Here is a 71,454-nt window from a genome sequence, read left to right as displayed (position 1 = left end):
CACCCGAGCCCGAGCGCTAAGAAATGGGAACGGATCCATCAGCTTCTGCGACAGGATCGGTTACCATTGCCGTGGCGAGCACCGCGCCACCAGCTGATGTAACCCTGCCGCCAGCAATGAGTGCCGTGGTTGAGACACCACGGGCTATGAGGGTGAAGAAGGCTGTCATGAAGAAGTCTTCGCTGTAAGTTTACATCTTTTTGCATAATGAACATTCTATCCTTTTTGAATGGTGTAATGATATAACTGATTCTGCTTCATTAGGTCTGTGACTGCCAGGGGATTTAAACCAAAGCCTGTGTCGGCTACTCCAGTCCCCAAGCCACCAACCCCAGAAGGGCCCGCGCCCAAGGAACCAGCCCCCGAGACGGGCACGACACTGCCCGACCTGCCACCTCCTGAGCCCCAGCAAGCTGAAGCCAGAGCTGGTGGTGAGGAACAAGTTGAGGCCCTTGCAGCCACTCCTGCAGATGGCACAGGTGAGTGTCTGACCGCCCACAGCTAGCTGCTTAGACAGTAGATGTTATGTACTTTATGCATCCTGACTCGCAGGTACCCAGCGACCACCTTCTGAAGAAGCGGCAGAGACCTCAAGGAGTCCTGGAGACCTGCTGATGGCCGGATGCGGATACCAGTACAACATCCCCACAGATCTGGTGGATGATCCCATGCTGATGGACCACAACATAAAAACCTTCAAGAAGGTCTACAAGGAGTTGTACGATTTTGCCATGGTAAGACGTGATTACTCTTCTGCTTGTAGGCGTTGTCGAGTTGCTTGTCTTAATCTCCCCCCTTATGCAGAACGTGATCACGCACTCACAAAAGAAAGTTTGAGAAGTTGAAAGCAGTCGTGAGTGGTCACCAGGAGCTTGCTACCAAGGAAAAACACATATCCGAGGAGCAGACGAAGAACTGCTATCTTCAGAGAGAACTTGACATGCTGAAGCAAGAGCAGACTCGAGAGACGTGGCTCCTCAAGAACGATCTACGAAATCTCGAGAAAGCCAACTCCGAGCTCCAGGAACAACTCGAGGGACAAAAGAAGGCGCACCAGGAGCAACTCAAAGAACAGAAGAAGGCGCACCAAGGCAAGCCCTTTCTTCCCTCGAGTACTTTCACTTAACAATTTATCCTGGATGCTGAAAATATTTTCACCTCAGAGCTTAGGAAAATCTTAACATATAAAGAAGAGCTGCTTACTGACGTGAAGAATATGCTGTATCGCCGTACAGAAGACATCAAGAGGCTGCAGAAGGTCATCGCCGACACCGAACAATAGTTCGCCGGCAGCCTTCAGCAGATCAAGACGCTGCGCGAAGAGAAGGAGCAGCGGCAAAAGGAGCTGGAGGACCACAGGGGAGCCGCCAAGAAGCTTGTGGACATTGTGGACCCACAAGAAGATGGCGAATCAGGCAAGCAGTCCTTGCTGGAGCGACTTCTTGGAGCGCCACAAAAGGTCGTCGAGTTCCTCGCTGAGGCCCCGGTCGCGTGTGTCAGCCACGCTCTTGCCTTTGTAAAATCCTTTTGGCCGGAAGCTCAACTAGAGACGTTCGTGCAGGGGGTGGCTGCGGAGTGCATTGAAGAACAATTCATCGAGTACCTCCAAGAAGCCCAAACTGTAGCGGAACAAATAGTAAAAAGTGTACTGCAAGATTAAGATGTAAAAAACAAGTACTCATTTCCTTGTATATATGTTCTCATTTGATGTCTTCTACTTGCATATGCCTCAACTGAATTGTCATCCAGATTTAAAGGCTAAGTGGTAGACACTACCCCGGGTGCAGCGACCCTGGAAGTAGCCGTAGCAGTTCTGAGTAGGAACCCATCTAACAAGTTAGATACAACCCGATCGAGCAGGTCTAACCAGTTAGGAAAGAACGCGAGCATCATCGCGAGACTGCCGTGCTTATGGCAAAACGAAGCTACCCCGAGTGCAACGACTCTGGGTGTAGTCGAAATCGCACCTCGTGTGAGCATGTCCAACGAGTGGGGTATAGACCGATCGAATGGATCGAACTCGTTGGGAAAGAACACAAGCATCGTCGCGTGGCTGCCAAGCTTATGGCAAGAAATCAAAACTACCCCGAGTGCAACGACTCTGGGCGTAGTTGAAATAGCTCCTCATGCGAGCCCGTCCAACAAGCTAGGTATAAACCAATCGAACGGATCGAATTTGTTGGGAAAAATGCGATCATCGTCGCAAGCGACCACCAAAGGTCACGACGGAAGTCGATTCATATAAAGCATGAACGTGGCCGAAGCCTCCGTCAAAACTTATGACAAGAAGTCGATAAAACATGAATGTGGCCATAGCCTCCGTCCCAACTCATGACAAGAAGTCAATTTATAAAATATGAACATGGTCGGAGCCTCCGTCTGTTAACCGAAAAATTTACATTCTAGAATTTGTGGCACGTAGCCTCCAAATTGATTCAGAAGAAAAAGGCCGCCTAGGCGTCCGGAGAACAGCTATCCACGCGTGCTTCCTCATGGGTAGAACTTGCGTAGGTTCTGAATGTTCCAGGAATTCGGGACATCTTGGCCCTCGGGTTATTGTAGTCGATATGACCCCGGTCTTGTAACCTGCTTGACGATGAATGGACCTTCCCACCTTGAGTTGAGCTTGTGTAAACCGGACTCGTTTGGATGTGGCGTAGGACCAGATCACCTATATTGAACGATCGTTCCCTCATGTTGCGATCGTGATATCACCGGATCCCCTGCAGGTATCGAGCTGACTGAACAAGTGCGGTGCAGCGAGCCTCTTCGATAGAATCGAGCTCTAACTGTTTCGCTTCATCTGCCTAGCCTTCATTGTACATTTCAACCCTTGGGGATTTCCACATGATGTTGGCCGGCAAGATGGCTTTAGAGCCGTAGACGAGGAAGAATGGTGTTTGTCCTGTGGCTTTGGACGGCTGAGTCCGGAGCCCCTAGATGACATGTGGCAATTCGTGTATCCACTTTTCTCCTTTCTTGCTGTTTTCATCATAGAGTCGTTTCTTGAGGCCATCGATTATCATGCCGTTCGCCCTTTCGACTTGACCATTGGCCCTTGGGTGTGCAACAGAGATATACTTGATCTCAATGCACGCATTTTCACAGAACTCTTAGAACTGGTTGGCCGTGAAGTTTGATCCCAAGTCCATGATGATGGTATTCGGGAAGCCAAAGCGATGCAAGATATCGGAGATGAAATCAACAACTCGATCTGGTGTGAGCTTGGCTATTGGCTTGTACTCGATCTACTTGGTAAACTTGTCGATAGCCACCAATACATGGGTGAGACCGCCTGGCGCCGTTGTGATGGGCCCAATCATATCAAGGCTCCAACAGGCAAAAGGCCAGGATGGCAGTATGGTGATGAGACTGCGAGGCGGGATATGAGATTGCTTGCCAAAGAATTGGCAGTTTTGGCATCTCCGCAGGAGGTTCCAGCATCGGACACTGCAGTGGGCCACCAGAAACTAGCTCTGCATGCTTTCCCCACCAACGTTCTTGAAGCTGCGTGGTTGCCGCAAACGCCTTCATGTATTTCCCGCAATATGTCGCAACCATCCTCTTTTGTGACGCATTTCGTGAGCATACCTGATCGTGCGCCACGCCGGTAGAGCTTACTGTCCACTAGGACGAAGCCCTTACTTCTGCGCATGACACGAGCTGCCTCTGCGCTTCTTGCGTCCACCCCCGCTGGTAGTCTTTGATCCCGGATGAAGTCAATATAAGCCTCTCTCCAGTCCTCTCCCAGCATCATAACCTCCCGATCAGTCTGTTGAAGGCCAACATCAGTGGTTACCTGAGGTGAGGGCTTGATGGTTGGCTGTTTCAGCTCCTGGATGAAAACTCCTGCTGGAACTTGCGCTCGGGAGGATCCTAGCTTGGATAACACATCTGCGCCAGCATTATGCTCCCATGCCACATGATGAACCTCCAGACCGGAGAACTTGTTTTCCAGCTTGCGCACTTCTTGTACATAAGCGTCCATCATCTCCTTGTTGTAGTCCCACTCTTTGTTGACTTGCTGAACCACAAGAAGTGAATCGCCACATACAAGTAGTTGCTTGATGCCCAGTGATATCACCAAACGTAGCCCGTGAAGCAAGGCTTCATACTCAGCTTCATTATTTGATACCTCCTAAAGGATCTGGAGAACATACTTTAGCTGTTCGCCCCGTGGAGAAATAAATAAGACTCTAGTGCCACCGCCGTCGAGCTTAAGAGATCCATCAAAGTACATGGTCCAATGCTCTGGCTTATCTACTGGAGTTGGAATTTGATTCTCTCTCCACTCAGCCATAAAATCGACTAGAGCTTGAGACTTGATTGCAGTGCGTGGCTTGAAGTCGATAGACAAAGCCCCCAGTTCCACGTCCCACTTTGATATACGCCCCGTGGCATCTTGATTATGGAGAATATCCGCCAACGGGAAATCCATAATCACAGTGATCTTGTACTCGTTGAAATAATGGTGCAACTTTCTTGATGTAATCATAATTATATATAAGAGTTTCTGAACTACTGGGTATCGTACCTTGGATTCGGAGAGTACCTCGCTAACGAAATATACAGGCCTCTGCACTCCAAATGCATGGCCTTCCTCACCTCGCTCGACTACAATAGCACTGCTGACAACATGAGTTGTTGCCGCAATATAGAGTAGTAGATCTTCTTCTGGCAATGGTACTCTAAGGACTGGAGGAGACTAAAGGTGATGCTTCAGGTCTTGCAAGGCTCGCTCAGCCTCCTCTATCCACTGGAACTTGTCTTGGCGCTTTAGGAGCTTGAAGAAGGTCAGTCCTCTCTCCCCGAGCCGGGAGATGAACCTGTTCAGGGCTGCCATACATCCTGTTAGCTTCTGCACATCTTTGATTGTGGCCGGAGCCCCAATATCGGTGATGGCCGAAATCTTCACAGGGTTGGCTTCAATTTTCCGGTTGCTGATGATGAACCCGAGCAATTTCCCTGATGGTACTCCAAAAATGCATTTAGTTGGGTTGAGCTTCCACCAAAACCTGCGTAGGATGCTGAACGTCTCTTCCAAGTCTACAATCAGGCCATTGGGATTCTTGGTCTTGATGACCACATCATCCACGTAGGCTTCAACGTTCCGATGCAATTAATCCAGCATTTTTCAAACCGAAAGATATAGTTTTGTAGGCGTAAGTCCCGAACGAAGTGATGAACGCGGTCTTGATTTGATCCTCCTCCTTGAGCGTAATCTGGTGATATCCTGAATAACAATCAACGAAACAAAGGGGTACACAACCCGCCATCGAGTCGACGACTTGATCAATGCGCGGGAGCCCGAAGTGATCCTTTGGGCAATGCTTGTTGAGATCGGTGTAGTCAACACACATTCTCCTTTCATTATACTTTTTTCTTACAAGGATGGGATTAGCTACCCACTTTGGATGAATCACTTCTTTAATGAAGCCAGCCGCGAGGAGTTTAGCTATTTCCCGTTTAGTTGCCTCACGCTTGTCGTGAGCAAATCTTCGAAGGCGTTGCTTTTTGGCCACAGCCTGTGGGTGTACATTCAGACTATACTCGATTAGTTCCTTGGGCACCCCTGGCATATCCGCTAGTTTCCACGCGAATATATCTCGGTTAGCCCGAAGGAAACTGACGAGCGCGAGTTCCTATTTCTCACCTAAGCCCGCGCCGAAGACGGCGGTCTTAGATGAGTCACCCTCCTGGAGCTGGTTCGACTTGAGGGCCATATCACCAGTCGACTGAATGCTCGACTTGCTAGCCTTTCTTGAAGGGATCTCCAGCCCGCCTTGGGAGAGCTGCTGCGCGGACGCAAGTACTTCCCCTAAAACGTCTGGCACACGAGTAGTAGAAGCATACTGGATCGCCTCCTAATTGCAATCATATGACTTCTTCAAGTCACCTCGGAGAGTGAGTACCCCACTTTGTCCTGGCATCTTGAGAAGCAGATAAAAATAATGCGGCACTGCCATGAACTTGGTTAGTGCCGGACGACCCAGTATGGCATGATAAGAAGATTCGAAGTTAGCCACTTCGAATTTAATGAACTCGGTGCGGTAGTTCTCCCTCGTGCCGAAGGTGACTGGAAGAACTACCATACCAAATGTGTGCGCCGCATTACCTGGGATGATGCCGTAGAAAGGGGACTTGCTCGGAACCAGCATGTCCGTGAAGTCCAGGCCCATCTTTCTCAAAGTGCTGGCGAAGATGAGATTGAGACCACTCCCACCATCGATGAGCACCTTGGTGAGCCTGACTTTTGCCACCACTGGATCCAGGATCGGGGGAACTTACTGGGCTCTGAGAAGCTTGTCCACTGGTCATCACGAGAGAACGAGGTGGGGACCTCCGACCAACGAAGTGGTCGTGGTACCGCCGGATCGATGGACATGATCTCCCGGAGAAGCAGTTTCTAGTCCCGCCTGGAGCCGAAGTCTCCATCTCCCCCGAAGATGATGTTGACGGTTTTTGAAGCATCCTGGAACTTCGCGTTGCGCCCTTGGTCCGCTTGGTCATCATCTTCGGGTTCTTTGTCCACTGGCTTCTTGTTCTTTTTGCCACCACCGGATTGACACCTGGATGCCATGGGCATTTCTTCTGCAGAAGCTTCTCGAACTCCTCCTGCGTCGTCGACTTCTTGCCTCGTGAGGGATGATCCACAGCCGCGATGAGATCATCTGGCTTGCATTTTCAGGATAAACCCAAATAGTCCCGCTGGCTCTTATCGTTGCGGTTATCATTAGGACGCCTTAGGTTGCTATCTTGGTGCCTCAGGAACCGCTCCCGCATCTTCTCTTCCTGCTTGGACCAGTCGTGCATCATGTCATGAAGGCCCGCAACAGTTTTCGGCCTGTTCCGCCCGAAGTCTCTGTAGATGCCTGGGTCGGTGATGCCGTTGTAGAAACAGTCGATGATGTCTTCCTCCGAGATGTTCGCAATGGTAGCGCGAACATTGAAGAAACAGCGTGTGTAGGACCGTAGGAGCTTGTTACGTTCCTATTTACATTGAGCAAGATCGTGATGAGTACCTATGCGAGCGATCGCCCCTGGAAGTTGTTGATGAAGACCTTCTTTAGCCGCTCCCAAGAGTCGATCGAGTTGTTGCTGAGGCTCTCCAACCACGTGAGCGGCGCAGGGTCCAAAGCCATCGGGAAGTAGATGACCTTGGTGATGTTGGAGCCCCTTGCAACTTCAATGGTGGTGGAGTAGCAACGTAGCCATTGCTGAGGAGCTTGCTTGCCATCGTACTTGGTGATGCCGATTGGCTTGAAGCCCTCAGGGTACTTGTAACTGCTGAACCATGCGGAGAAATCTGGAAAACAGTCACTGCAGTTAGTACCTTCCATCTCGACTTCTTCGCGCACTTTGCGCCTGGAATTGATCACGGACCGCGCATTGCGGCCTTCATTGATGTGCTGGTGTAGATCTTCTGGAGGAGGCCGATGATTGGCCTGTCGCGGGTTACCCCCTGGAGGTGGCTGTTGCCTCCCGCCAGGGGCCTGACTCCCGCGAGCGTTGTCGTTATTGCTGCGCTGAGGTCGAGGATGGCCGCCTGCCATTCGACTATGAGCCTGGCTTCGGCTCTCGCCCACGCGCTCTTCCCTGACGGTAGACGCCGGGTTTTGTTGATCCAGCTGGATCCAGGCCCTCTGCGCGTAACGAAGTGCCTGACGCATGTTCGGATCATTACTGTGCTCGAGTATGGCCGTAACCCTGGCGATGTTGGCCACCGGAGTCCTGAAACCCCGCTCGCTTACGGCAGCGAATTCGGCGTCAAGCTCACGATGCATAGATCGCATGCGCTCATTGACCCTCCTTCGGCGGGTTGCGCGAGCTCTGTTCCGGGTTCTCTGTGCCTCATGATCGGCGTCATTCTCATCGCCGGCGTTGGCTGTAGCCTCATCTTCGGAGACCGCATCAAATTTGACGATGGGCAAGTCGCCATCGTCCTCGCCTTCTTCCGCCATCAGCACCTGGCGTGAGATGAGCTCCTTAGAGCTCTCGTCGACTAATTCAGTCGACTCCTCCACCATGGTGACTAACGGTCTGCCCTCCTGAAAAGGCAAAGGCTTGAGGTGGGCCACAAGTCGATCCTCAGCCTCGAGTAGATCAGAAGGTTTCATGCCCTTCCAATGCACGAGACGCCCCTCCGGGATCGAGGTGATCATCAGGTCGCCGGCACCAAAACAACCCGAAGCCCCCCGATGTGCGGTGGCTTCGGGCCCTCCAAGTTGGAGCAGAGAATCCAAGATGTCGGCCTCCTGGAGATCAGTGGCCAAATTGCGTAGACCGAGTCGCAATCGGCTACGCGAGTCCTTAGATTGGAACGAGTCCAACCCAAGGAAAGTTGCTGCAGCGCCGAATGAAGTCGCGCCGGAAGCAGACTCCACCTCGATCCTTGCAGCGGATGCATGGATTGATAAGTCATCGAGATCATCAACGAGCTTGTCAAGGTCGCCGTGAGGACCCGCTGCGGGAGTTTTCGGCTTCATGTCGATGAGGAATTGACGGAAACTACCCGCACCATCTGCGATGCAGACCCACAAGCCAAAAACAAATATCGTGCCCTGAGAGGGAACTGACCTGGTGAACTGGAAAGATGCCATCGAGTTCGCCGGTGGATCTTCAACGCGCTTCCCTATCTGGCGCGCCAGCTGTCGGTGTTTTACCGGCTGCCCACCGAAGGGTATACCCAAGGTGGTAAATTTAGATGAGGAGATGCCGAGATCAGGAACTCGAAGGTGCAAGGAACACAAGATTTAGACATATTCAGGCCGCGAGATGCGTAATACCCTACGTCCTGTATGGTGGTTTGTATTCCCTTCCGTGTAGAATGATCTGTTTTGAGGGGGTCTCTGCCCCCCCTTATATATCCAGGAGGTCAGGGTTACATGAATCCTAACCGACACTAGCCAAGTAATCGTACCAGAATATATCTCGCGTAGATTCCTTCTGTATCGACTAGCTTTATCTCCTACTCAAACGAGTAGAAAACAACTTAAATAAGAGATAAGACAGGCTTTTTCTCTTAACCTTGTTTAAACTACGTTATGTGCACAGCCCCGTGGCTCCGGGTCTGACAGATAACCACAAAGATATCAAGTTCCCCCATGAAGATACTATTCATCAAGTACATGAAATACGCCGGTGCATTGGTGAGGCCAAAGGACATGATGGTGTACTCATAGAGACCATACCTAGTAGAGAAAGCCATTTTTGGAATATCTTCTTGGCGAATCTTAATTTGATGATAACCCATTCTTAGATCAATCTTGGAGAAATAGCAAGCTCCCGAGAGTTGGTCAAATAAGATATCAATGCAAGGAAGAGGGTATTTATTTTTTAATGGTGACCTCATTCAACGGACGGTAGTCAACACACATCCGTAAGCTATCATCCTTCTTCTTCACGAAGAGAGCCGGGCATCCCCAAGGAGAGGAGCTCGGACGAATGAAACACTTATCCAAAAGGACCTTGAGTTGCTCCTTCAATTCTTTTAACTCATTAGGAGGCATACGGTAAGGACGCTTGGAAATGGGAGCCGTCCCAGGCATTAGCTCAATTACGAACTCCACCTCACGTTCGGGAGGCATGCCCGGTAATTCTTCCAGAAAGACGTCCGGATACTCGCAAACTACGGGAATATTTTCCAACGCCGTGGTTTCGGTACCCGTCAAGGCATAGAGAAAAACATCCTTTTTGGCGAGGGAGAGAAGAACCCTATTCCCGGAGGGGTGCAAGAGATCGATGGTGCGTGGTCCACATTTGATAACCCCATCATGTTTTCCCAACCAATTCATTCCAAGGATCACATCTAAGCCTAGCTTATCTAGGATGAGGAGATTTGCTCGAAAGGTGGCTCCCTCAATAAGAATTGGGACTTTATCTACAAAATTTTTTGAAATGATTTCCCCACCCGGTGATTCTATGTGGTATGGTAGTGGTAGGGTTTGCATTTGAAGATTACTATGCATCATGAACTTCTTGTTAATGAAAGAAAGGGTTGCTCCGGAATCAAAAAGGATAAGGGCGGGATGAGAATTTATGAGAAGCGTACCCATGAGCACTTCGGAATCCTCTGGAACCTCTTTCACGGTGGTGTAGTTGAGACGGCCACGCTTTGGAGCTTGTGATGGCTTGGCTCCTTGACGTGGGGCTTGCGGTGGAGGGTTGTTAGGCCTTGGTGCATTGGATGTGCCGCCTTGCCTTGGAGATGGACAATACTTGGAGATGTGGCCCGTGCCACCACAATTGTAGCATGGACCCCTTGCGGCACCGATTGGGTTGTTCCAAAAGGCATTGGCCGGCCTTGGAGCTTGTCCTTGAGGTGGTTGAGGGTGGCGTACAACCCACATAGGGTGCGGTGGTTGCGTACCCGGCGCACGAGGTGGGGTAGGTTGTGGCCCCACATGTGGGCGGGAGGAGCTACCACCCGTCGAGTTGGGAGCGGGACGCTTGTTCTTGGCCTCAAGCCTCTTCATCTTGTGTTCAGCGCGGATAGCAATATTCACCAAGTCATTGAAGTCATCAAACTTGGTGGTAGAGAGCTTGTCTTGTAATTCTTCCGAGAGGCCGTCATAAAACCTCTCCCGCTTCTTGGCATCGGTGACACTTCGTCGGATGCATTTGAGAGAGAGCGTTGAAGGCATTGACATAGGACATTACATCCTGGTGACCTTGAGTGAGATTGAGGAATTCTTTCTTATTGATGTCCATGATACCCTTGGGGATGTGGAAGGAGCGAAATGCCGTCCGGAATTCCTCCCACGTGAAACGGTGATTTGCGGGTTGAGAGGCCTTCCAATTCTGCCACCAAGCCCCCTGGGCATCATGAAGTTGGTGAGCGGCGAATAAGACCTTCTCATGCTCTTCACATTGGATGAGATTGAGCTTCTCTTCAATGACATGAAGCCAAAAATCTGCATCAAGAGGATCCTTGGAGCCACAGAAGATAGGTGGGTTGGTGGGGAAGAAATCCCCATACTTGTTCACTTGAGGCTCCTCCCTAGGAGCTTGATTGCCGACATTGCCCAAGTTGCCAATATGATTGACCAATTGCCCGAGGAGTTGAGTTTGTTGGGCAAGCACATCCGCGAGAGTGGGGTGGATGGGAGAGTTGGGAAGATTGTTGTTGTTATTATTATTCCCACCTGAACCGTTCCAGCGGTTCGCGCCGGTTCCCGAATGCAAATTCATCCTATCAAGAATTTAAGATAGGTTAGTGACCGAGGAAGAAGGGTAATAATCTTAAGGAGAAACGATGAAATGATAAAGCGTAGATAATGACTTAAGATCGAGACTCAAACAATAACTTATCAAAGAAAATTATATGAATTTGACGAGCGCAAAAGATTTGAACATCACCATTCAAGATTACTAGGGCAGATTTAGAGATGAAAAAGGATGAGAGACGGTTACTTACATGCTTCATAATTATTATATGCGTATGCGTGCGTGCATGCAACATATGAGTGCAATATGTCGTTGCCTCGCGTCATTACCACACAATAATATAAGGCTCATAATAATAAATTTTTAGGAAGCACGCATAGACGGCACACAATTAACTTTCATAAATGAACTACTAATAAAACATCGAGGCATAACCATAACCATGAGACCAACTTAACTTTAGTTCACAAGCATTCAATAAGTTCAACCAACAAAAATGAGTGTGTCTTAATGTCCTAGCGCTTAAGTCCACCTTACAACCGCATTACCCCAAGTGCTATGACCCTCCTACTAGCACTTGGATTAATGGGCGACTTTCCCTCTCACTAAACGATATACGAATCATGGGTCAAGTGGCTCCGGGAACCCCAAAAGATTCGCGCAGGTGGCGGGCTTCACATGGAACCGACGCACGTGCAACCCCATCGAAATGGGATTGTACGATCCTCTCGCCTCGGCCCATGTACCCACCAAATGCGGAAAGCGATGCGAAGAAGGCAACTCCTCATGCGGCGTGTTCTGTGGCCAGTCATCCATGATCTTCCTAGGCAACTTCCTTGACCAAAGGTAGGGCTCCACTTGGTATTGGAGGCAGGCGAGACGACTCCTTGTCTCCTCCAACTCCCATACCAAACTCCGATGCGCCGTCTCATAGGAGGAAATGGTGTCCGCCATGCACTTCTCCAAAGTGTAAGGCCCAACCAGAGGCGAGACAACATGAGCAATGGGAGCCTCGGGTCCCCGCACCGGAAGGTAGGTGAAAGGAGCCTCCCAAAGCTCACGGTGCTCATGGCGAAGGCGGGTGATGGCTTCATGTGCCACCTCTTGAATGACCATCTCCACCGAGGTACCACAAGCGCGGAAGTTGTACTTCATAGCTCCCACCACCATCCTTGCCTCGAGGTGGAGGGTCGCCATGTAGTCCACCAGTCCAACTCCATAGCCACGAGCATAGACCTCGTACTCGGGCTGAAAAGCATAGTGCGCCCTCCTCAACATCTCATTGAGGATCGCAGGGAACCCAGTCGTCTCCGGAGCGCGGGTCGCCATGATCAACTTGGCCATCTATCCAATAAGACATGAGAGATTAAGCATATTTAATTAACAGGTGAAGCATTAGAGGGAATAATAGCTCTAAGACAAAGGGAGGAAGTTAGCAATCAATCCTTAGGTTCAAATTTTACAAGAAATAAATATTAATGCAAGTACTCAATTTTATTTCGCTCTCAACCCCTTTAAGCAAAATTTTAAGTTCACTTCATGGAACCTCGACTCTGATACCTGCTGTTAGAACCGCCCAATTTAACATTATTTTAAGCGAAACCGTCGGTCCTTATCATGGAGATGAGAGCTAACACGCGCTCGCACTAATGGCGCACCATGGGTTAACCCACATCTAAACTATAAAGGACCAACCCATCATTCGCCAAAAATGATATCAAATCCGGTAGTCCCGGTATGTGCTCCATCATATGCCCAAGATCATGCACACGCACATACCGTCACAAGCCCATATATCACCGATAATCCACAAAGAGCAAGTTTTAACATAAAGTTAAACACTAACCATTACAACATTAATATAAGGGAATGTTCTAAATCTGAAATTTAAAGGTTCAAATACGAGATAGAAGCCTCGGGCTCACAAATAACATTGAAAAGGGATATAAACCATAGAGTTCAATGTTTAACATGATATTCCCAAATACGATAGTGCAGCGGAAAACGTAACGAGATAAAGTAATGGCGTCTTGCTCAAGGACACCATTATAACCGCATCGGCCTACTCCTCACCCGCGCCGAAATTGGCGGGGTAGAAATGGCCAAACACCACTTCCGGCTCACCTGCAACTTAGTTTAATAAAGCAACATGAGTAGAAAGGTACTCGCAAGACTTATGCAAATAAATAATAACCAAGGATTATGCATATGAAGGCTCACAAAAGAGGCTTTAGGGTTAAGTAATATTAAATAAGCATAAGCTCCCTAATTCCACACCTAGCTTCCTAGCATTTTAATTAACTTGCTCAACCCACCTCAAGTTTTAGTTAATTACATCAACCAACCACTATGTGTCATAAAAGAGGTAACACGTACCCATCACACAAAACCGATACTTCTACGAAGAATTCCTAGGATAAAGAGCTTGCTCATAATCGAGAGCGCGGCAATTCGAATTGATTCAATAACCTTGTAAGGGTGTACTTCTTTACCCACACGACACAAGGACCATGCGACTCACTCAACCGATCACGTTGAGTAAGGGGGTACTCGCATCAACCTTTCATGACAAGTTTCAACCGTTGAACATCATGCCTAACTTGTGCAGAGAGTTACCTAGGTCCACCGAGAACACCCCTAAGCCTCTCTACAAAGCCCCACGGCCACGCATCTAGGACCGTGCATCAAAGATTAGAACTAGAGGGTAATCGGTTTATCCACCCCATGAATGGATATGTGGTAGTACGATAAGTGCTCAATTTTCGAGGTCATCCACGAATGGTCCTTAACCAATTCAAGCGGACTATGCCTCCGATACTCTTTTCTCTAGCCCCTACCTTCCGCTCGAATCACGACATAGCTTCCCAACCAAACCTTCCGAACTTCCAACATTTCAACCGAACAAGCACGGATATAGCTAAAAGTGGTGTAGTGAGCAAGGTGAACCTATTCCAATATTTCTTTCAAACTAAAGACCAACTCTAAGCATGGCTAAGCATTTGCTTGATCAATTAGGTGTTAACTACACGTGTCAAGGACATGAAAGTAAAAGCAAGGGAAGTCATAGCATGAAATTAGGATCGACGATGCAATAGATAAACATATAGCATAAACATATATATACCCAAGTGAAATAACTAATTCTAAACAAGTTGAGCGGATCATGGAATCATGCTTAGTTGCTTGCCTTGATTTTCTTCTTGTTCCACAACAAACTTGACTCCAGGCTCGGTCTCAACGGTCTCGGTGGGCTCAACGGGTGCGTCCTCCGGCGTCTCGGTTACTATAATGCATGAATGAGATGTGTGCATTAGGATGATACTAATGATGTGAAAATAGGATGATATGCTATGACATGGCAATAGAAGCAAATATCACTCCAACGAAGAAGCAATGCAACACGGGCACAATAAGGCTCGATTACTTATTTTTAATCCTAGGGGCTAATAAGCGACATTTGCTCAACAAGGTACTTAACAAGCATAATTCATGATTTAAATTATGCACACAGGGGATCTCAAAAGGAACTCACGAGAGTTGAATTTGCAGCAAAATTATTTTTTTGGAATTACTTATGTTATTTACAATTTTCAGCTGCTAGAATCAAGTTAAATCTTAAAAGGCACCCAAAGCATTTTCATAAATTCTTAAAGAATTACCAGAGACAAAAGACATGATAAAAAAGGTAACAGAAGTGGTTTTAACATTGTATCATTTTCAATAAAAAATTACACATTAAACAAATTTGCAGGCAGGAAATAGGTAAACACACTAAAAATCTAGCAAACAGCATGCAAACACTTGCACAATCTGCATCATCGACTAGTACTTTTAGTAAGGATTCTAAAAAAGCTTGATGTAACATTTTTAGAGCATCACAAAATAAGCTAAGCATTTAACTAGGTTTAGAAAGGATAAAATTTAACTAAGTGTACAGAACTTTAACATGCTCAAACTCAATTTCTCTAAGTAGATCTATTACAGAGGAATCCAACAAATTTAGTTTCAAAGTTTTTGGAGACCTAGAACATTTTCTATGCAATTTATAAATTCACAGCCTAAATAATCAAAGAAATAAACATTGGAAACCGCTAGGGCCACCCGGATCTGGCGCTCCTGGGCGCCGACAGGTGGGCCCAGGAGGTCAGACCGGGCCGGGCGGAGTCAAGGCTGGGCCCGTGGCCTGGACTGACCACGGTAGCGCGCCAGAGCGCGCCCACGACGCGGCTCGCGCCGCGAGCGCGCGCGACGCGACGTCGCGACAGCCGGCGAACAAGGCACGGCCACAGGTGCGAACGGGCGGGGGTGGCACACGCACGGGCAGCACGATGAGGCAGGGGTGCTCGCCCGTGGCACGGGCGAGCGGGGCGAGGTGGCGAGCGGCGGCGCGGCGTAGAGCGGCGGCGGCGGAGAGAGAGGCTGCGGGCGGAGGGAAAGGCGGCACGAGCGAGGAGGAGGAGAGGGTGGTGCACGCACGGGCAATTGGGCGGGGGCTTACCGGCGGCGGCGGAATGCGGCGGCCGGCGGGCGGAAGAGGAGGCGGTGGCGGGGGAAGGCTAGGGTTTCGGGAGAAGGGGAACGGCGGCGTTTGAAATGGAGAGAGAGAAGGGGAGCGGCGGCGCGCGGGATAAATCCCACTCGGGGCCGCGCTGGCCAACCGGCGGGCACCGAAGCGACGCCCGCCGCGCGGCCGGCCAACGGGCGGGCGCAGGCGCGCGAGGAAGATGGAGGGGGCGGCTGACGCATGGGCCCGGGCGCGCGGGGAGGGCAGGTGCGGCTGACAGGTGGGGCCGGCAAGGGAATACAAACCGAAAAAGAATGCCCCAATTTCAAAAATCTAAAACTGCTACTTCCCGGGCTCGAAAAATCGCCAAAAATTTACTAGAGCTAGATCACACTACCAAGAACATAATGCAACAATAAACACTCAAAAAGCCATTAAATATTGGTCATGAAAATTCCAACAATCCTGAAGTTTTCAAACTTTCCAAGAATTTTATGGCTCGGAAAAGACATCTAAAAATTGAGAAAATATATCTACAATTCACCATTTGAAACCTAGTATTTGAATAAAATCTTTGGGGGCACAGTTACATAGCAAAATTTGAACTTGCTTCACAACCTTCACTCAAACCACACAAGAAAATGGATGATCCCTAGGTAATTAAATGCACATGATGCTCCTTGATGTTTGGATGATGCTCATGATGATGTTGTTTAAATTCTTAATCATGTGATTTAAGTTTGGGTCGTGACACCGATCTTTACATTGTCTAGACTAAATTTAAATTTAAGGTCCTTTACCACCTCTAGGTGCATGTAGATCTGTTCGATGTGTTGCTCGTGCCTTTCCAAAAATGTTATGCTTCTTCATCCGAGCAGGACGTTCTTTCCCACCATAAGGGGAAGCAAAGCGTGGAGAGGCCGTGCGTCCAGATGACGGAGATGTTCATGAGCCCCCAAAAAATACTTCAATGTAATTTCTTGTTTTTTTCAGGGGTCCCTAGTATGTGGCTGGATGTAAACTTATGTCTATCACAAATAAATTCCAACCCATTTTCTCTCTCAAAAAAAGAAAAGAAACCTATTCCTGTGTGCTGTTTGCGAGAAGTCTTGAATTCGTTACCTATTCCTTACCTATCTCATGACGTAGCTGCTCTCACTATTAACTGTGAAGTGAACTTAGGGCTGCTTGGATAGATTAAAACTAAAGTTTAACTGCTTGGATAGATTAAAATTAAAGTTTAACTATAGCTAAAATTTAGATGTCTAAATTTTGGTCGTCTAAAATTAGATGTGTCCTGTTTGAATAGTGAAAAGTCGTTTATACAACTATACTAAGCGCGTGTTGCAAGAGGATAATGATTGGGAGGGTATTTTCGTATTTTGATAATGATTGGGAGGGTATTTTCGTATTTTGCTATCTGCTGCCAGAAATTAGCCCTCGTTAATTGGATTTGAAAAGCTAATGAACAAAACTTTAGTTAGAAAGTTAGCTAATTTTTAGTTCATATTTAACCTCCCTATTTGGATCATCTAGACCTAATTTAGCCCCAGGATCCATGACTTAATTCAGGCTGTTCTGAGCTGCCAGCTGCAGTTGGTACAGGACCTCGATGCATCATCGGCTCAAACCGAGTCTGGATATATCAATATAGCATGCTAGTTAGCTCGCGCTTCCCATATCGAACAAAGTCAACGACTGTCAACTGTTTACACATTGCACTACTAGCGAATGACAAGTCAGCAGTATCGCCATGTGATAACCAGATCGGGCAGGCAGATGCTAACCAACAGCGAAATTTGGGCACAGGGTGTGTTCGTTTTCTCCCCTCTAAAGTTTAGACCCGTCGTATTAAAGAGAATCTTGCTATTTAGAAATATTAAATAAAATCTATTTATAAAACTTTTTGTACAGATGAGTGCTAATTCGCGAGACAAATTTAATGAGCCTAATTAATCCATAATTTACCACAGTGATACTACAGTAATCATCCGCTAATCATGGACTAATATACCTCATTAGATTCGTCACGCAAATTAGTTCTGAGGTTCTGCAATTAGTTTTGTAATTAGATTTTATTTAATACTTCTAAATGATAAGATTCTCTTTGATATGACACTTCTAAACTTTTCTAAACTTTAAACCAGGGAAACCAACACAACCGTAATCACGTAGAATTGGATAACACTGAACGATTTGACAAAGCTGTTTGGTTCTCCGCCGAACGCACGCCACGCCTTGGGTTTGGCGTCACCAAAAAACTGAGCTGCTGCTTGGTTGGTTGTTTAATTGCGGCGTGCCACAACTTTTACACAGCATGCTAGTTCATTTCCCACCACACTTGTGGCGCCGGATTTTTATGCCGCATCTTCGGCGGCGCCATAGATGCGCTGTTGCAATTTAAGGTGGGGAACCAAACAGCCCCACTTCGATTGTTCTACCTCCTGATAAACGAGTTTGATTACAATAAAAAAAAGCAAACACCAGTAATAAATCTAGAAGCCGCTTTGCGGTCTCTTGCTGGAGACGGTTCCCAAAAAGCCAGGCGGAAAATCCCTGAATAGGGTCAGTCAATCTGTAGGCCTGACCACTGCAACAGAAGAACAGTGCAATAATTAAAAAGTCTGTCAACTTGTCAAGCTATCTAGATTCAAATAGATACAGTATTCCAAGATGGGAAAAAGTCTATTCTACTACCCACACCAATTTACTTTTTCTGCTAATCCCATGAACAAAATTTAGGTTCGATTTGTTCCTTAAAATATTTCAGTTGGTCCAATTTACCTCCTAATGAGATTTCTCTTTTTTATTTCTCCATGTACAAGTTGAGTTTTAAGTTCAATTTTTATGATGTGGCTTGTAACATGATACCGTATGTTAAATAAATACTTTAGAAAATTTTCAGATTGCATTTTTTATCTCTAGGATCAATTTCTTATTAAATGCTCCTAACCTATGATAATAACCATGAAAAAAATTAATGCATTTTTTTAATATAAGGCATTATGTTCTCTGTCCGCTCACAAAGTTCTAACTTAAAACTCATCATGTACATGGAGGGAAAAAAAGACTAATCTCGAAAGGGGTAGATTGGACCAACCCAAATAGTATGAGGGAGTGAATCGAGCGTAATTTTTTTTCAAGGGGTCTTAGATGGACAAAGTGAATTGATGAGAGTAGTAAAATGGACTTTTTCCTTGCAGAATTAAACACTGATGAAGGGTATCAGATACGAGATGTGCAGCAAGAGGATTACCAGAATAAACATGAGTTCACTTGTGTTTTGCTGATGCATCCTCCAGGAACTTCCAAGATGGCTTCACCACTTTTGATGGAGATCCCACAGATAGCAATAGATTTTCAAGTCTTCTGATTTTGTTTGCCACTTTCTCCACTTCTATTATGGCGTCATCAATGGCATCATCCACAGGATCAGGAGACCCCTCGACAGAAATATCTCCAGATGAAGTTTTCCATCGCTTGAGGCTGATGGGACTTGATTGATCATCCGAAAGGGCTTCCAGAGATTCACATCGCTTGGCAATAAGACTGTTTGTTTCACTTGTTATGCAGCAATGTCCATTTTGGTCGGGTGGAAGTTCCTCTTTTGAACTGGTAACCTCCTGATGCATATTGGAAGCTCTATTCAAACATTCCGGTGATTCCTCTTTACCACCTCTTTGGTTGTTGATGAAAATTTCATCACTGACTTCTTCTGAAAGTTTTGCGCCAGAGCCCATGGCTTCTGCAGGCACATCAGATGGCCCATTCATGCATTTTTGTACCTCTTCGCCATCACAAGATTGCTCAATGTCCTGATCTGAGCTGCTACTTTCTGAATCTGCATTGAAATTATGAATAAATATTATGGTGATTGCATGACTGGTCAAAGATATCAGAAGAAAAATCAGGTGTAAGAGCAGCTGTTTTTCTATCAAAGTATAGTTATCTATCCAGACAAGAGCAGAAGCTAGCACCTATCACAACCATTGCTATTCAGCCAATGAGAAGTTTTAGCATGGTTAGTTGAAATATGAGAGTCCTACACTAAAAGGATCATAGCATTAAATGTTCCATGGATGGGTTTTGAAGTATCTATGTCGAACGGCCACATGGAATGTTACAATACAGTTTGCTAAATGAAGGGCTTACTTTAACTAGCATGAATCTTCTTATAATGGTAGTGCCATCTCTTATCTGCCATAAAGGAAAAACCATGCCTATCTATTTATTCAGCAATTGTTTACTTTTGAAAGCATCGTTACAGAAATAAGATGCATAGGTGGCAGCAGCAGTTCTGGAAAGGGAGTTATGAACAATGCCACTATAGTTACAAAATTTGCACACCAGGTGATTTATCTAACAGAAAGTACAGCCTCTTATTAAGATCAGCAGTTGAAATTGGTACACTTCCAATCCCTATTACTTTCCTGTTCATGTAACAGCTATTAACTCAAAATAATTAATAATAAAAACTATACAAAAAAGGGATCTGTTTGCCATTCTCTTCTTTTTGCATTGGGTAGGTCAATACAGTTCTTGCAAATTTTTTTACACCTCATTATTTTTTTACTCGAATACGCAAGAGAGCTGCGTATCATTGCATTAAGAAAGAAGTAGAAAGGCTAAAATAGCCATACAAACACACACAAATCCCACACACACCCTGCCTCAGATTACATTCGCGCCTGTAATAAACAATAGTCGACCACAACTACCCCCCACACGGCTAACCACCAGGTCGAGCAGCGACCATGCCAGACAAACCTTTGGCGCCTGCCAGCATCCAGAGATCGGCCTCATTCTGTGGAAGGGCCTGATCGATCCTTGGCGAGGCGCCATTAAACACTAAATCATTCCTCAATTTCCAAAGGATCCAAGCTCACCTCATTATTTTTTTCACCATGCACAAATTATAATCCATCCTGAATTTTTGCAAAATGATGCAATTCTCTATTTCCTATGCGCATGGGTTTTTTTTTCAGATCCTTAACAGAAATTTTACAGAACTTATGATGGTCTTTCCCCTTTGGTGTCCTGAAGACAAACCATAAATCCGTGGTGCCCTACACCAAAATCGAACATAACAGTATCCCAGAAACAAAGCCACATTCTTGTAGTCTCCTATAGACAAAAATTTCCCATACATCAATGACACTGCAGCAATATGTTGGGTGAAGATATAAAAAATGAATAGACTAGTAGGCTCCCTTATTGAAATGTACCCAAAGCCATACTAGAGTACAAGAAATCAGAACATTATTAGTACCTGTGCTCTGTATAATCAACTGGGCGGTATACCAGGACTTTCCATTTTCCTGACACATAACAATTAGCAAAAGAAAAAGAATAAATAAATGGTAATTAATACAATTAGTTTATCAATTATGAAACCATTAAGGAATGTATTTATTTTTCTTGGGGAACTTGCTAATTGGGGTAACTGTGCCCACAACACAAATCATTTTGGAGCTTTGTTAGGTCAATGACCCTAGGTAGGACCACTTTTGGAGCGACAACAGTATTATAAATGGTAATCAATAATTAACTGAAAGCAATCTATCCAAGCAAGAAAAAGAATATTTATTTGCTCAAACTAATTAACTTGCAAGTCATTTCCAGAGAAACAAAATCATAATTATACGACAGTAAGGATCATGATCAAAGGTAGGTAGGATCGTTTTGGATTCACATATCACATGAATAGAATAGGATAGTAGCTACAAGATTGTGCACTCATAGAGACTTATAGAATTTTGCGACATTAATGACATGATTGTAGCAGCTTTAATAGATCCTATTGCATAGATCCACATGATCTGGGAGGACCATAGAATTGCAAGACCCTTGCAATAAGGGATCAAAATCCTGACAAACTTTTTAATTATCGAGGAACTCACTAAGGTAGTCCATGCACTCTCAAATACATGATGTTCAAGAATGTGTGAAATCAAACTTCAAATGTAAAAACCCAATCTTCTCTATATTAATTCTGTTTATATGACAAAATTACAAAAAACATGTACCAAGAGGCAAGAGCACTTCATTGTGTAATAATTACCTGTGAAAGAGGCACACTCCAACCTTTTTCAAGGGACCAATCAAGGGCTGGCCTCAGATCCTTACAATCAGCATCATAGTATCCACCTTCACCAAGTGGCTCTTCATGCAAAGCTATCTGAAGACAAAAGCCAAGTAGAAATAGCTCAATATATCTTTTGTTGAAATACATTAACTGTGAATTAAAATTAATCACCAAATGCTAATGCATATTCCTTATAACAAGTAGTGATGCATTTAGAAGAGAGAGAAGTCCTTTATTCCAACAAGAGACAGACAATATTTACTGTTAAGGGAAACGCTAGACTAATACCCTCCACTGTTACCCCTAACATTCACATCAACAGATCAAACTGCCTAGCTACACAAGCATTGCCTTATTCAGTAACCAACAAGTGGCACCTAGTCCCAAATGTTAGGTGGTACCTAGTCCCAAATGTTAGTGAAACACTGAGTTGCATTTTTCTGAGGAATTGATTTCAAGTTTTATTAGTGAGAGTTTTCTTTCAAGAGATGTTTAAAACATGGATGAATCATAGCATTAGCTGACTAAAAAGTTTGTTCTTTAAAGACTACACCCATCAAGATCACTGAAATTATTTGCAAGTACAGTAAGCATTACAACTTTAATAATCACTGTTTGCAAATTACCCATATTCCTACCATTCTCAAATGGCTCCGTAAACATACCCAAAAAAAACAAGGATGCTGCATGCATGTGTAGCCAACATATGTAACAAACAAGAATAATATGATGGTGCAGAATATTAGCAAAGAAAAGTGAAATTTGATAGGGTGGCATGATTATGCTAATTGCTATCTTTCAGAAAGAATGGGCATAATTCAACTATGTGAATGTGTATTTACCTTAACTTTGTTATCACCAAGTAACTCAATAATTTTCCCGGTCCAGTAACAATCAGTATACCACCACTCAATCAGGTCACCTACTTTCCATGGACTGCTGACAACCACTACAACATTAGCCTCTGGGAGCTGGTCAGGTTTTTCATGCTCCCGATACCACTGTGGAAAGGTAGGTCTGACCATGATCATCCTACTCTCACTTGATTTCCGCTTACGGCTACCTGGGGGAACTTTGTATAGTCGAGTCCATGTCTTCTCTGTCAAAGGAAAAAGGAACCAGTAAGCTGTGAAAACTGCAATGCTGTTGAAGTAAGCATGTGTGTGTGGGTGGTGTTGTATGGGTTTCTAACCCCCCCCCCCCCCCCCCCGCCCCCCTTTTTTTCTTCTTAATATAATGATACTCAGCTCTCCTGCCTGTTCGAGAAAAACAAAAGCTGTGAAAACTACTGTACACGTCTACAACTTGCTTTCTGACAATAGTAACAAAACTATACACTAAATGTACTTGACCTTTGGCTTTTATTTTTTTATTAGCTTCCAATACATCATGCCCCCCCCCCCAACACACACACACAAATTATTTACCAGACTTCACGATTTATAGGACATTCACACTGAAATAACTAATGAAAAGTACCTTGTGTTCCTATGCACACATCCCCAATTTGCAAAGTTTTGTTGCAACCACAAGTTACCATACTCCAATTTTCTAAAATTTTCATGGTTAAACCACCCTTTACCATGGAGTAACAAATAGGATAAACTTTGTAAAAAGCACAATTCACATCTAGTGCTTGTTTTGTTGTTTCCTAACCTGCAGATGTATTGGACCTACGCACTGCATGTGCGTATGATTGGACCTCAAATTTTTGTATGCATTAACATCACATGCACTACATGTAAGAAACTAAGAATTTAGGGTTTCTCCAAAAGAAGTAAATCATGTGTTTTTGAGAAGCGGGAGTTGTGTAGTTGTACATAGAAAATCAATGACAATCTCATTCAAGATGGTACCAAAATGTTTTCTCTCTCTTTTTTCATTTTTTTTAGGTGACATGAAAATGCACGCATGCACCACACCACTACCTCACATGCATCACACACAAACGCGCACGTGCATGAGTGCAGCCCCTAGCAAATGCCTGGAAATAGAGGCTGGGCACCTAAGTCAAATCCTAGCTGGCATAGTCACAACCCCAGGAATTCACCACACCGTGAGGTGGTTCTCAATAGCAACGAACTCCTAGAATGGCTGCTGAGACCAAGTAATGGTGCTTGTTATTTGCAATGCATATTCCACTAGTGTACAAATTACAAGATAAACCACAACTCAGCTAAAACAAAAAAAAGGGAAAAACTGTGTATTCAAGATCATGGTAAATCTTATATAAAGCGTGTCCAAGAACACAAACAAAATAGAAATCCCTAGTGTAACGGGTGATTAGTTCCTAAGTTTTCAAGGGTGTGTGTGGTGTGTGTGCTCGGGTCTATGTATGACTCTTTTCTTCTTCTATTAATACAATGATACGCAGCTCTCCTGCATGTTCGAGAAAAAAAATAGAAATCCCTGCTCAAGGTAGCATACCAAATGAACATTTTGTAACTCTTAAAAATCTTACCATCATATGCTACTAGATCCTCAGAACAAATTAAACAGCAGGGCAAGGTAGAAATAATTACTTACTTTCATCTGGAAAGTCAAGATACTCCAAAAGACACTCCAGATGACCTTGCCTTATACACATAAGGCTTATCTGAAAAGAATAGTTCAATACACATAAGGAGAAGTCCATTTTACTACCCCAGCTATCCCGTTCTCTCACTTAAATCCCCCAACCACCACCATCTTCCTGTCACATTTTATAGAAGAGTAAAATAAATTGGCAGCCTCTAAACATGTTTCGTTGAATCATTTAGACACATCATTCTGAAACATATGAGGCCCTTTAACAAGAGTGGTCCACGATAGATCCAAATAAGATAAGTTAGGATGTATCCACATCAGCGGCATGCTTTGTGCTAGCATGGAACCCAGCATAAGCACCCTGATATTGCAAAAGTATGTACTCGCAGGCATGCCCATCATAGTGCTATAACAAGACAACAATAAGCAGAATGAAAGTGTCAAGTGTGGAACCCGGCATTTTTTTTCTTCGCGTTGCAAGTGCCTAACATGTCACGATACCAACCTGGCATCAGACAACAGGAGAAGCCAGAGATATGGTGAAGAAAAAGGGTGTTGAAAAAGCCTAGAATATCAAATATAAGGATGTGGCACAAGCTAAGAGAAGGAAAGTATGGGAGCCGGTCCCACGGAAGCACTCTTTCAAGAAATTATTAAAAAGTATTGTATCAAAATTTTCCACAGAAACCATCTTGAACCAAGAGCTGCATAAGGTTACATAGTTCATGAATCAAGGTATAGTATTGGACGACTGCTCTGGAAAGCATAACAAAGAGTGAAGGTCGAAATTCATGGTTATAAACAAGAAGCTTCCAAATGCATGGTATTTCAAGGCATTTAAATATATGAGCACACATGATTTCCATAGATTACAGGGTGTACCTTACTGCGGAACCATGCACCCCTGAAACCAAGAGAGAAGGACCTTGACTCTGCTGTGTCTCCAACTTTAAAAGGCAGCATAATATCCATATTAAGCCACTCAACCTATAGACATACAAAGTTTTACGAACAGCATAAAATTAGTACAATCACACTGTACAGCTAAGTCAGCCCAGCAAAAGCAACTATAAAACAATGTGCACCTTCAGCAGTGCGTTTTTTCCTCAATTCAGTGGATGGGACGAATTTGTCATCAGACGCTAAAAAAATCTTAAATCTAAGCAGCCTAGTGTGGTTAACATAAGGAGCTCAGATGTCAAATCCACTATAACCACGTAACGACTCTAGTAGCTGCAAGCACATGCAGCATATCAATATGCAGTTCCTGTCACAGACATTAACTATCGGCTGCATGATTTGAAGGTAGAACAAGCAATATCTTCAGCAAATATTCATATGTTAATAGCACAAGAGTGGTGGAGCTAGGGGGCAAATCAAGGGGGGGTCGATTCCAGGTAAACGAATAGTAATCAACAATTATATGCATCCATAAAGCCATAGCCATGCACGTGTGTGCTCGGCCTACCAGAAGGTCCTTTTTTTTTTGGAGGGGGGGGGCGGAGCCCACTATGGCCCTAACGTAGCTCCGCCAGTAACACGCCCAAAACAGAGCTATACATGATTTCAAGAGAAGTTGTCACTATGCCAGCTGCATGAGTGAAGAAAGCGTGGATGGCAAGTCCATGACATATAAACTGGGACAGGAAAATGGCAAAGCGCCTGGTAGGGAGGCCGTCGCGAGACAGTGAATTATCTTAATCTAATGTGATTGAGCGGTATTGTTAGTAACATTTACAGGAATTTGTAGTCTCTGGGCCTATTTTTCATGAGCTCAGCCTATTTTCTCAGGTGCAATGACATGAAATACTTCCTCCAGATAGATGGATCTCAAGCCCTGCCAAACAGAATAAACACCTAACACTTAAACATATAAGTAGTTGGATGTTGATCCAACTCCTCAAGGACTAAACCCCTGTTTGTTCTAAAAACCAGTTTGTAAAACTTGGATTGCAAAAAGCTGAGGGTCCAAAAGCCAATGGGCAATGGCTGTTTGGCAACCTAGATTTTACGTGGGTTGGATTGCTATTTGTAGATGTCAAACACTAGTAATGCCCTCAACTGTTTTGGGAGGCATGTTTGTCATTTTGTGGCACGTTTGCAACTCATTTATAAAATACGAAAAATCCATATTTAATAAATTGCAGAAAAATACATTATCCATACAAACTTCACTTTTACCCATACAAATTTATATTGGCTGTGTCCTGCATGGAGGCAGATTTTCAGCAAACAACATGGTCGAGGCGAATCACAAGGTCGTGCCACATGTTGTTTGAGGTAGGGTTGGGTGGCAAGGTGGGTGAAGTGCAGTGGCAGTTTGGTAAATTTGTGTTTCACAATCCATGAAAGCATTTAAGCGGATTGTCAGATTGTTACAATCCAGCAAACTAGATTGTGAAATCTGGTATCAAAAGCTGGGTTGTTTCTTTCAGCTGGGGATTATATAAACTACTCCGTCCGTTCCAAATCGTAGGTTGTTTTAGCTTTGTTCTAAGTCAAATTGACCGAACTTCGACCAAGCTTATAGATAAATAAATTAACATCTACAATATCGAATAAATGCACTATCAAAATATATTCCATGGCCTATCTATTGACATTAGTTTGATTTAGTAGATATTTGTGCATTTTCTATAAACTTGGTCAAAGTTTGACTTACGACAAAGCTAAAACAACCAACTTACAAGTTCGAATGGAGGGGAGTAACAGAGGCTGGAGTGAGTAGAATCCACAGTTTTCAGCTGAAACAAACCAGGCCTAAGACTTGACAATAAGTTAGTTTGAAGCACTTAAAATATAGCAAAATTGGGGAAAAGGAAAGTAAGGGAAACTCTCTAAGTCGCAGGACAAAAGATCTGAGACTTGATGACCATAGAGGGAAAGGAAATGCCCAAACTCTCACTTATAAAACAAGGAGCACCAGCACCAATCCGGCGGAGGAGTTGGACTTCACAGGTAACTACAATCTGGTCAGATAACTAGATCTGGGCCGGTGCATCCGCCGCGGCCTCTGTTCCCGACACCTCCCAAGCACGCAGTGGCGGAGCCAGGATTTCAAAGTTGGGCATTCCCACTCCCAACAAAAGAAGGTCCTAACCAAAAGTAAGAAAAAGGTTCACAAACACTACTGTCGAAGTGACAATTAAAGGTTAAAGTTGTTCATATCTCAGATATCCATGAAACAAAGGGAAATTACAAAACCTAAAGAAAGTTACAATCTAACATTAACTTTGTTCCTTCATGGCTTGGATGTGGTTGGTGATATCAGTATCCTTGACTTGCAAAACGAACTCACGCTCAATAACCGTGACCAAGCAGTATTGCATTCAAGTAGTGATCCCCATCTTATTTCTCAATTTATTATTCACATAATTATTGATGAAAAAACTTTCTCAACACTAGCAGTTGTACTTGAAATACTTTTGAGACCGTGCATGGGCACGTTTTTCATTAAGAGGAACAGTTGTACACTTGTACTTGAAATACTAGCAAAAATTTGAGAAACTGGTAAACAATATTATGTGTGAGGTGCATCTTTATTCTAACAAGCACCAGCAAGACTTCTCACTTTTCTAAACCTTTCATCTCTACGCATTAGCAATATTATGTGGAAAGAAGATGGTTCATCTCTACGCATTTCACGCTCAACAACAGAAGGAGTAACTAGATTTTCATTCGTGACAGTAACCGGATGTGGAACTGATGTGAAGCCTAATTCTACCTTCCTTGTCTTTGCTGCTCTATCCCACAAAGTCTTCAAATCAACCGATTTCTGCTTCGTTTTGCAAAGCTCTAATATCTAGAGGAAAGGTGTATACACACAAATCAACTAACAAACCAATCTTTCGATAAAATCAGAAATGCTGAAATCGGCAGTCGCTCCTCACCCAAAATCCCAATCGCCTGCAGCTTGCTGCCCTGCTCGGCAAATCGACGGTGCGGCGGTGCCGAATCCCCACCGCTGCCCACCGGTGGTGGCGGCTGGCGGCCCTGCCAACGCAAGGGCGGAGCCGCTCGGCCGCTTGGAGGCGCGCAGCCCCGGTGGCCCGGCTGCCCGAAACGCCGCCTCGCTGACTCGCCTGCTGCGGCGCACGGGCGCGGAGGCGCCCAGCGTCAGCCGCGCCGCGCCCTCGCGTCGATTCGGGGCAACAGGGTGATGGGGGAGCGCTGACGCGGACGCCTGCGTCTGAAACTTTGAGGGAGAGAGGAGTCGGCAGTTGAGACGGCAGCGCGCGCTGGGAATCCGGGGTCGAGAGGGGAGAGGGGAGAGGGGAGAGGGGCGCGGGACCGCGGGGCAGGAAACGGAGAGGAGTGCGCGCGCCGTGCAGGACCGCAGCCAGGGCCAGGGTTGTTGGCCTCCAGGGATTTTTTTTATTTTTATTTTATCTCTATACTACTAAATCTCAATCTCTGCTACTGCTCTGTGTCTCTTCTCTACTATATGGATAATTTTTTGGTGCTACCCTCACCCCCTCCCACGTTTGCCAGTCTGCCGTGTGACCCCTCCCCTCCCATGCAATCCCACCCCTCCCGTGCGATTCCTACGTCGCTCTCCCGTGCCTCTCGCCCCTCCCGTATGGTTCCCATAATCCCACGTCGCCCTCCCGTGCCTCCCCTCCCCTTCCGAGCTCTCCCCCTCCGCCACGCTCGACGTCACGGCTTTCGCGTGCCTCCCCTCCCCTCCCGATTAGGATATGCAGACCTCGCCACCATCTGCGAACAGATGGCCGGCATCGAGGTGAGCAACTAGATCCTAATCATCTCCATCAATGCATCGTCACCCTTATGCCGTTCCTCGATGCATCATCCCCGGCTGTGTTTTAGGGTGTGGAAGACCACCACGAGGCGCTACCCTAGACGCCGTCGATTGCACCCAACGACACCAAGGAGAAACCTGTACGCCACTGCCGTATACGTCGTCGGCCTGCAGGCCGGTGAGATCAAGGAGGAAGATCGTCTTCAGACTGAGGGAGGTGAGAAGTGAAACCCTAAAACAGAGTGTCTAGGCAACGATCCTACCTCCTGCTGACTAGACGACGTGGGATGCACCGCGACGACAGCAAGGAAAAACCCCCACGGCGACGACACCAGGGAAAAACCTCCACGCCGTCGGTCTGCACCCCGGCCAGACCAAGAAGAAAGAACGTCTGGACCCTGAGGGAGGTGAGCAGCAATCCTAAAAACGCCGATCCTACTCCCTGTTGTTTATTCCTCACTCGATCTGTCTAGGCATGCTGACATCATCATCTGAATTCCCCCTATCCCTATCAAAATAAACAAGCCCTCGATATTTTAGATTTCACATTGCCACTATTAATCAATTATCTCTTTTCTAAAGAACTGGAACAGAGAGCTATGCGAAGCTTCAATGCTGTGATTATGCATGCTTATATTGATAAAATCAGAACTATTATGCATTTTGGTACATGTTTGATCAATTATAGTGGTGTATTCTAATCATACCTTTAGTGCAGCTTTGGTGCATAGTGATAGAATCAGAACTATTGAGCATTTCATAATTATAGAATTAGAATAATTAAGCAATTTTCCTATATATTTGACAAACTATAATGGTGTATATTAATCATACCTCCAGTTCAGCTTCTGCCAAAGCTGTACGCGGACAAATTGTAGACAAAGAAAATTAAATGCACAGATCTAATGTTATCGAGAAGATAGAGATGTTGACAAGAATACTCAAGCGTGGAAAATGTTAAGGTTCTTAATTATATTTCATACACAATATTGCATATTTATGAACATGTTTAGTAAAAGCAGGTACCTGAGCAGCTTCATATTTCTGCTGACAGAGTTAGGTAAGGATTGCTCCAATCAGCCCATACACCATACTGTTGCCCAGCAAAAAAAAAGATTTATTGCCCAAATTCGACTCGTGGTGCAGCATCCTGATCAGGGATAGACCGCGCGTGAAGGCGAGCTGGATCGAATCAAGCCTAACTAGGTCAAACATTGATTCTACTTGCCGCTGCATTGTAAATTTGAATCTCCTGGTCATTTTGCTAGATTAATTATGTGTTTATACGTGACTTTGTTGGACCATTGAGCTATTCTGGTTTTCAGTAGTGCAATAGAGGAACAGAGGAGGGGGAACCTCATTGGTTAATGCCTGCAAGACTTGTAGTTCTGTACGTTTCTCGATTAATGTGTTCGATAGAAAGAAAAATCAGAGCTTACGTTATTATTGTGCTATTGGCTAGCTATAGTTCTGTTTCTGGGTCTACTCATAGTTAGATCTTTTTATATATAGTTAGAAAACAGTATACCTAAAGATATTTGGTAAAATGCATGTAGAATGGAATGGACCTATATGGTGGCTGCAATATGTAATTAGTAGTGGATAGTCATCCTTTATTGAGAATTTATATTAGGTTTCTAGAACATAATATTAGGCGTCAGGTGTTGTGCTATGGGAGTGCGCTGCACTTTGATTAGTGGAGCCAATCAAATTAAGGTGATGAATCTATATTTCTGTAACACTGAATTCAGAAGCAGAAGATACATGTTGTTTATGCATATTGCTGCTCACTCACTTCACTCACCATGAGGTGATGTTCTTGGCTGTTTAACTAATATGGCTATTACAATGTGAGTGATTTTCATAAATTACTCTTTTAAGCTTTGATTGGTGAGTGAAGTGAGATCTGAAAGTGTAAGTGTGGAGTTATCTGCCAAGTTTGATAACCTACGAATGCCTTGTCATTTGCATCTTCCATGATATTATGCATGTCAGTAGAAAATTTGATCGAAAGTATCAGTCTATCACTGTCTGAAATAAATGGAAGAGAATGAAGGTTTGTTATGTTACTGAAATGATCGAACAGCATGGTAGTTAGTCTCATTAAACTGCTACTACTGTAATATGAAAAGGTGATAAGGATACTCCCATCTCTCTTACTTTGCAATGCATTACCAATTCCCTTTCTAAATTTAGTGACCAATAAATGGGTCATGCCCATGCCTTTTTTTCAGATCTAGCGATAGTCATTATCCTGGGAAATAAGAACCTAGCTAATGTAAATAAATTTATTGAAGACCATTGTTGGTTTATTTTTTCTACTATGTCCTTCTCGTTGTTTGTGACTTGTATATTTGTCTCCTCCTAGGTGTTCAAGTGGGCTCGGTTTCCAGAACCATATAGTAGCTGAACCATATAGTCTTGAGATTGTTTCTGGTTTTATCACAAGTTTGATTAGCGGCATCCACTGACACTGTTGAATTCATTTTGTTTGCGTCCTGTTCAGAGGTGCCGGACTGCCAATTGCCATTCCCACAAGGTACAATGCATGTCCATAGGCATGGTGATTTTGGAAAGGGATGCATGGAGTTTTAGAAAATGAGCTTTTTAATATATGCCTTGATCAATGAGCATGGATTCCAGACCGTTGGATCATTAATGAGCAGAACCTCTGTGGTTCAATTGGCAAGTTCAGTAATGGAATCATAATAAGGCTATAAAAGTTCAAAAATTAGATATTTTAAAACTTTTTTCATGTGCCTTTTCTTTTAATTGGTTCGAAGTTGATTCTTGTGTATTGGTTCAAAACAGCATATTGGGGGATTGTAATAGCTGATGAACTCAAAAAACTATACTTTATATGCTCCTCTTATCTCGTTAGAAGTTTTTTTTAACTCCCTTAGCAACACATGGGCATTGTAAATTTGTACAGGTGGTTCTGTGGGTTTTAAGAGGTATGGGTAAATCTAGACGATCACCCTTCAGGGATGTATCAAACACAATTGGATCAGGTGAGGCCTCCTGCTACTGTTCAACCTTCTCCAGACAATCTGTTTGCTACGTACACTAAACATGAATTATAAATGTGAATTAGGTAACCAAGAACCTCATGTCCCGAGTCCACAAGCAACAGATCCAAAGGAGGCAAAAAGGTAGCGAGAGAGGGACCGATATGCAGGGATGTCTGCGAAACAAAAGATAGATTGGGTCAAAAAGCAGCGTGTATCCATATTGCATTGGATCTCTCACCGTCCGCGTGTTCGCTGCAGATCTAAACACAGCTAAAGAGGATACCCACTGGCTGCATCGCAATGAATCTTATGAACCGGGTACTGCTTAGTAGCAAGGCTGATGCTTGTATAGTTTCATTTTATCCTGTTTGTTGCTTTCATGCCTGTAGTCCACACCAATAATAAAGTGCACATATCCAGTGGTCACGCGGGGCGCAGACGAGCTTGGGGCTCTGAGGATAGAAGAGAACAATGTGATGCCACTTTTAGGTACTTATGATCGGTGCCATCAAGTTGTTTGTTGAAATAGTAGGGTGGAACAGATTTTTTATGATGATTGGGTATCAGAGGTCATTGAACTTGTATGTTGCACTCATTTGTGTTTTGTGCAGGTGTCACTCTGGACATCCCCAGGTATGGAGAATTGACATTTGCAGGTGACTTAACACCCAATGAGACAGGTACGCACCTACGGTGTGCATAATAAACCATAAAATTTTAGGTTTTGTATGTGAAATCAGCTGTTCTATTCTATTATGGCTTCAACGGATGATGACATCCCTATAAACTGACCATTCCGTAAAAATCAGCGACTTCATTCATCGAAGTAGATCAACCCATTATCAAAAATTGCAATTTAAGAAATGATCTTCTTTTGTTTTGTGCAGTTGGTACTCGGGACATTCCCGGCCTTGGATTGACTTTTGCAAATAATGGCATAGCACCTAATGAATCATGTATGTGACATGCTGATCGATTACTGATCGGTTGTTGTTTTTGTTCCATGCTGCGCGTAAATGGTCATGGAATTCAAATGCAGTTCATTCTCTTGTATGCAGGTGGATCTCAGGTCATCCCTGAGATTGCCGATTTGACTTATATCAGATGTGGAAAAAAACCTGATGATGCAGGTATGGTCAGTCAATTTTCACTATAGTTTGTGATGGGTTGTTGTTTTGGTTCCATGCATGACAGGTATCTCATCATACTTTATAATATCTATTATTAGGAGATAATATTTGGAACAGACAACCCCGGGAATCGTGTCACAGAGAAAGTATCGCTTAGGACAACACAGGTACGTCTAACTTACTACACAGATATGTTTGTGTATGACGGGGGACAAATAAATTAAATTATTGTTATAATTTTAGAATTTCATGCACCAGTTGAAAATCAAGTGGTTGATCCTAATGAACACCGTCGTGAGAGGGCTAGAGCGCGAAGGGCAGCAATGACTGCCAAGCAGAGAGATATAATTAATAAGCGTTGTCGAGATGCATATCATGCACACAAAGAGCCTAAGAAGACTATGTCTGCCGAGGAGAAAAAGAAGAAAGTTAGTGAAATAAAAAGAGCATCACGATGAAGAAATAAAGATATTAGGTCCGATACATTGCACCCTGACTCTATCGCAATGGAGAACCCACACTTTGAGCCTACACCCCTTGATAAACCACTAAGCGCATGTGACTGGGAGATCCCAGTTGTAAAAAGCACACCTGTTTACATTCACGCAACCCTAGAGGACCCCCCTCACGAAGCTGATCCGCCGATCCTCGTTGGAAGAAAAAGGTGTTCCCAACATGTTACCCCTGGCGTGAAGGGTAAACTTTGTTCTTTGCGAATTAAACAGATTGAGTCAACAATTGGATAGAGTATGGATAGATCTCATGAATAAACAAGGTGTGATCCACAGCCGACAAACGAATCAGCTATAACTAATGCTTGTAAAACCTATTTCTGATAGAGTTATTTTCCAACTCAAACACATTGTCACATATCCAATGTTACCGATTTTATTTTTTTACACCAAAGGAACCAATACGACTGCAAATAAAGATCCTATGCCCAACAACCCCTCTAAAACATATGCTCATTACGCTGGCTCAACAAATAATACACATGATGCGGTTGACGAGATGCAGCCAGGCATGGTGGAGGATGGTAAGTTTTATGGACTCTTGAATTCCACATCACCCCTTTGTACTAAAAAAATGGTGAGTGTGATCGTGAGTCTAATTATTTCATCGCAGATAGTGATGAGGATATCATATTTGAGGATGATGATGAAGAGGACAAGGGGTACCTATTTGCAGGACAAAGTAAGTGCGAAGCATATGTTTGTACGCATTACTCAATATCATAATCCCCGTTTAACATGAAAGTCCAAATGGTTTATTCTATAGAAGATGATGCTGACGAAGATGATGAGGTTGATATTGGTGATGATGACCTTAATGTGATAGAGGTTCCAGATCCTCATGCTGCAGTTTATGCAAATGTTCCGTCAGAGACTCACATGCTCAAACCGGTCGATAATTGCGAGTACTGCAACGCAAAGAAGTTTGAGTCAGAACCACCGGGGTTTTGTTGCCGTAGTGGGAAGATACATCTTTCCACACCTGACACACCCCTAGCCCTAATGAGATTGTGGACAAGATCGGATCCCAACGCAAGGAACTTTCGTGCCAACATTAGGTTTTTCAATGGGCATTTTTCTTTCACTTCCATGTACTGTCACCTTGACCGTATGACCACGAACATGCGGAATGCTGGTGCTTACACATTCCATGCACATGGTCAGATTTACCACAATATCCGGTCTTTTGGTAAATAAGAGGGGACAGAACCTAAACACCTTGAGCTTTACTTTTATGACGATGATCCGGCTCTTGAGCATCGGTACCAAAAGTGTCGTGCAGATTGTGCATGAAAGGACAAGGAGGTCATTGATATATTGGTTGGCATCCTTCGAGGTAATCCTTATTCTGAACATCTTAGGACAATGGGCCAGATCGAACATGTTGAGGACTATCATGTTGCATTGAATTTGGATCAATGGTTAGATCAAAGGACACATAATGTGCCGTTAACATCAAAGGTGGCTGCCGTTTGGGTAGAGGGAAGTGAACTGAGTGGGCAGTTCCAGCATAGTGTAGTATTGCAAGGCAAGGATAGGTCTATACATGGCATTCGATCATACCATGCGTGCTACGACCCATTATCGTATCCCTTGTTCTTTCCTAGAGGGGAGCTTGGTTGGCACGATTGCATTCCAAAGGTGTGTGTGACCATGGATGAAGTCAATGCTGCTCGCGCCATCTGCAAAGCCCGATCTGAGGGTGATGATGAAGGTAACTCGTAAAATGTTTTAGAATATAATATTACATTTTATATGTGGTAATATTGAAAGAATACATACTAAACTATCATAATTTAATAAATGTAGGTTACGCAGGGAATAAATGTGTGTTCGTGCGCGAATACTATTGCTATAAGTTTCAGATGCAGCCGAGATATTTAACCCAATATTATATGGAAAGAGACTCTTCCAACAGTTTGCCGTTGACATTTACATCAAGATTGAGAGTTCGCATTTAGATTACATATGAAACAACTAGAATGAGATTAGAACGGATTTATATCAAGGCCTGGTTGATAGTTTGCAAGCAGGGGAGTCACAAGCAGATTCTGTTGGAAAGCGTATAGTTCTCGAGACATCCTTTATTGGAGGCCCTAGGGACATGAGGCGCCGGTATATGGATGCCATGGCCTTGGTCCGAAGGTATGGTAAGCCAGATATCTTATCACCCGAGATCAAGGCAAAACTGTACCCTGGTCAGACCGCGAAAGATCGTCCAGATCTTGTCACCTGAGTCTTCAGGGCAAAACTGGAGGAATTGAAGTGGAGGTTGATGGAAAAGGATATCCTCGGTAAAGTCCGTGCGTATGTGTATGTTGCGGAGTTCCAAAAGAGAGGATTGCCACATGCCCACTTCTTGCTCATCATGAAAAGAAAATACAAGCTTACATGTCCTGAACATTATGACCGTCTGATAACAGCTGAGCTTCCCAACAAGAAGAAGTACCCATAACTGTACAAGATGGTAACCAAACACATGATGCACGGACCGTGTGGGTCATTAAATCCTAATTGCCCGTGCACAAAGGGGCGTTCCTCTTGCAAAAATAGATATCCACGCTCTATTTTTGCGACGTGATAATTGACGCAAAGAAAAGATAATTGACGCAAAGAAAAGATACGTGGCCACGTGCTGAATAATCAATGGGTCGTGCCTTACAATCCTTAACTGTTGCGCATGTTCAATTGTCACATAAATGTTGAGGCTTGTGGGAGCATCAAATATGTTAAGTACCTTTTCAAGTACACATACAAGGGACATGATCGTGCGTCGTAGTATCCATTTGTACAGCAGTTGCAGCTACATCTTCCACACATGCACATGGTAACATTTAATCAGCATCAAAAGATTGAACAAGTTGTTAATCAACCGGGTGCCGATGAGTCAATGCTTACTGCATACTTCGCAGCAAATAGAATCCACAAGATTGGCCGTGATAAATTGTACCGTGATTTTCCTGAATTCTTTATGTGGCAGTCAAATGGGAAGTTTTGGAAACCAAGGGTATATGATACAGGTGGGCAAGTTGGCAGGATCGTATCAACGCACCTGGCTGAGGGGGAATGCTACTACTTGCGTGTTATCTTGAACCATGTGGCGGGTGATACTTCATATGAGGATCTTAGGACTGTAGATGGTGTGATTCTTCCCACATTTCGTGAAACTGCACAAAGAAGGGGTCTCATTGAGGAGGATAGCAGTCTGGATGAGTGTCTAACCAAAGCAACATTATCCCATATGCCGTCATTGTTACGTAAACTATTTGCTAAAATTTTGGTGTTTTGTGAGCCAAGCGATGTCTCAGCACTATGGCATAGACACCTTGATGCAATGCCAGAGTACTATAGCCGTAATAATACATCACCCATAATTGTGCAGTAGATGGTCTTGATTGATATTCGGAATATGTTACCGTCAATGGGGAAGGATATCAAATCATTTCCCCTTCTGATATTGATGAGACGTATGATGATGCTAGCGGTATCCCTCATGAGATATTCGAAGAGGCGAGCATCGAGCAAAACCCTGATGATGTGTCACTAGCGGATAATCTTAACGCTGAGCAGAAGGCTGCCTACTATTGAAAATCCTATGGGTGGCTTGTTTTTTTGGACGGTCCTGGTGGTACCGGAAAGACATTCCTATACAAAGCACCACTTGCGAAAGTACGTAGTCAGGGTAAACTTGTTGTTGCCACAGCTACATTTGGAGTTGCAGCATCAATATTGCCCGGTGGTAGGACCGCCAACTCGCGCTTCAAGATTCCCCTCACAATTGAGGATGGCTGTTTTTTAGCTGCACAAAACAGAGTGGTACAGCCAAACTTCTACGCCAAGCATCACTCATAATTTGGGATGAAGCCACTATGACAAAGAGGGAAGCGGTCGAGGCGCTTGATAATAGCTTACGAGATATAATGGATCGGCCTAACCAGCTGTTGGGGGGGGGGGAGGGGAGACCGTGGTTTTCGGTAGTGATTTTAGGCAGGTGTTGCCGGTTGTTCGACGAGGGTCAAGGGCTCAAATAGTCGATGCATCTCTGCGGAGATCGTATGTAACACCCTAATTTTCAAATTAGAAACCTAAATAAATTTTTGCTAGATTTCATTTAGGACCCATAAGGTTTTTATTCCATTATTTTAATTTTAGAGCATTTATTGTGAATTGATAGTAATTTACTTAATCATAAAAAGAAACATAAGGAAATATAGGTTTTGTGCATTTCATGCCACATTGCATTATTTTATTGTTTGTCTTCTATATGAATTTAAATTTTAAATTCAAATTCAAATACATTTGAACTCAATTCTTTTTCTCCCTCTATTTTTCTTTGGGCCCGGCCCACCCTCTTTTTCTTCTCCTCTTTTCTTTTTCCCTCCTTGCGGCCTAGCCCAGCTAGCCTTCTTTCCCTCCTCTTCCTCCACCACACGCAGCCTGCTCGCCCCCTCCATGGCCCAATGGCCCGCGTGCGCCAGATGCTCTCTCCCCTCCCTCTTATTTCGCTGACAGCCGGGACCCACCTATTAGGGTCGTCCCCGACCTCGAGCCAGACTCGGGCTCGAGCCCGAGTCCGTTCGCGCCACGGCACGGCCGCCCCGCCGCGCGTCTGTGACACCCTAGGTGTCAAATAGAGCAAGCCAATAGGAAGAATGTTTGGTGTGGATTAAATTGTGTGAAAACTAAGTAAAGTTATGAAAATAAGGGTATTTGTGTAAATTTATGAAAGTACAAGTCCTTTTATGTAATTTAGTTGAAGTATAAAAGTAACATCCAAAAATTACCAAGGGTCAAAATGTAAAAGGTGAAAGTCATCATGACCAGTCATAAATGCTTGCAGATAAGCCCAATATTACATAAAATTTACATTACTAAGGACAAAAACTTTATTAAGTTTGAGTTGAGCGCAAAATTGTAAAATAAAGCAGTATACTTTAGGTTTCTGAACTTGAGCCCTAAAGAAAAGTTGTAGGATTTGAAAAGTTCTACAACTTCTATTTTGACCATTTCCTCATTAGAGCTTTGGATCAGTGGGAAAATTCTGTTTACAGTGAAGTCCCTGAGGTTTTGAAATTTCCAACGAGGTCCCTCGGACCTCCTCCCCTCTTCTTCCTCCTCTGGCACATGCTCTGCTCTGCCTCTGCACCTCTGCAGCACCGCCGCCCATCGTTCTCGTCGTTCTCGGCCGTCCCTCACCACCTCCTGCCGTGCTCCACCTCCATGCATCGATCCCCAGCCCGAGCGCCGCTCTAGCTTCCCTCTTCTGGCCTCCCGCGCGCTTGACACGCCCCTCTCCTCTCCTGCCCGAGCTCCCGCCGAGCGACAGCTCGCCGCCGCCGTGGCGAATGCCAGCATTCCCTCCCTTCCCTCACCCAGTTATAGTTACCGCGAGCTCCTCTGGTTCAAGCCCTTTCCATTCCGTTCATTTTCCCTTTGCCGTGCACACACAGAAACCCGAACGCCGCCGCCGTCTCCTCCCTCAACTCCGGTGCCCTCCTGCTCGCCGTGGGCAGCCCATTCCCGTACACCCCACACCACTAAAACCCCCTAGGAAGCTTCCCCTCACCTCACTGACGCTCCCAAGCCACTCCCCGTGGCCGGACCTCCACCGGAGCTACCTCGCCGCCGATTCCCTCCTCGCTGGTAAGCTCCTGTCGCCGTCGAGCCTCTACCTGCGCCCCTCCTCTGTCCAATCCGACCATCCCAATAGCTTCTCCTCATCCTACTGCAGCTGTCAAGCCTGAGCTTGGCTCTCCTCCTCGCCGGGAACCTCCTCGCCGACGAGCTCCCCTCCGCCGCCGCCTCGGCCGCCGTGGGAACCCCACCTCCGGCCATCCCCACTTCCTCCCAAGGCCACCCATGGATGCGCCGTGAGCTCCTGGTGCCCGTATACCAGTCCTTCTCCACCCCCACCCCCCTCGCCGGAATTTGGCCGGCAATCCCCCTGCTCCTCTTCCCCGACGAACCAAGGGCATTTCTCTGATGATTTCAAAAGTTCTAAGGGTGTCCCTGTAAAATTCCAGAGCCCCCCCCAATTCAAAAGCTGTGAACTTCAAAAATATGTAGAAAATTATAGAAAATTCAGAAAAATGCCAAACCAGTTTTGTTGGAATCCTTAAGTTAAAATCGACTACTTTTATATAGCAAGTTTGAGCTGTATGTGTGTAGTTTTTGATGTAAATTAAATACTATGAAATGAGTGTTTTATTTGTATCTCATGTTATATGCATGTGTTGTGGCTGAATTTTGAAACCTAGGTTGTATGTGTCATGTATAGCTCTGTGCAAAAATCTCGAGTTCTTTACTGCTCATTTGCTTAGAAATTCAAGTACCTTTGTTGTATGTTGATAGAAAGTTCATAATTTAATTCTAGATGCATTCCTTCATGTTTAAAGCTGAAAATTTTACCTTAGCTGTGCTTCTGCATGATTAATCCAAAATAAAACTTTGAGAGTCAGAATCCAAGTATAACTCCAGTAGTGAATTTAAGTTTAGATTCAAAGAAAAATTCATGAACCATAGCTATAGTTCATGAAAAATTATGAAAATAATTTGAGATATTGCTCTTGAGTAGTGTAGCATGACCAAAAATTCTCAACCCATGATCAGGTCTAGAACAACTAAAATAAATAGAACTTGTTAAGTAGATCCATATTAATTAATAACCTAGGGTTATTAAAGATAATTAGCTAGTCAAATAAATAAAGGTGTTAAATGTAACTAATTTAATTATCTAAGATAATCAAACATGCTACTTCATGTAGTTAATTAAATTTTTAGGATTACCACCCATGTTGCTAAGTAAATGGGTTAATAAACCCAATAAATGACTGCCTAGTAAAGGGCAATTGTTGTGTTTGCTAATATGTAATGTTATGTTCATTAGATTGCAACTTTATCGTGAAGTAGAATAACAATCTATACATTTTCTAAACTGCATCATTTTCATCACATGTAGATTCGACGCTTCTCGCCGACGGAGACTATCAGATTCTCCCAGAACCCGAAGTAGAAGTCTCTGAAAACGCCGGGAACATCGTCGGAGAATTCACTAAAGCCCCTAACCCGAGTTGGGAAGGAATTGTTAACATCTCTGACCTCAGCCCCGCTAGTGAAGGCAAGCCCCGGACATAAACCCACTATTTTATTTACACTGCAATCTACATTTATATATATACTTGTGGATTAAGTTCTTAGGAATTGTCTGGAAACCCTAGTTGCATATTCCTAGGAACCGATGTACTGAATATTAGAACCTGAGTCCGACTTGTGCTATGCTAATAGGACCTGTAGAAGTCAAGTGATTTCCTATCACTCGCGCGACATAGAAATTGGTTGTTTACAATCCTGCAATCACTATAAGGATGATGGACGGGGTTATGTGTAGTATCTTGAAAAGAAATGATACCCCGTCTGTATTGATGAATTTGGTTAAGGTCGCAGTGTGTGGTATAGTGGCAGTTAAGCATTTGAAAGTACTAGCCACATACCATGAAATATGGTAAGCGGTAAGCCTAGTAACCAATCGGTCTGGCAAGTGGACTCGTCTCCCACCACTCGACTTTTAATTTATGTTTACACGCACCGACGTGTGCGAATACGTGTTGTAGGGCAACCAGGAGTATGGTCATGTAGTCGCGCTACAGACATACATCCTGCATATTGGATGTGCGTATGGTCCTGTAGTCGCTTGTGGTGGCATTGTTCCATGACCCGGAATGAAAGGCAAACGGTTGCTTCAGAACGACCTGTTGGTGTTCCAAGCGTGTGAGTTAAGTTTACCTTACAAGGGTTGAAATTCGATTTAGAATCGTCCGTTTCTCGTGGAGATTAAGACTGCTTAACTCTTTTGCCACATAGAGTAACAAGAGAAATCTTATGATGAGTAATACTGAGGTGTGCTCTAAAAAGGCTTTACCTTGCTTGAATAGTTATAGGTGCTTACCTAGAATGGTTAAAGAAATTAGAAACTGAAAACTAAAATATGAAATTAAGGATCTACTCTTTGTTGCTTTTCAGCTGAGACAAACCCCAAAATTCCTTTAAAGCCTTCATGGTCTAGTTAAGGGCTAAGTATACCCTAATTCCGGGTAAGCCTTGCTGAGTATTAGAGTACTCAGCCTTGCAATATGATTTTATTTCAGGTAATATCTCTGAAGACCCTACTCTCTCCATGCCTTGGCCCTATGCTTTGCCTGATGGTTGGTCCGTGGAGTGGGACCCGTCCCCGGCCAACACCGATCCTGACAAGTGATGTCATGCCATGGCTTATCATGATGTCCATACTAGCGACATGTATAGTTATCGTACTTTGAATTCCGCTGCTGTGAATTTGAATTTTTAAACTGGTTTGTAATAACTTCTATCAGTCTAGTACTTATGTTATTCTAAAAACTCTTGTAACATAAGTGCCTGTGATGTAAAATATGATGGTGATTGTATCTCTGGACTCGCCTTCGTGCGAGGTACCTTGTTTGATCCTGCATTTGGTGGTTTATCGGGACGTTACCCGACAGGCCAAGGGGTTACACCGTTTAAAGTACGATTGGAGCCCTTGAGAGAAAGGACTTGCGTACTTGAGCTGGTGTAATTCAGGTTGGTTCTGCCACAGCTGGTAGCAGAGCTAACAAGTGTACCCTGGAGATATAATTATCCTTAAAAATGTCTTTTAGTATAAAATTGAACCAACAAACTATTTTGCAAACCTACGTTGGTGCCGTTAAGGATTGTGCTTAGTACGTAAAGCCCTAGGGTAATGTTAATATGGGAATTAGAGGTGGCTATTGTATATATGTATATAATGCTAACTTCCAGCACTACTTTCTGTTAAATCTTAAATTTATGCACAATCAACTTTACATCCTGTAACTACGCTTTCGATGATGAGGTAAGAAGGTAAGGATGCTCAGCTAACTGGGGAGTTAGCCTTCCCGTCGGTGATGCGAACCGAACGCTATTTCTCAAGCAGTGGCCTACTTGAGATGCTGCCAATGTATCAATTTTGGTTGATTATATTGGGAGTATATGGTTAAGCTTAGGGTATGAATAGCAGTACCTGTCAGACCCGGGGCCACGGGACTGGGTACATAACGTAGTTTAAAGAGGTCTAAGAGATTAAGTCCGTCTTATCTCTTATTCATCTTGTTTATCTCTTATTTATTCCGTTTAAATAGGAGACAAGGCTAACCGATACAGGGGGAATCTACTCGAGATATGTTCTGGTACGATTCCTTAGCTGGTGTTGGTTAGTATCTTTGTAACCCTGGCCTCTCGGATATATAAGGGAGGACAGGGACTCCTCTCAAAACACGATCTCTAGGTCATTCTACACAAAAGGCAATACAAACCACCGTACAGGACGTAGGGTGCATCTTGCGGCCCGAACCTGTCTAAGTTCTGTGTTCCTTGCACCTTCGAGTTCCTGATCTCGGTGTCTCCTCACCCAAAACTTACCACCTTGGGTATATCCCTCGGTGGGCAGCCGGTTAAACACCGACAGCTGGCGCGCCAGGTTGGGGTGCGCGTCGAAGATCCACCGGCGAGCTCGATGGCATCTTTCAATTTCATCAGGTCAGTTCCCTCTTAGGGTACGACATTCGTTTTTGGCTCGTGGGTCTGCATCGTAGATGGTGTGGGCAACTTTCAGAGATTCCTCGTCGACATGAGGCCAAAGACCTTCGCTGCAGATCTTCACAGCGACCTCGACAAGTTCGTCGACGGGCTCGACAACTTGCCGCTTCATGCCTCTGCAGCACAGATCGAGATGGAGTCTGCTCCAGGCTCGACTTCTTCTGGTGTTGCGACAACTTCCTCTGGTTTGGACTTGTTCCAATCTAGGGATCTGCATAGCCGATCTCAACTCGGCTCATGCAAACCGGCCACTGATCTTTAGGAGGCCAACGTCTCTGGGACCCTCTCCATGTTAGAGAAGGACCTGGACTTGCTGCTCCAGGGCGGAAAGCCGGAAGCCACCGCGTGTCGGGGGGCTTCGGGTTGTTCTGGTACCGGTGATCTGGTGATCACCTCTTTGCCGGAGGGGCGCATTGTGCTTTGGAGAGGCATGATGCTCTCCGATCTACTCGAGGCAGAGGGTCGACTTGTGGCTCACCTCGAGCCCTTGCCTTTTCAAGAGGGCAGGCCATTGGCTACCGCGGTGGAGGGGTCGACTGAACTAGTCGACGAAAGCTCTCATGAGCTTTCCTCCCGCCAGGTGCTGATGGCCAACGAAGGCGAGGACGATGGGGATCTTCCCATCGTCAACTTTGAAGCAGTTTCTGAGGATGAGATCACGGCCAACGCACGCGACAAGAACGACGCCGACCGTGAGGTGCGGAGGGCCAGGAACAGGGCCCGCACAATCCGGCGGAGGAGGGCCAACGAGCGTAGGCGATCTATGCATCGCGAGCTTGACCCTGAGTTTGTTGCCGTAAGCGAGCGGGGTTTTAGGACTCCGGTGGCCAACATCGCCAGGGTAACGGCCATCCTCGAGCGTAGCCACGATCCGGAAGTGCGTCAAGAACTTCTTTACGCGCAGAGGGCTTGGATCCAGCTGGATCAGCACAACCCGGCGTCCACCATCAGGGAGGAGCGCGTGGGTGAGAGTCGAAGTGAGGCTCACAGTCGAACGGCTGGCGGCCGTCCTCGACACCAGCTCAGCAACGACAACGCTTGCGGGAGCCAGGCTCCTGGCGGGAGGCAGCAGCCACCGCAAGGGGGTCATCCGCGGCAGGCCAATCATCGACCTTCTCCAGAGGACCTACGCCAGCACATCAATGAAGGTCGTGACGCGCGGACAGTGATCTCCTCTAGGCGCAAGGTCCGCGAAGAAGTCGAAACTGAAGGTACTGACTGTAGCGACCGATTCCCTGCTTTTTCTGCTCGTTTTAGCAGCTACAAATATCCGGAGGGCTTCAAGCCGATCAGCATTACCAAGTACGACGGCAAGCAAGCTCCTCAGCAGTGGCTCCGTTGCTACTCCACGGCCATTGAGGTCGCAGGGGGGTCGAATATCACCAAAGTCGTCTACTTCCCGATGGCTTTGGACCCTGCACCGCTTACTTGGTTGGAAAGCCTCAGCAACAACTCAATTGACTCCTGGGAGCGTCTCAAGAAGGTCTTCATCGACAACTTCCAGGGAGCGATTGCTCGTGCAGGTACTCGTCACGATCTTGCTCAGTGTAAGCAGGAACGTAATGAGCTCCTGCGGTCCTACACACATCGCTTCTTTGACGTTCGCGCCACCATCGCCAACATCTCGGAGGATGACATCATCGATTGTTTCTACAACGACATCACCGACCTGGGCATCTAGAGGGATTTCAGGCGGAACAGGCCGAAGACTGTTGTGGGCCTTCGTGATATGATGCACGATTGGTCCGAACAGGAGGAGAAGATGCGGGAGCGGTTCCCGCGGCGTCAAGATAGCAATCTGCGGCGCCCAAACAACAACCGCAACGATAAAGGCTAGCGGGACTTTTCGGGTCCGCCCCGTAAATGAAAGCCAGATGATGTCATCCTGCAGAAGAAGTGCCCTTGGCACCCAGGTGCCAATCATGCCGCCATTGACTGCTACCACCTTCGGAGGACGTTCAACAACTCCGGTGGTGGCAAGAAGAACAAGAAGCCTGCGGACAAAGAACCCGAGGATGACTGTAACACCCTAATGTAATTTTCCCAAATTTTAAGGAATTTATTTGGGCTTAAATAAAATTTCCAGGGTTTTCTCTATTTTATCTTGCATTTAAAGTAATCTTATTACGCAAGTAATTAAAATTTATGATAGGATCAACTTGTTTGTGCATTCATGCTGGAGCATTGGTTTTATTTGTGTGGAGTGTATAGAGTTTGAATTCAAATTTATTTGAATTCAACTAGATTTGTTTGAATGATTAGAGTATAGAAAAAGAAAAGGAAAGGAGAAGGAATAAAAGAAGGCAACCCAAACCTCCTCCTTGGCCCGGCCCAGCTCTCCCTCCCCCTCTCCCCTCTTCCTTCCGCATGGGCCACACCCCGGCCCACTTTCCCCCTCAGCCCGGCCACCCCACGCGCTCCCTCCTCTCTCTCTCGCTGCCACCCCGGGCCCACCTATTGGCGCCAGCTTCCCCGCTCGCGCACCCGCTCTCTTCTCTCCCTTTTCTCTCTCTGCCAGGCCAGCCCCGCGTGCCAGCACTCCTCTCTTCCCCTTTCTTCTCTGGCGCAACGGCCCCCGAAACTTCCGGCGAGCTCCCTCGCCTCGGGCCCGCACGCCAATGTGCCCTCCGCCGCTCCACAAAAGGGGAACCCCTGCGCCCGGGTACCCAGAACCCTAACCCTAGCCGCCACCGATGACTTCCAGCGCCGCCGCGCCCCAGACCCCCACAACCCCCGTGTCCGCTCCCTCTCACCATCCAGAAGCTGCCCGGGCCTAGCAATTGGATCTTACACCTCTGTATCGACGGGAATTCGCGACGAAGCCGTCGCCGGTGAGTCGCTCCGCCGTCCCAATTCATCGCCGCCGGTGTTCGTGGATCCCTCTTAACCCCCTGAGCACCCCCACAGGAGTCCCCGGAGCCGATCTATGCAAGTCAAGGGTCCCGGCCACCTCGGCATCACCTTCCTCCGCGAGAGCCCGACCCCTCCGCCGCCGATCGTCATCGTCTTCCTCCTTCCATCGCAGCTCAGGCCCCCACAACGCCTAGGTGAGCACCGCACGTCCCTTCTGGTCATGATGCGCCAGGTGTCGTAGATCATAGACCACCCCCGAGGCCGGAACGCGTGCACGCCGGCGTTGTCCGCCGCCCCTCACCGTCGCGCGTGAAGCCCGAGCCCCTTTAGGCCCAGCTGTAGCCCTAGATCGATTCCCTAAGCCTCGGTGATGCTTCTGGGCTTGAAGTCGTGAAGGTTGGGCCACCGGAGCAGCGGGAACGCCGAGCTCCGGCGAGCCCGAGCCGCGCGCCGCCGCGGAACTGGTCACCGGCGACCAGCGCCGCCGCCCCGAGCGCCCAGAAGCCCCAAGCCGTAGGATCCAAGGCTAACGGGCGGGATTAGATCGAGCCGGGGTAGATCTGAGCCGTGAGATCAAGATCCGAGGGACCCAAATCGCGCGTACCGGTTCGCCCCTTGTTTTAAATCTGAGCCGTCCGTCTTCGATCCAGCGCACCATATTAGATCCAAGGGAAGTGAGAGTCAGGAGCGTCAGATCTGGATCCGACGGCCACAGTGCGCGCGTACCCCTTCGCGAGATGGATCTAATCCAGGCCGTTGGGATTAGATCCGACGATCCAGAATAAAGGATACCCCTTCGGCCTTGCCTTCTTGCTAAAGAGCCCTTGTCTTTTAGAGAAATAAACCCGCAGTCGGGGTTAGTTGCGAAATAACTCCAGAACGACCCAGAATCTTGCTCGGACCCCCCTGAGCTTCCTGGAATTAGTACCCGCAGTCCATGTCCGGTGTTTTCACGTGATAGCCCCTGTGTCTACCCTTTATTTGTGTTTAGACCCTCGGTTTTTGCGCAGAACCCCTTAGAACCTCCAGTTTTCTTACAAATAGGTCCCTGGATCTTGTTTCAAGCGTAGTTTTCGCGTCTTAGCTCCGTTTTAGGTGTTCTTTATGTCCACGCGATCATTGTAACGCGTTGAATAGCTTTAGAATAGTTTTGTGTGCTGTTTCTATGTAATGTTGTACTGTTTCTTACAGTTTGCTATTGTTTGTGCATGTGTGTATGTCTGGACCATGCTTGATGATCGTGAGTAGACGCGGAGCCTTTGGACCAGTACCAGGAGCCACCATCTTCTGAAGCTTTTGAGCAGCAGCAGGAGAACTTTGAGGAAGGCAAGTATAACATGAACATCCTACCACTTTTAAATACAGATTTCATACTGCATTTTAATATTGTATGCCTATAAGGACTTTCCTAGCCACTTTATATCCTATATATATATATATATCCTTTGGGTGGCATTATGGTTAGTTGTGCTAGGTTGCTGCGCTACAACAAACTTGGTCCTTTTTAATTAAATTTGATTAATGGTCTTATGCAACTTAATCATGAGCGTGGCCCTCTGTGCTGTGTGCTTGAGTGGCTCACATCTCTGTAAAAGATGTTTTGTTAGAAACCTGGTTTAGGGGGCCAGCACGGTGCTTAGTGCTTGGTTGGCCACTCTCCATAAGGACCGGTTCATAGAGCGACAACCTGGGACAACCGCGCAACCACAAGACTGGAATGGGACGGTCTTGACTTACTAATTAGGTCGTGTTGGTTCGGGAGTAACTTACCTGCGTGGGCAAGAGGGGTGGTAAGCTTCAATGGTCCCTGCTCCTCCGGCTTGGTCTGTGCTGTGTGTCTTGTACCCCCGGAGGTGGGCCCCATCATCGCTGATCCAGAATCCTTAGCGGTTATACCTTACCAACGTGATCCTTTGTAACGGTCTCGTAGTGTGCTTGCTAGCCATCTCACCTAAGGAAGTGTGATGAACAACTAGCGTAGCTCACGACTTGTGGGTAAAGCTGTGCAACCTCTCGAGAGTGTAAAACTGATATATCAGCTGTGCTCACAGTCATGAGCGGCCCAGATCCTCCTTTTGATTAGTGGGGTTATCAACCTTTGATTAGGGAGATTTCCCCGGGTGGTTTTGGTTTGGTTGGTTTCTCAGTAGTTCTTAACTAATATTGATTAATTTCTTATGCAATATGGGTTTATGGTAATTCATCCATTTATAGTAAATAGTTTTAATAAAATTTGCCAAGATTAAAAGCTACTGCAGTTGAGTCAGCCAGCCTAGAGCCTCATAGTTTGTGTTATACTTGTTGAGTACAAGTTGTATACTCACACTTGCCTCTTCCTCTCTTCTATTCTCTTTGGGATATCTTCGACTGCTGCTCAGTACCAGGCGACGTGGAGGACTACATCGGCGGACTCGACGATTTCTAGGCGTTGTCTCCCAGTTGACGTTCCTGTGGCGCCCTACTCTTCATGTATTTATATTACGCTTTCGCATTCCTTGAACTGATTCTTGATTCAGTTGTAATAAAGACATTCCTTTTATAATTTATACGCTTTTATTCGTGACATATGTTGTGATATCTTGATAATCTGTTGTATATATGCGTGACTTGATCCTGGCGCATATATGATTGCTCGATTTATGTTCTTATAAATCGGGTGTGACAGATTGGTATCAGAGCCGTGTTGACTGTAGGACGAAGCCTAGATAGAACTGGTCGAGTTTAGGACTTCTTTTCGCTTGCTCTTCTTCCGCAAAACCCAAAGATTCGTTTCTGCTTCTATTCCTTGAGTTCTAAACCTCGAGTTTGCTAATCCTCCCTGCATTTTCCGAGGGTTAGTTTTATATATTCCGTAGACGTTGGCCTGCATTCACTTAACCCTCTAAGTTTAGGCTATCCTAATAAAAATACGCTAGAACGAGTGTGTTAGTCGAGTCGTGTGATAATCTCGACTAAGTTGTGAATATTGAATGTTTGTTATTGTGCAAATGTTTGATTTGGATTTTTGGTTGATTGCATGGATTAGAAGTAAATCTCTTTATGCAAATCGATCTCAACGCAAACTTGAATTAAGTAATAAAATTGAGATAGATCGTGGGGGTAAAACCGTACATTCCTTTCTCTCTATTTTATCCTGTCAGAGTCTTCCTTCCCGAAGTTATACCATATCTATCTCTTATAAATTTCGCTATGCTGCAAACAGATGGTGAACACCAGGAGCACCGGCAGCGGTTCTGGCCAGCAGGGGCATAACAACCAGAGCACTGACCAGCCGCTGCCGATGCCTCCACCTCTGACTCCGGAGCAGTTCTTCTAGCTCCAGATGCAGATGATGGCCACCCTGAACAACACCGTTCAGACGCTGCAGTAGATCCACGCTCAGCCGCCACCTCCTCCACCGCAGCAGCCCCGCGACAGGCGTGCGGATTTCCTGAGGGGTCACCCGCCGACGTTCTCTCATGCGGCTGATCCACTTCAGGTTGACGACTGGCTTCGTCAGGTGGAGCGCCAGTTGGATGTCGCTCAGTGCGACGACCGGGAGCGAGTCCTGTACGCAGCAGGACTGCTGCGAGGCTTAACCCTCGATTGGTGGGAGTCCTACCCAGCTCGGGACCGCGGCACTCTCACTTGGGTCCAGTTTCGGGAGTGTTTCAGGCACCACCACATCCCTGCTGGTGTGATGAAGATTAAGCACAAGGAGTTCCTTGCGCTTAAGCAGGTAAAACCCGAGTAAAATCTTTCCGCAATTTCTTTTTGAGCTCAAACCCACCCTTGCTACAAGAAATGCTGAGTAAATTCCTATCTTCTTTCCAGTGATTATCGTTTCAGGGAGCTATGACGGTGACTGAGTACCGTGACCGCTTCCTCCAGCTCGCTCGCTATGCCCCTGCTGAGGTCGCCCATGATGGCGATAAGCAGGAGCGCTTCAGGGAGGGACTGGATGACCACCTGGAGTATGCGCTCATGAACCACCGCTTCGACAACTTCAATTAGCTGGTTGATGCTGCCCTCAACACCGAGCACAAGCGCCGGGAGATTGAGGATAAGAAGAGGAAGATGGCTCCTGCTGCGTCGGGTAGCAACACTCGGCTTCGATACCAGTACCCGCAGCAGCAGCAGCAGCACCAGAGGCAGGTCCAGCAGTACCAGCAGCGCCAGCAGCAGTACCCGCCTCGCCCTCAGCAGCAGCAGCAGGCGGGACCGGGCCAGAGGCTTCCAGCGCCTCCGGCACGCTCTGCTCCACCGGCCCCACCAGCTCCGCGGCAGGGAGTGCCTACCCCTCCTGCCGGGCAGCAGGCTCCAGCATTCCCACGGGTGTGCTATCACTGCGGCGAGCCGGGGCACTACGCCAACGTCTGTCCTCGGAAGGCGCAGGCAGGACAGCAGGGGCGTGCAGCACCGCCCAAGGCCCCAGCTCAGGGCAGGGTGAACCACGTGACGGCCGAGTCAGCAGCCGAGGCTCCTAACGTGGTTATTGGTACGTTCATGGTCAATACCCACCCTGCTACAGTACTTTTTGACACGGGTGCTACGCATTCTTTCATCACCCAGTCTTTTGTTGAGCATCATGGTATTCATACTAGCACATTAAAGAGGGGCATGTTAGTATCTTCACCGGGAGGGCAGTTGAGGTCTCATGTCATCTGTCCCAAAGTCAGTGTAGTCATAATGGGGGTAGAGTTCAGTGCTAATCTGATGGTGCTAGACACCAAGGGTATTGATATGATCCTCGGGATGGTGACTCTTGCTAAGTGGGGAGTCCGGATAGATTGTGCTCAGAGGACGGTCCTTCTGTCAGCACCGGATGGTCAGGAGGTCACTGTCGGTGCCACAGAGCCTTCTGGATTTCTTCATCAGATGGAGGCTAGACCCACGGATGGTATTCGCGTGGTGTCTGAATTCCCGGATGTCTTTCCGGATGATTTGCCAGGTATGCCGCCTGATCGCGACATTGAGTTTTCTATTGATCTCTTGCCTGGCACAGCTCCTATTGCTAAGAGGCCCTATCGTATGGCACCGGTTGAGCATGAGGAAGTTAAGAAGACTGTCGACGAGTTGCTAGCCAAGGGCTATATCCGTCGCAGTTTCTCTCCTTGGGCTTTTCCTGTATTGCTTGTAGAGAAGAAGGATGGCGCGAAGAGAATGTGCGTCGATTATCGGGATCTGAATGCAGTCACAATCAAGAACAAGCATCCATTGCCGCGTATTGAGGATCTCTTCGATCAGCTTCAGGGCGCTTGTGTGTTCTCGAAGATTGATCTGCGTTCGGGTTATCATCAGCTGAAGATTCGTTCCGAGGATATCCCGAAGACGGCATTCACTTGCAAGTATGGGCTATACGAGTATACGGTTATGTCCTTTGGCTTGACCAATGCTCCGGCTTTCTTCATGCATTTGATGAACAAGGTTTTCATGGATTATCTGGACACCTTTGTGGTGATATTCATTGATGATATTCTAATATATTCCAAGTCAGAAGCAGAGCATGAGAAACATCTGAGGCTTGTGTTGCAGAGGCTCAGAGAGCACAAGCTGTACGCCAAGCTCAGCAAGTGTGAGTTCTGGATTGACGAGGTTCCATTCCTCGGTCATGTTATCTCCAAGGGAGGTATTGCTGTGGACCCTGGGAAGGTGAAGGATGTGCTTGATTGGGTGGTACCACAGACAGTGAAGGAAGTCCGCTCTTTTCTGGGCTTAGCAGGTTATTATCGGAGGTTCATTGAGAATTTCTCCAAGATTGCGAAGCCTTTGAATTCCTTGTTGGAGAAGGGTGTGGATTTCTCCTGGACTGATGAGCGTCAGAAGGCCTTCGAGGAGCTGAAGAAGAGGTTGACTACGGCGCCAGTCCTTACTCTGCCAGACCAGAGCAAGAGGTTCACAGTGTATTGTGATGCTTCGAGGGATGGTCTTGGTTGTGTCCTGATGCAGGAAGGCAGAGTCATAGCTTATGCCTCGCGGCAGTTGCATCGGCACGAGCTGAATTATCCCACTCATGATCTGGAGTTAGCCGCAGTTGTGCATGCTCTGAAAATATGGAGGCATTACTTGTTTGGGCAGAGGTGTGATATTTACACTGATCACAAGAGCCTCAAGTATATTTTCACCCAGAATGAGCTGAACATGCGGCAGAGAAGATGGCTAGAGTTGGTCAAGGATTATGACCTGGAGATTCACTATCATCCGGGCAAGGCCAATGTTGTAGCAGATGCTCTGAGCAGGAAGAGCTATGTTAACATGGCTGTGGCTTTTCAAATGCCTCAGGAGTTATGCGAGGAGTTTGAGCAGTTGAGTTTGGGTTTCTTGCATCACACCTCGGGTACATCATTCGAGGCAGAACCCACTCTAGTGGCAGAGATCAGGCAGCATCAGAAGGAAGATAAGAAGCTGCAGGAGATTCGTGAGTTGCTCAAGATTGTCAAAGCCCCTCATTTCAGAGAGGATGATCAGGGTACCTTGTGGTACAAGGGTCGACTATGTGTGCCAGAGGTAGCGGATCTCAGGAAGCTGATCTTGAGTGAGGCTCATGATACGGCATATTCCATTCATCCGGGCAGCACAAAGATGTATTATGATCTCAAGGAACGATTCTGGTGGTACGGAATGAAGCGTTCAGTTGCGGTGTACGTGGCTATCTGTGACACTTGTCAGCGTGTCAAGGCAGAGCATCAAAGGCTGGCAGGTCTATTGCAGCCATTGAAGATTCCAGAGTGGAAATGGGAGGAGATCACGATGGACTTCATTGTTGGTTTACCTCATACTCAGAAAGGGTACAACTCCATATGGGTAGTAGTGGATCGGTTGACGAAGGTTGCCCACTTCATTCCGATGAACACTACTTACTCCGGCGCTAGACTCGCAGAGTTGTACATCTCCAGAATCGTCTGTCTGCATGGTGTTCCGAAGAAAATTATCTCTGATCGAGGATCTCAGTTCACTTCATGGTTCTGGGAGAAGTTGCATGATTCGTTGGATACGAAGCTGCGTTTCAGCACTGCTTATCATCCTCAGACAGATGGGCAGACAGAAAGAACCAACCAAGTGTTGGAGGATATGCTTCGAGCCTGTGCTATTCAGTACGGCACCAGCTGGGATAAATGCCTGCCGTATGCAGAGTTCTCATATAACAATAGTTACCAGGCCAGTCTGAAGAAATCTCCTTTCGAGGCCCTGTATGGTCGGAAGTGCAGGACTCCGCTGTATTGGGATCAGATTCACGAGAGGCAGGTGTTTGGTCCGGATATTGTTGAAGAGGCAGAGCAATTGGTACAGCAGGTGCGCGAGAACCTGAGGGTCGCACAGACTCGTCAGAAGAGCAGCTACGCAGATGTTCGTCGTCGAGATCTGACCTTTGCAGTGGGTGATCATGTATACCTGAAGGTCTCGCCGATGAGAGGGATCCGCAGGTTTAATGTGAGAGGGAAGCTAGCCCCTCAATACATTGGTCCGTTCAAGGTGTTGGAACGGAAAGGTGAGGTGGCATATCGTTTGGAGTTGCCTCTCAATCTCTCAGGAGTGCACGATGTGTTCCACGTGTCTCAGCTGAAGAAGTGCTTGAGGGTGCCAGAGGAGCAAGCACCGATAGAAGGGTTAGATGTGCAGGAGGATCTGACCTACATCGAGCATCCGGTTAAGATTCTGGAGACATCCGAGAGAGTTACCAGAAACAAGAGGATCAAGATGTGCCGTGTTCAGTGGAGTCACCACACGGAGGATGAGGCTACTTGGGAGCGAGAAGATGAGTTGAGGAAGACATACCCCGATCTCTTTGCTACTAGCCTATCCGAATCTCGGGACGAGATTCCTATAAGGGGGGTAGGTTTGTAACACCCTAATGTAATTTTCCCAAATTTTAAGGAATTTATTTGGGCTTAAATAAAATTTCCAGGGTTTTCTCTAATTTATCTTGCATTTAAAGTAATCTTATTACGCAAGTAATTAAAATTTATGATAGGATCAACTTGTTTGTGCATTCATGCTGGAGCATTGGTTTTATTTGTGTGGAGTGTATAGAGTTTGAATTCAAATTTATTTGAATTCAACTAGATTTGTTTGAATGATTAGATTATAGAAAAAGAAAAGGAAAGGAGAAGGAATAAAAGAAGGCAACCCGAACCTCCTCCTTGGCCCGGCCCAGCTCTCCCTCCCCCTCTCCCCTCTTCCTTCCGCATGGGCCACGCCCCAGCCCACTTTCCCCCTCAGCCCGGCCACCCCACGCGCTCCCTCCTCTCTCTCTCGCTGCCACCCCGGGCCCACCTGTCGGCACCAGCTTCCCCGCTCGCGCACCCGCTCTCTTCTCTCCCTTTTCTCTCTCTGCCAGGCCGGCCCCGCGCGCCAGCACTCCTTCTCTCTTCCCCTTTCTTCTCCAGCGCAACGGCCCCCGAAACTTCCGGCGAGCTCCCTCGCCTCGGGCCCGCACGCCAATGTGCCCTCCGCCGCTCCACAAAAGGGGAACCCCTGCGCCCGGGTACCCAGAACCCTAACCCTAGCCGCCACCGAAGACTTCCAGCGCCGCCGCCCTCTGCTCCGCCGCGTCGCCCTGTCTGCCTCGCCGCCGAGCCGTCGCTCTGCTGCGCCCCGGACCCCCACAACCCCCGTGTCCGCTCCCTCTCACCATCCAGAAGCTGCCCGGGCCTAGCAATTGGATCTTACGCCTCTGTATCGACGGGAATTCGTGACGAAGCTGTCGCCGGTGAGTCGCTCCGCCATCCCAATTCATCGCCGCCGGTGTTCGTGGATCCCTCTTAACCCCCTGAGCACCCCCACAGGAGTCCCCGGAGCCGATCTACGCAAGTCAAGGGTCCCGGCCACCTCGGCATCACCTTCCTCCGCGAGAGCCCGACCCCTCCGCCGCCGGTCGTCGTCGTCTTCCTCCTTCCATCGCAGCTCAGGCCCCCACAACCCCTAGGTGAGCACCGCACGTCCCTTCTGGTCATGATGCGCCAGGTGTCGTAGATCATAGACCACCCCCGAGGCCGGAACGCACGCACGCCGGCGTTGTCTGCCGCCCCTCACCGTCGCGCGCAAAGCCCGAGCCCCTTTAGGCCCAGCTGTAGCGCTAGATCGATTCCCTAAGCCTCGGTGATGCTTCTGGGCTTGAAGTCGTGAAGGTTGGGCCACCGGAGCGGCGGGAACGCCGAGCTCCGGCGAGCCCGAGCCGCGCGCCGCCGCGGAACTGGTCACCGGCGACCAGCACCGCCGCCCCGAGCGCCCAGAAGCGCCAAGCCGTAGGATCCGAGGCTAACGGGCGGGATTAGATCGAGATGGGGTAGATCTGAGCAGTGAGATCAAGATCCGAGGGACCCGAATCACGCGTACCGGTTCGCCACTTGTTTTAAATCTGAGCCGTCCGTCTTCGATCCAACGCACCGTATTAGATCCAAGGGAAGTGAGAGTCAGGAGCGTCAGATCTGGATCCGACGGCCACAGTGCGCGCGTACCCCTTCGCGAGATGGATCTAATCCGGGCCGTTGGGATTAGATCCGACGATCCAGAATAAAGGATACCCCTTCGGCCTTGCCTTCTTGCTAAAGAGCCCCTGTCTTTTAGAGAAATAAACCCGAAGTCCTAGTTAGTTGAGAAATAATTCCAGAACGACCCAGAATCTTGCTCGGACCCCCCTGAGCTTCCTTGTCACACCCGATTTGTAAGAACATAAATCGAGCAATCATATATGCGCCAGGATCAAGTCACGCATATATACAACAGATTATCAAGATATCACAACACATGTCACGAATAAAAGCGTATAAATTATAAAAGGAATGTCTTTATTACAACGGAATCAAGAATCAGTTCAAGGAATGCGGAAGCGTAAAATAAATACATGAAGAGCTGGGCGCCACAGGGACGTCAACTGGGAGACAACGCCTAGAAATCGTCGAGTCTGCCGATGTAGTCCTCCACGTCGCCTGGTACTGAGCAGCAGTCGAAGATATCCCAAAGAGAACAGAAGAGAGGAAGAGGCAAGTGTGAGTACACAACTTGTACTCAACAAGTATAACACAAACTATGAGGCTCTAGGCTGGCTGACTCAACTGCATTAGCTTTTAATCTTGGCAAATTTTATTAAAACTATTTACTATAAGTGGATGAATTACCATAAACCCATATTGCATAAGAAATTAATCAATATTAGTTAAGAACTACTGAGAAACCAACCAAACCAAAACCACCCGGGGAAATCTCCCTAATCAAAGGTTGATAACCCCACTAATCAAAAGGAGGATCTGGGCCGCTCATGACTGTGAGCACAGCTGATATATCAGTTTTACACTCTCGAGAGGTTGCACAACTTTACCCACAAGTCGTGAGCTACGCTAGTTGTTCATCGCACTTCCTTAGGTGAGATGGCCAGCAAGCACACTACGAGACCGTTACAAAGGATCACGTTGGTAAGGTGTAACCGCTAAGGATTCTGGATCAGCAACGATGGGGCCCACCTCCAGGGGTACAAGACACACAGCACAGACCAAGCCGGAGGAGCAGGGACCATTGAAGCTTACCACCCCTCTTGCCCACGCAAGTAAGTTACTCCCGAACCAAAATGACCTAATTAGTAAGTCAAGACCGTCCCATTGCAGTCTTGTGGTTGCGCGGTTGTCCCATGTTGTCGCTCTATGAACCGGTCCTTATGGAGAGTGGCCAACCAAGCACTAAGCACCGTGCTGGCCCCCTAAACCAGGTTTCTAACAAAACATCTTTTACGGAGACGTGAGCCACTCAAGCACACAGCACAGAGGGCCACGCTCAGGATTAAGTTGCATAAGACCATTAATCAAATTTAATTAAAAAGGACCAAGTGTGTTATAGCGCAGCAACCTAGCACAACTAACCATAATGCAACCCAAAGGATATATATAGGATATAAAGTGGCTAGACAAGTCCTTATAGACATACAGTATTAAAATGCAGTATGAAATTGTTATACTTGCCTTCCTCGAAAGCTTCCTGCTGCTGCTCAAACTGCTCAGAAGATGGCGGCTCCTGGTACTGGTCCAAAGGCTCCGCGTCTACTCACGATTGCAACACCAAAACAGGGTCCAGCATATACACATACATGCGAACGAGGACAAAATATAAGAAACAGTGCAACATTACATAGAAACAGTACACAAAACTATGCTAGAACTATTCTACGCGTTACAACGATCGCGTGGACATAAAGAACACCTAAAACGGAGCTAAGACGCGAAATCTACGCTTGAAACAAGGTCCAGGGACCTATTTGTAAGAAAACTGGAGGTTCTAAGAGGTTCTGCGCAAAAACCGAGGGGCCAAACGCAAATAAAGGGTAGACACAAGGGCTAGCACGCGAAAACACAAGGCATGGACTGCGGGCACTAATTCTAGGAAGCTCAGGGGTCAAAATGGAAGGAAAGGACCTGTCTGCGAATACTTTTGAACTAAGGATGGACTGCGGGTTGGTTTTCGAAAAGCTTAGGGGCGCTTTAGCAAAACTGGCAGGGCGAAGGAGTACGCGGCTTCTAATCTGGGCCGTCGGATCTGGATCGAACGGTTCGGTCCCAATCTAGTTCGGACGGTCCGATCTGAACAGCGGGGGTCTGGACGGTCCGATCTGGACAGCGTGGTTCGGACTGGTCCGATCCGGTAGAACGCGGCCGGCGGCGGGGGGGCGCCGGAGATCGGTTTCCGCGGCGGCGCGCTACTGGAGCTAGGCAAAATCAATGCTCCGGGGGTCAAATCGAACGGGGCTTGGGTCTGGAAGGTTCAGCGCGACCTGGGGAAACCACCTAAGGATAAGGCGGGACGCGGGAAGGGCTCAGGCTGTGCGCACGACGATGGGGGCGGGTCGGCACGGCGGCGCATCGCCGGCGCACGCGTTCCGGCCACAAGAGCGAGCTTTGGTCTACGACATCTAGCGCAAGACGACCAGGGGAACGATGTGGTGCTCACCGAGGGCCTGAACGGGCCGGAGAGGTAGCGCCAGATGGTCGGCTACGAGGTCCGAGTGGCGGAACAGGCGGCGCTCGTGGGGAAGGCTGCTGAAGGGGGTCCTCCGGCTTCTGATCACCACGGGTCGGCTCGGGGTGTTCCTGCAGAGGTGCCACAGGGGTTAAGAGGGTCGTAGGGCTAACGGCGGCGAGGAATCGGGATGGCGGAGCTTCTCACCGGCGGCGGGTCCCGTTCAAATTCCGACAAGTGCACGGGCCGGAGTCACGAGGGAAGAGCTTCGAAAGCTTCCTGGCGGTGAGGCGAAGCTCAGGTGGGGGTTGGCTGGGGCTGGGGCGCAGCAAGGCGGCCGGCCCACGGTGAAGCAGGAAGCTTTGCGCGGCAGAGTAAGCGGCGGCGGCGCTAGGGTTCGGGGTGGCTGCAGCGGGGTAGGGGTAAGGGCGCAGGGGGTTGGGGGATCCTATTTGTGGGGCGATGGGGCAACCTCGGCATGCGGGCTAGCACGAGGGCTCGCCGGAGATTTCGGGCGGTCGTTGCGCGGCCGGTAGAAGAAGAAGGAAGAAGGGGCCGACAGGTGGGGTCGAGCTGGGGAAATGACTGAGAAAGAAGGAATGACTGAGAATAGAAGGAATGAATGAGAATAGAAGGAATGACTGAGAATAGAAGGAATGACTGAGAGAAAAGAAGGAATGACTGAGAATAGAAGGAATGACTGAGAATAGAAGGAATGACCGACCTACTTTCCTGTTTCCTCCCTTTTCTTTTTCAAACCAACTCGATTGTATTTGAATTCAACCCCTATGCACTCAACCAAATAAAACTTATGCACCAGCATGAATGCACAAACATGTTGAACCTAAAATAAATTTTAATTCTTTGTGAATTAAATTATAAATAAATGCAAGCTAGGCAAAATAAATTCTTAGAAAATTACTGGAGCCCAATTAAATTCATTATAAATCTCGAAATTTTACCTTAGGGTGAATTAGTACCCGCAGTCCATGTCCGGTGTTTTCACGTGCTAGCCCCTGTGTCTACCCTTTATTTGTGTTTAGACCCTCGGTTTTTGCGCAGAACCCCTTAGAACCTCCAGTTTTCTTACAAATAGGTCCCTGGATCTTGTTTCAAGCGTAGTTTTCGCGTCTTAGCTCCGTTTTAGGTGTTCTTTATGTCCACGCGATCATTGTAACGCGTTGAATAGCTTTAGAATAGTTTTGTGTGCTGTTTCTATGTAATGTTGTACTGTTTCTTACAGTTTGCTATTGTTTGTGCATGTGTGTATGTCTGGACCATGCTTGATGATCGTGAGTAGACGCGGAGCCTTTGGACCAGTACCAGGAGCCACCATCTTCTGAAGCTTTTGAGCAGCAGCAGGAGAACTTTGAGGAAGGCAAGTATAACATGAACATCCTACCACTTTTAAATATAGATTTCATACTGCATTTTAATATTGTATGCCTATAAGGACTTTCCTAGCCACTTTATATCCTATATATATATCCTTTGGGTGGCATTATGGTTAGTTGTGCTAGGTTGCTGCGCTACAACAAACTTGGTCCTTTTTAATTAAATTTGATTAATGGTCTTATGCAACTTAATCATGAGCGTGGCCCTCTATGCTGTGTGCTTGAGTGGCTCACATCTCCGTAAAAGATGTTTTGTTAGAAACCTGGTTTAGGGGGCCAGCACAGTGCTTAGTGCTTGGTTGGCCACTCTCCATAAGGACCGGTTCATAGAGCGACAACCTGGGACAACCGCGCAACCACAAGACTGGAATGGGACGGTCTTGACTTACTAATTAGGTCGTGTTGGTTCGGGAGTAACTTACCTGCGTGGGCAAGAGGGGTGGTAAGCTTCAATGGTCCCTGCTCCTCCGGCTTGGTCTGTGCTGTGTGTCTTGTACCCCCGGAGGTGGGCCCCATCGTCGCTGATCCAGAATCCTTAGCGGTTACACCTTACCAACGTGATCCTTTGTAACGGTCTCGTAGTGTGCTTGCTAGCCATCTCACCTAAGGAAGTGTGATGAACAACTAGCGTAGCTCACGACTTGTGGGTAAAGCTGTGCAACCTCTCAAGAGTGTAAAACTGATATATCAGCTGTGCTCACAGTCATGAGCGGCCCAGATCCTCCTTTTGATTAGTGGGGTTATCAACCTTTGATTAGGGAGATTTCCCCGGGTGGTTTTGGTTTGGTTGGTTTCTCAGTAGTTCTTAACTAATATTGATTAATTTCTTATGCAATATGGGTTTATGGTAATTCATCCATTTATAGTAAATAGTTTTAATAAAATTTGCCAAGATTAAAAGCTACTGCAGTTGAGTCAGCTAACCCTAGAGCCTCATACTCGTGTTATACTTGTTGAGTACAAGTTGTGTACTCACACTTGCCTCTTCCTCTCTTCTGTTCTCTTTGGGATATCTTCGACTGCTGCTCAGTACCAGGCGACGTGGAGGACTACATCGGCGGACTTGACGATTTCTAGGCGTTGTCTCCCAGTTGACGTCCCTGTGGCACCCTACTCTTCATGTATTTATTTTACGCTTCCGCATTCCTTGAACTGATTCTTGATTCAGTTGTAATAAAGACATTCCTTTTATAATTTATACGCTTTTATTCGTGACATGTGTTGTGATATCTTGATAATCTGTTGTATATATGCGTGACTTAATCCTAGCGCATATATGATTGCTCGATTTATGTTCTTATAAATCGGGTGTGATAATGATGAGGATCACGGGCGCAACCCGAAGTTTCAAGACGCCTCGAAGGTCGTCAACGTCATCTTCGGTGGAGATGAGGAATTTGGTTCCAGGCGGGATCAGAAGTTGCTTCTCCGGGAGATTTTGTCTATTGAGCCGGCGGTATCACGACCACTCCGTTGGTCGGAGGTCCCCATCTCATTCTCTCGCGATGACCAGTGGACGAGCTTTTCGGAGCCCGGTAAATTTCCCTTGGTCCTGGATCCTGTGGTGGCGGAGGTTAATCTCACCAAGGTCCTCATCGATGGCAGGAGCGGGCTCAATCTCATTTTCGTCAGCACTCTGAAGAAAATGGGCCTGGATTTCAAGGACATGCTGGTTCCCAGCAAGTCCCCCTTTTACGGCATCGTCCCAGGTAACGCGGCACACCCGCTTGGTACGGTGGTCCTCCCAGTCACCTTCGGCACGCGGGAGAACTATCGTACCGAATTCATCAAATTCGAAGTGGCTAACTTCGAATCTTCTTACCATGCCATATTGGGTCGTCCGACACTCGCCAAGTTCATGGCAGTGCCGCATTATGTCTATCTGCTTCTTAAGATGCCAGGACTTAGTGGAGTACTCACCCTCCGTGGTGACTTGAAGAAGTCATATGATTGCAATCGGGAGGCGATCCAGTATGCTTCGACTACTCGCGTGCCAGATGCTTCGGGCGAAGTACTCGCGGCCGCGCAGCAACTTTCCCAATCCGGGCTGGTGATTCCTTCCAAGAAGGCCAGCAAGTCGAGCATCCAGTCGACTGATGACGTGGCCCTCAAGACGATCCAGCTTCAGGAGGGAGATTCGTCTAAGACCGCTGTCATCGGTGCGGGCTTAGGTGACAAATAGGAACTCGCGCTCGTCAGCTTCCTACGGGCTAACCGAGACATATTCGCGTGGAAACCAGCGGATATGCCAGGGGTGCCCAGGGAGTTGATCGAGCATGCTTTGAGTGTACACCCGAAGGCTACGCCTAAAAAGCAACGCCTGCGAAGGTTTGCCCACGATAAGCGTGAGGCCATTAAACAGGAGATTGCTAAAGTTCTCGCGGCTGGATTCATTAAAGAAGTAATCTATCCAGAGTGGGTAGCGAATCCCGTTCTTGTAAAGAAAAATAATAATGAATGGAGAATGTGTGTCGACTATACTGATCTCAACAAGCACTGCCCAAAGGACCATTTTGGGCTGCCGTGCATTGACCAAGTTGTCGATTCGACGGCTGGTTGTGTCCTTCTCTATTTTCTTGATTGTTATTCAGGTTATCATCAGATCGCGCTTAAGGAGGAGGACCAAATCAAGACTGCATTCATCACCCCGTATGGGACTTACGCCTACAAAACAATGTCCTTCGGGTTGAAGAACGCAAGAGCAACCTATCAGCGAGTGATACAGATGTGTTTCGCGGATCAGCTGCACCGGAATGTTGAGGCTTATGTGGACGACATCGTCATCAAGACCAGGGCGTCCAACGACTTGATAGCAGATTTGGAGGAAATATTTAGCAGTCTGCGCAGATTTCAGTGGAAACTCAATCCCACCAAGTGCGTTTTTGGAGTACCTTCAGGGAAATTGCTCGGGTTCATCGTCAGCAACCGGGGCATCGAAGCCAACCCTGTAAAGATCACGGCCATCACTGATATGGAGGCTCCGGACACAATCAAGGATGTGCAAAAGTTAACAAGTTGTATGGCGGCCCTGAACAGGTTCATCTCCCGACTCGGGGAGAGAGGACTACCTTTCTTCAAGCTCCTGAAATGCCAAGATAAGTTCCAATGGACGGAGGAGGCCGAGCGGGCCTTGCAGGATCTGAAACATCATCTTCAGTCACCTCCGATCCTTACTGCACCGTTGCCAGGGGAGGATCTACTACTTTACATTGCGGCAACAACTCATGTTGTCAGCAGGGCCATTGTAGTTGAGCGAGGCGAGGAAGGCCATGCGTTTGGAGTGCAGAGGCCTATCTACTTTGTCAGCGAGGTCCTCTCCGAATCCAAGGTACGGTATTCAGCTGTTCAAAAGCTTTTATATGCAATCTTAATCACATCAAGAAAGCTACGCCATTACTTCGACGAGTACAAGATTACTGTGATCACGGATTTCCCGTTGGGGGATATTCTTCATAATCAAGATGCCACGGGGTGCATATCCAAGTGGGCAGTGGAACTGGGGGCTTTGTCAATCGACTTCAAGCCACGCACTGCAATCAAGTCACAGGCTTTGGTCGACTTCATGGCTGAATGGAGGGAGAATCATGTCCCCACTCCAGTAGACAAGCCAGAGCACTGGACCATGTACTTTGATGGGTCCCTCAAGCTCGACGGCGGCGGCGCTGGTGTTTTTCTTATTTCTCCACGAGGTGAACAATTGAAATATGTCCTTCAGATTCTATGGGCGGTATCCAACAATGAAGCCTTGCTTCACGGGCTTCGTTTGGCGATATCACTAGGGATCAAGCGACTACTTGTATATGGCGATTCACTTCTTGTTGTTCAACAGGTCAACAAGGAATGGGACTGCAACAAGGAGACGATGGATGCTTACATACAGGAAGTGCGCAAGTTGGAAAGCAACTTCTCCGGCTTGGAGGTTCACCATGTATTGCGGGAGCACAATGTTGGCGCGGATATCCTGTCCAAACTTGGGACCACACGTGCTTAGGTCCCGCCGGGAGTCTTCGTCCAGGAGCTCAAGAAGCCATCCATCAAGTCTTCTCCGCAGGTAACCATCGACGTGGGTCCCCAACAACCCGATCGAAGGTTACGGTGCTAGGGGAGGACTGGCGAGAGGCTTTTATCGACTTCATTCGAGATCAAAGGCTACCAGCGGGAATTGACGCCAAGAGCACGGAGGCGGCACGCATCCTGCGAAGGAGCAAGGGTTTCATCTTGGTCGACAGCAAGCTTTATCGGCGTGGCGCTCGGTCAGAAGTTCTCATGAAGTGCGTCACAAAGGAAGATGGTTACGACATACTGCGGGAGATCCACAAGGGCGTCTGCGGAAACCATGCGGCTTCAAGAACGCTGGTGGGGAAAGCATACAGGACCGGTTTCTGGTGGCCCACTGCATTAACCGACGCGAAAGATCTTGTGCGCAGGTGCCAAAATTGTCAATTCTTCGGCAAACAGACTCATGTTCCAGCCCATAGCCTCATAACTATATCGCCATCCTGGCCTTTTGCTTGTTGGAGCCTCGACATGATCGGGCCGTTCACGACGGCGCCAGGCGGTTTCACCCAGGTGGCTATCGACAAGTTTACTAAGTGGATTGAGTACAAGCCGATAGCCAAGCTCACGCCAGATCGGGTCGTCGACTTCATCTCAGATATTTTGCATCGTTTTGGCTTCCCCAACACCATCATCACGGACTTAGGATCAAACTTCATGGCAAACCAATTCTGGGAGTTCTGTGAGAATGCTTGCATCGAAGTTAAATATGTCTCGGTCGCACACCCAAGGGCCAATGGACAAGTCGAAAGGGCGAACGACTTGATAATTGATGGCCTCAAGAAGAGACTTTATGATGAAAACAGCAAGAAGGGAGGCAAATGGGTGCATGAGCTGCCACATGTCGTCTTGGGGCTTCGGACTCAGCCGTCCAAAGCCACAGGATAAACACCTTTCTTCCTCGTATATGGATCTGAAGCTATTTTACCAGCCGATATCATGTGGAAGTCTCCAAGGGTTGAACTGTACAATGAAGGCGAGGCGGACGAGGCGAGGCAGTTCGAGCTCGATTCTGTGGAAGAAGCTCACTGCACCGCTCTTGTTCAGTCAGCTCGGTACCTGCAGGGGATGCAGCGATATCATGATCGCAACGTCAGGGAGCGGTCATTTAGTGTTGGTGATTTGGTCTTGCGCCGCATTCAGGAGGAATCTGGCCTACACAAGCTCAACTCAAGGTGGGAGGGCCCGTTCGTCGTCAAGCAAGTTACAAGGCCAGGGTCTTATCGGCTACAATATCCTGAGGGTCAGGATGTCCCGAACTCCTGGAACATTCAGAACCTGCGCAAGTTCTACCCATAAGACGAGGCCCGGTGATAGCTGAATCCCCGGGGGCTTAGAAGATTTTGTTTCCTCGAATCAATTTGGAGGCTATTAGCCACAAGATTCGGGTTGTACATTTCCTCTTACGCGCATGATGGCCACGGTCACGTGCAACACTTATATAAATTGACTTCTTGTCATGAATATTGCGGGGGCTATGACCACGTTCATATCCTTTCGACTTCATTCTCTGACGGAACCCTCGGCTCCGTCTAACTCCTCTACATATCGATTTCCACCGCGACCTTGGATGGTCGCACGTGACAGCAGTCGCATTTTTCCCAACATAACCGACCCGTTCGACTGGTTTATTCCCAGTTTGTTGGATGAGCTCGTGCAAAGAGCTGCTTCGACTACATCCTGCGTGGTTGCACCCAGAGTAGTCTCGTCCCGGCCAAGATAACGGCATACCAGCGGCGACGCCCGCATTCGCTTCCAGCAAGTCCAATCCATCCGTCCGGGCCCTATATAACTTGCGGAGCGTGCTCCTATGAGGAGCAACCCCGACTACGTCCAGAGTCGATGCACTCGGGGTAGTTTTGCCTTAAAGCCTGGCAATTGCGCGACGATGCTCGCGTTCTTTCTAACAGTTTTAGACCCACGAGTTCGGGTTGTGGTCAACTTGTTAGACAAGTTCCTACATGGAGCTATGGCTACCTTTAGGGTCGTTGCACCCAGGGTAGTGTCTACTACTTACACCTTGTAAGCCTGGATACCAATTCAGCCTCTAGGAGGTATCTGTCGAATTGCTCCTCGGTGCAGTCCGCCGCCATGCCTTGAGCAAATATCTCCAGCTTCGCGCTCGGCAGGAAGGACTTCACAATTGCGAGGGCGTTGTTGACGCACGTGACAGGTGCCTCGGAAAGGAACTCCATCACTTTCTTTGGGGCCTCGCGGAGATGCTCTAGCAGGGGCCGGGGGCTTGCTTCACCTTCTTCTGGTGGATCCACCACGTCCACCAGCTCCCGGGCAGCCCCCCTGATGCTCTCGAGTTCTTCGCCCAGCGTCTTGATTCGCTGAAGGCTGTCGATGAACTGTTGCTCAGTGTCGCCAATCAACTTCTGCAGCTTCTCGACGTCATCTGTACGGCGATAGAGCAGGTTCTTCATGTCAGTAAGTAGCTCTTCTTTACTGGTTAAGATTCTCCTAAGCTCTGTGGTGGAAAGCTTTTCAGAACCCAGGTCGAGTCATATAGTGCAAGTACCCGAGGGGAGCAATGGTTTACCTTGGTGCGCCCTCTTTTGCTCCCTGAGATGCTCCTTATGTGCCTCGAGCTCCTTCTTCTGCTCCTCGAGTTGTTGCTGGAGCTCGGCGTTGACCTTCTCAAGATGTATGTTTTCCATCTTCTCATCGTCAAGGCACTTCCTCAGGGCAGCGAGTTCCTTGCGATCGCGGGTAAGGGTCTTCAATTCCTCTGCCTGCTTCCGGGAGTGGGCGATCACACTCTGCATAAAAAGGGAAAATCCAGATTAGCAACTCGATATAGCAATTCTGAAGATGAGAGGTCATTTGGTGGACTGTTTGGATTTAAAATCCGATTAATCATTTTTTCAGGGCTAGTTAGCCCGAAAAAAGGGGTTTTTTCGGGTTGATGGTCTAGTTTCCATCATTTGTATCATCACTTTGGTAATTTTTCGAGTCATCATTTTTAGCCTGCATGCCATGGTTTTTAGATCCTTATCTCCATATTTGTGGGATTTGGATTTAAGGCTCGGGGGCTGCGGGGTACGTGGCATCGACTACTTATTTTTCAAATTTCTTTGACGGATAAGGAGGATTACAGATAAATGGGACCCTCAGCTTGATTCTCCGATTCAACCTAAGGCTCGGGGGCTACTCCATATGGAGTGCGATTTTTCAAATCGCACGCCATGTTAAAAATAAAAATTCGGGGCATGAGCACCTCATAGCTTCGATGCAGACAAGCAAGTACTCGAAGAAGGACTTCAAGGCGAAGCGTCGGAAGAAGTCGAAGACTGCTTCGAAAGTACTCGATAAGCCTGCCGTACTCAGCTACGAAGAGCTCGGGGGCTTGTCAGACCCGGGGCCACGGGACTGGGTACATAACGTAGTTTAAAGAGGTCTAAGAGATTAAGTCCGTCTTATATCTTATTCATCTTGTTTATCTCTTATTTATTCCGTTTAAATAGGAGACAAGGCTAACCGATACAGGGGGAATCTACTCGAGATATGTTCTAGTATGATTCCTTAGCTGGTGTTGGTTAGTATCTTTGTAACCCTGGCCTCTCAGATATATAAGGGAGGACAGGGACCCCTCTCACAACACGATCTCTAGGTCATTCTACACAAAAGGCAATACAAACCACCATACAGGACGTAGGGTGTTACACGTCTTGCGGCCCGAACCTGTCTAAGTTCTGTGTTCCTTGCACCTTCGAGTTCCTGATCTCGGCGTCTCCTTACCCAAAACTTACCACCTTGGGTATATCCCTCGGTAGGTAGCCGGTTAAACACCGACAGTACCCCCGCATTTTGCGGTATTCTGTGAATTTGTTGTTTCGATAACGTATGTAAACATTGTCTGTACGGCGGTAATTGTACAGATGCTGTTTCTATAGTGAACAGTAATGTTTGAGGATGCTTTCATGAGTGCTGGCATGGAAGGTTCATATATATTGTGGTTTTCTGCAGGTACGCTAACCACGGTTAAATAGGTTAAGATGAATAGGGATATCCGACTATTATAGGGAGAGACGAATATATTGTGCCACCGAAACTAATCACGTAAGTCCAAACATATTTGGCAATTATTTTGAGCTGTGAGGACACGTAGCACGTGCATGCATATTCCTTGATTTGATTGAATGAGTGGCATGGTTTGTTATGGATGATTAAAGTGTTGTTAGTCCCCAGTACAGTCTTGGAATAGTTATACCGATGCTTTAGGGAGAAATGTTTCGATCTCTATCATTTCATCCTCAAGATCTAGAACGATCCTCCGATCTTCAGATTTTGTTGTTATCAGAATAAGCTCTCTTGTTTCTTTTACCTTGTGAGTTCTTAGCCAGATAGTTGTATTCTAGTCATTCCCTAAGGCTAACTCACAATTTTTTCCGCAGTCTTCTCAAGGTGTATTGTTGAAAACTTGTAATCTCACCATTTGAATCCTTGTTTCAGATGGCCGAGCTTCCAAGGTTCTTTTGGAATTCCGCAGGACACGCTCATACCAATGCCTTGCATTGGGAGGGTTTTCCTCGTCTTTTGTGGGAATCTCTCCAGGTGTTTGGCTACACTGAGCCTCCACCTTATGATGGAGTAGAGTATGAAGAAGAAGGTGTTCCTCGTTGCCGGGTGAAGATGACTGTTCCTCCGCACCCTACTTTATCTTTATGGAAACCCATTGAAGTTAATGTAATTGGGCATCGCCTCGCTGATACTTTTGAAGCGGCAGCTATGGAAGCTATCCACATCTTTTGTGATCAACATCCTAAAGAAGTTGCAGGATATCCTATTGGGTTATTTCCTGCAATGGATTCTCGTGACCCAGAATGGACTTTCAGGGTGACATACTATGACCACTTATTTGGAAATCTGGCCGGAGAGACTCTACGCACTGCGGTTAGATTCATGAATGCACAGTACCGCTACCAGACACTTCAGCAGCATGGTATATATCGCTTGACCAACATAGCCTAAGGGTATCGTAATCAGGTTGGCCGGCAGAATAAGCAGATTGGGGAACTTCAAGCAACTGTTACGGCCAAGGAAGAGGTTATTACTCAGCGGGAAGAAACTATTCAGCATCAAGAAGAGCATATTGTTGAGAGTGATGCTCTCATTGTCCAGCGCGACACTGTCATTGACTTCCTCCAGGAACAAGTTCATGAGCTCAACCTTAATCTTGGCCAAGCTATTGACCATATCAACATGCTTCATGAGCAACCAGTGCAGCCTGGTGTTGATGAGTTTGAGAGTGAAGAGGAAGAAGAAGACCTCGAAGAAGTCGAAGGAGTCTCCGGGATCGACTCTGAACATGGAGATCCTGTTCTTAGTCCCCATCATTCCTCTTCTGGTAGTCAGTCATCCGTGGGCAACCTCGATGACTTCTAGTCTCGTTTGAGTTGATGGCATCCTAGATGTAAATAGTGTGACATAGAGTGACATGGGAGTGAGTAGTCAGGTGACCTACGAGCCACTTGCTGTAATATATGTGGCAAACCTATGTACGGTTTGGTTTGGAACAACGTGATGTATTATGGAATAAGTTTCAGTTGGTAATGTAAGTCTGAATTGCTGTTTGAATGGTTGAGTTAACCCTTGGTGACTTGGATTTATTACCCTATTTAGTTTCAGTATATGTTATTTTGGTACCATGTGATTTCTGAAAGTAGAAGCAAGTATTGGTAAATGCTAATGGACAACTTCTATATTTCAGATGGTAGGTGCTACACGCGGATCCCCGGAGGGATTCAGACTAGACCAGGCTAGTGGATCACAACATCCACCTCTGCCACCACCAAATCTAGCGGAAGTGATGGCCCGTCAGACCGAACTCCTGGACATGCTAGTGCAGGCCCAGCAACATCAGTTCCGTTCTCCTCCACGTGGACATGAAGATCATCCATCGGCTGGTTATCAGGATTTCTTTAGTACGCAGCCTCCGCTCTTCCATAAGACTGAAGAACCCCTTGATGCAGATGCATGGCTTCATACCATCGAGTCTAAGTTTGCATTACTCTCCGTCCCATGCTCCGAAGCAAACAAAACTCTCTTCGCAGCCCAACACCTCCATGGTAATGCTCGCATTTGGTGGGACAACTACTATGCCATGCAACCGGATGGGCATGTTGTTACCTGGGAAGAATTCAAGTCCGCCTTTAGAGCACACCATATCCCAGAAGGACTCATTGAGCGGAAGCTCAATGAATTTTTGGCGCTTACCCAAGGGAACCGCACTGTACTGCAATACGCACAGGCTTTCAATCACCTGTGCCAGTACGCGGGCTATCATGCTGACACGGACGCCAAGAAAAGAGATCGATTTCGCCGCAGACTGAACACCAAGCTGAAGGAGCGCTTGAATCTGGTCAGGGCTGACAACTTCAACGAATTGGTCAACATGGCCATTACCCAAGAGGACTGTATCTCAGCCCATCGTGCTGAGAAAAGGCAGAAAGTATCGACTCGACCCTCGAATGCACAACCTTCGAGGTATCAGGTAATTCAGAACCTAGCTCCCCGAGCTCCGCCCAAAAATGTTCCAACAGGCATATGGGTAGCTCGACCTCCTCAGCAGCCCCGATTCAACAGGCCACCAGTGCCTCAACCCCAGCAGCAGCAACGACCAGTCGGTCCAAGGCCGAACCCCCCGTAGTTTAATCAAGGGAATAACATCAATCGATGTTTCAACTGCGGTAGTCCGGCCTATTTTGTTAAAGATTGCCCACAACCAAGGAGAACATTTCTCGGACACGCCTCCAACTCCAACTCCAAGAACAAAGGCAAGAGGCAGGTTATGCAAGTCCGTCAAGGAAGAGTGAATTTCACTACTCTATCGGAACTTCCAGAAGGTGCACCAGTGATGACGGGTACATTCACTCTACACCATCACCCTACTATTATACTTTTTGATTCTGGTGCAACCCATAGTTTTATCGGTACAAGTTTTGGGACCAAAATAGGTTTGGATTTCTACCCCACTAATGGAACTTATATGATAACAACCCCTGGAGGTACAATTGTGTAACACCCTAATGTAAATTTCCTAAATTTTAATGAATTTAATTTGGCTTAAATAAAATTTCTAAGATTTTTCTTGATTTATCCTACATTTAAACTAATTTTATACCACAAGTAATTAAAATTTATTTTAGGGTCAACATGTTTGTGCATTCATGCTGGTGCATCTCTTTTGTTTGTTTGAATGGTTAAGTTTGAATTCAAATCTCATTTGAAATCAAATAGAGTTGAGTTGTTTGAAAAAGAAATAGAAAAGGGAAAGGAAAAAGAGAAGAGAAGCCAGCCCAACCGCAGAAGGCCTGTCCTTCTCCCCCTCCTCCCTCGTGGGCCTGCTTCTTCTCCCGTGCGGCCCTTCTCTCTCTTCTTCCCGCAGCCCAACAGCCATTCCCCGGCCCACATCTCTTTCTCCCCCTTGCACCCGGCCTCCTTTCCCCTGCGGCCCGATCCCCCTCGCTCGGTCCATCGGCCGCCCAGCTTGCTTCCCATCGGCCGCCCTCGCCCCGCATCGGCCACCCTGCTCCACATCACTCGCTGACGTCCCGGTCCCACCCGTCAGCTTCTCCGTCCTCCCCCTTCTCCCTTTCTTCCCCGCGCACCGGCCGCCCGAAATCTCCGGCGAGCCCTAGCGCCCGGCCCGCACAACGAGATTCCCGGCCCGGCCTTTATCTGGCTCCCGCGGACCCCCTGCACCTCATGTCCTACCCTGCAGCCGCCCCAAACCCTAGCGCCGCTGCCCCGTTCTGCTCCGCCGTACCGAGCCTCTGCGCCGCCATGCACCCATCGCTCCGGTGCACCCCAGCTCCGGACAAGACCCGCAGCAGCTCCGCCTCGCCGCCAGGAAGCTTCCCGAGGCTTCCACCCTCATCCCCGAGCCTTGCCGCGCTGG

General features: G+C 47.0%; 2 protein-coding genes across 15 annotated transcripts; one reads left to right on the top strand and one right to left on the bottom strand.

Annotated features, from left to right (window-relative positions):
- Positions 1–17,913: 17,913 nt before the first annotated feature.
- Positions 17,914–28,590, bottom strand: LOC112893172. 6 transcript variants are annotated; one of them, XM_025960359.1, is made up of 10 exons: positions 28,172–28,590; positions 27,187–27,376; positions 26,969–27,041; positions 25,164–25,268; positions 24,282–24,351; positions 22,598–22,854; positions 21,732–21,848; positions 20,940–20,988; positions 18,927–19,511; positions 17,914–18,260 (listed from the first exon to the last, which is right to left on the bottom strand). In XM_025960359.1, exons 4-9 carry the CDS (start codon positions 25,251–25,253, stop codon positions 18,943–18,945), a joined length of 1,152 nt encoding a protein of 383 aa, XP_025816144.1. In that variant the 5' UTR covers positions 25,254–25,268; positions 26,969–27,041; positions 27,187–27,376; positions 28,172–28,590; the 3' UTR covers positions 17,914–18,260; positions 18,927–18,942. The 6 variants fall into 6 exon arrangements, with proteins under 6 accessions (XP_025816144.1, XP_025816145.1, XP_025816146.1 ...); XM_025960360.1 differs by lacking the exon at positions 26,969–27,041; XM_025960361.1 differs by lacking the exons at positions 26,969–27,041; positions 27,187–27,376 and having other exon boundaries at positions 25,164–25,286.
- A 208-nt stretch (positions 28,591–28,798) lies between these two features.
- LOC112894757 lies at positions 28,799–47,443 on the top strand. 9 transcript variants are annotated; one of them, XR_003229049.1, is made up of 13 exons: positions 28,800–29,022; positions 29,109–29,447; positions 30,095–31,579; positions 31,973–32,051; positions 32,135–32,192; positions 32,310–32,369; positions 32,472–32,540; positions 32,663–32,731; positions 32,939–33,007; positions 33,110–33,181; positions 33,280–33,348; positions 34,307–34,375; positions 34,460–34,525. XR_003229049.1 is itself a non-coding variant. In XM_025962557.1 (13 exons), exons 4-11 carry the CDS (start codon positions 32,028–32,030, stop codon positions 33,336–33,338), a joined length of 480 nt encoding a protein of 159 aa, XP_025818342.1. In that variant the 5' UTR covers positions 28,800–29,022; positions 29,109–29,447; positions 30,095–31,579; positions 31,973–32,027; the 3' UTR covers positions 33,339–33,348; positions 34,199–34,217; positions 34,307–34,375. The 9 variants fall into 9 exon arrangements, 3 of the variants coding, with proteins under 3 accessions (XP_025818345.1, XP_025818342.1, XP_025818343.1); XM_025962557.1 differs by lacking the exon at positions 34,460–34,525 and adding an exon at positions 34,199–34,217; XR_003229047.1 differs by having other exon boundaries at positions 28,801–29,022; positions 29,109–29,257; positions 29,345–29,447; ... (1 more) ...; positions 33,280–34,375; positions 34,460–34,537.
- The last annotated feature ends 24,011 nt before the right edge of the window (positions 47,444–71,454 follow it).

Source organism: Panicum hallii, chromosome 5, assembly GCF_002211085.1.
Source record: "Panicum hallii strain FIL2 chromosome 5, PHallii_v3.1, whole genome shotgun sequence".
In the NCBI taxonomy this organism is placed as follows: domain Eukaryota; kingdom Viridiplantae; phylum Streptophyta; class Magnoliopsida; order Poales; family Poaceae; genus Panicum; species Panicum hallii.
Note: the sequence above shows the minus strand (reverse complement) of the source record. Positions and strands in the feature narration are given on the sequence as shown.

Bases quoted from the DNA above. Each gene is read 5' to 3' on its own strand.
- LOC112893172 (XM_025960359.1), bottom strand. From the start codon at position 25,253: ATGGATATTATGCTGCCTTTTAAAGTTGGAGACACAGCAGAGTCAAGG. The intron at 22,855-24,281 runs GTAAGTAATTAT...TTCCTTTGACAG, and splicing joins TCTTGACTTTCCAGATGAAA to AGAAGACATGGACTCGACTA. The intron at 21,849-22,597 runs GTAAATACACAT...TTTTGTCTTCAG, and splicing joins TTGGTGATAACAAAGTTAAG to ATAGCTTTGCATGAAGAGCC.
- LOC112894757 (XM_025962558.1), top strand. From the start codon at position 32,028: ATGTATCAAACACAATTGGATCAG. The intron at 32,370-32,471 runs GTACTGCTTAGT...GCACATATCCAG, and splicing joins CAATGAATCTTATGAACCGG to TGGTCACGCGGGGCGCAGAC. The intron at 33,008-33,109 runs GTATGTGACATG...TCTTGTATGCAG, and splicing joins CATAGCACCTAATGAATCAT to GTGGATCTCAGGTCATCCCT.